Genomic DNA, 61316 nt, shown 5'->3' on the forward strand with positions numbered 1-61316 from the left:
GAAAAATTAAGAAGGAAATAAAAATTCCCTAAAATCCCATTGCCCCACCTGCCACTGAGCTCTTCTTCCTTCCGGTTCCTGTTTTCCTCATAATCTGTTCCACTAATTTGGCACCAAAGGCTACAGGCATGGAGATAGAGGTTGATATGAAAAGGAATCAGGTGGGTACCTTGGGGACAGAGGGGGACATCCATGTGGAATTTTCCAGCAGGAAATGCAGTCGTAAACCAGGAGAGATTTCCAGTCCCCATGTGAGGAGGGAGAGGGATCCCACTGGTGTCAGGTGAAATCTCGGGAAGGGAAGGAGCCTAGCCAGAGAAGAGAAGCAGACCAAGAAGAAAGGAAGAATCTCTTACAATATAGTTAGTTTATACTTGCTTCAGAAAGTATATGGAATAAAGCATTAGAAAGAACTTATTTTCTCTTGAATTCTTATCCATAAAGGTTTTCCCAGGCTCTTCAGGAGTGAGATGCTTTCTGTATTTTCCACACCTGTGGACTGTGGCCAGCATTCCTTTCACAAAAGAACAAGTTGACATGTGAAGGACACAGAATTAACCAGACAATTACTTCCTGAATGCCATCTTTTCCTTCCTCTGAATATTGATTTCACCTACTCTTTAAAAACACGAATTTGTTTGGAATGGCTTTTCAGAACTGTCTATTTTCACACCCACATTAAGAACAATGAATCTGCTTAAATCTATGTTCTCTGAGAGAAGGCAAGTTTGCAAGTTGTTAAAATGTCTTGCTGAGTTTTATCAGTTGCATGTATTTATCATCTTCCAGCCATCTTCTTAATAGGCTGCATTCCTACTGCTTCAAGGTCTGCTCACAAAGGACAGCTCTCCTGAGTTTTTGTCACTTGCCAAAAATTTCCCATTGGAAGATTTGACTTGTCTGCCCGGACAGAGACAGAAGTCCAGCCATAGCTGTACGAATGGTTGCTACATGTCCCCTAGCAGACAGAGGAGATGCCATCTTCCGAACAGAAAAATGGGAGAAAATACCACCAAGGCACCCACGATCTAGCTGATAACACATGTTCCCCCAAATAACTTGTTTAAAAGACTTCCCGAACAAAAGCAACATAAACACGAACAACCCTATCCAAAAAGAACCTTCTAAATCTAAATTGTCTACCTCAAACACAAGAATCATAGAAGCCAAATTTTCCCCCTTATGCGTTCAAATCTCAGTAGGATGGTACACAGAAAATGTTCTCCTTCAGGCCCTCAATCCAACAGTCATTCTAGGGCCCAACCTCCACAATGCGTTGGATCCCAAAACAACATGCTTTTTTTTTTTTTAAGATTTTATTTATTTACTTGACACACACAGAAAGAGAGACAGGGAGGGCATAAGCATGGGGAGCTGCAGAGGGAGAGGGAGAAGCAGGCTCATGACACGAAGGCAGACACTCTTCACTTATTTGCCCCAGGGGCCCCTCGAACTCCACAGGCCACAGAAGCAAATCATCTGGCTCTGGGCATGTTAGTTAATGGAATTGGGCCTCGCTTCCTCAGCTATAAAACAGGGCATTACTGATAGCCACCTCATACAGAAGTCTGTTACAGAGATGAAATGAAATAACACAGAATTGTATATTGCGTAGATCTAGCACATGGTAAAGAATCTACAAGTGTTTACCATTATTCTACCTTCACTCAAACCCATTCCTTCCTCCCCATATAGTCCCCAAATTGACTCACAAATCCACCACCCTCTCATCAAACCAGAACCTTGAGCATTCTCCTTGAAACCTCCCCGTTCCTTAAATTCTGTCCCAGCTGGTTCATTCCACTTCTTAAAGATCTAACCTTGTCTTTCCCTCTCTATTGCCTTAAGTCCTCTGCATCCCCTGGGACTTAGAGCCATTTTTTCCCTGACCTCACTCCTGCTGCTGTACACCTTTGTTCTAAAGAGCACATTGCGTGACACCACTCTCCTCTTAAAATCTTTCAATGTCTCCCCACTGCCCCGGGGCCAAAATCCAAACTCCTTGGAAGGGCACAGAGGCTCTGCAGGACCTGGTCTCAGTCACTCCCTCTCAGTCCACCCCACCCCTAAGCTCCAGCTGGTCCTCCTTAGGGGAAGGTGATACCGAAGTACTCATCGGCCTCAGTCCACAACTTCTCCAACTGCTGCTGCTTCTTCCAGATGTAGTTTGGGAGCCACTTCCTCTGACGAGCCTTCCTGGACTTCTAGTCAGATGAGTATCTTTCTTCTTTGTTCCCCCTGGGTCTCTGCCCTAACATTTATCACGCTTTAGTTCTTATCTGCTCACTTGTCTGTCCTCCCCAACTAAACGGAGTTGTCTGCCGCAGAAAGATCGCCTTTTATTTCCATATCCCCAGAACCTAGCACAGTGGCTAGCAGATAGTTGGTACTCAAGGTACGTGAACCAGGGCAAAGTGTTTCCACCAAAAAGGAAAGGTTTGGGGGAATCTGTATCAAGGGTTAGCGAATCCCGCCGCGCAGGGCTTCACAGGGGTTCTTTCGGGCCTGCGTGGGTAGCCACTGCCTGCACGTCCTTCTCAGTGCTCCACTCTCGCACAGTTAGAGCAGACACAGGGCGGCACAGGCGGAGTCTGCACCGGCGCCTGCAAGTGCACGCTCAGCGGGCTGAGGTTAAATCTTGCGCCCTTTGTTCCAGGCAGCGGAGAGCGAGTGGGTCCGTGCCCGCCCAATCGCCCCGGCCGGGTGCTGGGCCTGCTTGGGCAGAATGGCACGAAAACGCACGGGGGAACGCCGCGTCGGGCAGGGGCGCGCGTGTGCGCGGGCCCTCTCCGTGCCAGCCTCCCGACTTCGGGGTGCCGCGCTCTCCCGCGTCGTCGCCGGGGCCCAGCCTCAGTGCCAAGCAATCTCCCGGGCCCGCCGCCACCGCCGGCGGGAAAGCGCCCGGCGTCCCAGCGTCACGCGCCAGCAACCGGGCGCGCGGCGCGCGGGACGGGGGCGGGGCGGGGGCGGGGCCAGCGCGCCCGAGGCGGGGCGGGGCGGGGCGGGAGCCGGGCACAGGAAGCGCTGGGAGGCCCGAGCCGTCCCAGGGTGCCCCGCGCGGCGTGGACTCGGGCCGCTGCCGCCATCCCGCTGGCGAGAGGGAGAGAGAGGCCCGCCCGCTCGCCGGTCGGGCCAGTGTGGGCCAGTGCGTGAGGGCGCGGGGGGCCGTGTCAGCGAGACGCAGAGCGCAGCCGCCACCAGCAAACGGACATGTTGGAGCCCATCGCCGCCGCCGCCTCCTTTTCCTCATCCTCCGAACGGGACTGAGAGGGGGCCCGCCACCCTCCGCCTCTGCCGCCCGCCCCGCCGCCTCGGCCTCAGCCTCTTCCTGCCCGGCCTCTGGCTCCGCCGCTCGTCGCTTCCCCCCCGCCCCTCAGGCCCGGCCGGTTCCCCGGCCCCGCTCCGCCGCGGCGCGAGGTCTATGTGACCGGCGGGCCCGGAGCAGCCGCCGCCGCAGCGTGAACATGGACGCCGTCAACGCCTTCAACCAGGAGGTGAGGAGTGTTCGGGGCTAGGGGGTGCCGGGCCTGCCGCGGGAGCCAGGGCTCCGTTTCTCCCGCCGCCGGAGGTTTAAAGCTTTGGTCGGGGTGGGGACGCTTCCTGCCCGGGTTTCGGGGCGGCGGGGCCTGCGCAGAGCGGCCTGTGGTCTGGGAGAGGTCGCGGCGGCCACGGGAACCGACCCCACACCCCTCCCCCATCGCCCACCCCCGGGCGGCGACCTCGGGCTGCCCCCCTCGCCCCCTTCCGGCCTCCCCCAGCCCGCGTCTGCGCCGGTGCCTCTAACTTCGCCCTCTTTCAGGTCCGGGCGCTTTCGCTCTCTGCTCCCAGCCCCGTTACTGGCTTCGCAGTGCCGGGAGCCCGCAAGGGGCTAAGAAAGAAGCGCGGGCGGGCGTGTGGGGTTGGGGGCGGGGGAGCGGGAGCATCTGCCGGTCGCTGGGCTGGCGGAGCGGCGGCCTCGGCTCTCCTGTTGCTCAGGCCGCGGCGCGGCGGCTGCTGGACTCTGATCCCGGGTCGGGGAGGAGTTGGAGAGGGTGTTCATCCCCTTCTCCCGGGATTCACATACTTGGGAAATGGGGTTCCCAAATGAAAAGGGGTGGCTCCTTATCATTTCCAGTCATGAACACAATGCTCTTAATGGTCTCGGTGGCCCCAACGTGACACCTAAAAAGTTGAATGGGAGAGGAGTACTTGCTCCGCCTCGGTCCGGTAGAAAGCCGGCTTTGGCCTCCAGTCCCCCACCCTCGCACTCCTCCCGCGGTAGTTAATCCGCGGCTCCCTTCTAGGGGAACATTTACATGTGAAAACCTCCCAAAACCGGGAACAAAGCTGCCTGCCGCCTTAAAGCTCTATAGTTTTATCTCAAGTCTGATTCCAGGTGCTGTTTTGGGAGTGTAGAGTCCACACATCCTCTTCATCAGAGTCGATTTGGGGAGAGGGGACTTGACCATTGGTGATTTAAAAATACAGTTACAGAATGGAAACTGTTGTCATGTGCTGAGTTGGATTATTTTCCTTTTCCAAACACTAAAGATAAACCCAACATTGAAAAAGTGAGATGTAGTGCTGTAGCTCTAGATGTCTTGATACGGCGTTAAAAACTTGCATCTCACAATAAGGTTTTGTAATTTCACTTGGAACAGAATTAACGTGCGATAACTTTCCTTTAGATTTGCAGTCCGGTAATATGGGATCCTCCAGTAACACTGCAGTTAGGATCTTTTATTGCCTTACAGATTATCCTAGAAATGATTTGTCTTCAACCGATGGGTGCATAAAATGTCTTAACTGGAGTAGCAACTGGTGTTGGCCAGTGTGATGATTTTCAAAATAACGAAATAATATTTCCTAATATTTGATGGCTAGAGAATTTGTCATAATGCTCCAAAGATTTCAGGTCTGGAAATTGACTTGGTTTCTTGAAGGCAAAGTTTACTGGAATGTTGGCTCCATGAGGGTAGGGAGTTTCTGTTCTTTCCTCCTCCCCGCACCATAGGAGGCCAATACTTGTTGAATGCATGAGAATTTTACAAATGGTACAAGAGTTTTTAAAAATTATAAGTACATTTCTTTCCCAAGATAAAACCTTATTGACTCTTTTTAATGTTAACTTTTAATGAAGAAGGGGATTTTTAGAGTATTGTTAAGATCAGAAGTGTTTAATTCTGAGTTAAGCAGTGTGGAAGTTGACAGTAAGCACATTAAGCAAAATATCTTATGTTCTGGAAAAGTGTGATCAGGAGTTTATACTTTGAAAAACAAAAATAAGGTAGGATACTGACTTCTCAAAAAAGGGAAATGGTATTTTAACCTTTTTAAAATGTGCAAAATGAGAGTTTTCCTATCATTATTCACCTTTCTGCTCAAATTTTTATTTCCATTCCTACTCTTTATGAGCTGCAGATTACATTATGTTAGGTGTGTGTTGCCAGTTCTGACTTGGGAAGAAACTTTCTTCTGGAGAAATTAGTCTGACTTTAAAATTCATCTTCCTGTGTTGTTTGATTTGTAGTGCTTCTCAGTTATTACTCCCCATTCATGAAATGTTATTGGTTAGTTTGTAACCTCAAATCTCCCAAGTCTTACTTTAATTTTATAAACTTTTAAATGCGGGCTCAGCTACAAAGCTGTGTCCTGAGTACTGTGGTACTACCAAGGATCTCTGTCCCCTAGGAGCCTGATCTAATAGAGGACACAAGACTAAGGCAAATAACTTTAACATGTGATAGAACAACTTCCTCTGGGGCTCTTAAAAAATACCCTGGGATGGCTATGAGGGATCAGTGAAGACTTGGGAAGAGAAGGTGGAGTCAGTTTTAGGATTTCAGAAGGTGTAGAAAAGTAGTGATTGAAGGGCAACAGTGCTGAGGAGTGAACAGTGGTTTGATTCCAAAGGCTACTGGAAAGTAAAGATGGTTAAGTAATTTGGGGCCTGACAAGTTTCATGTCTGTCTAATATGTTTAAATTCCAGTTTTAGGCTCTGGATAAACTGAAGGTTTTAAGTAGTGGAGTGATATGATCAAGAAAACTGCTTGATTTGTATATATTGTAGAAGGCAGAGATTTGAGGAAGATTGGCATTTTGAGGACTGAGGTAGAATTGAGTAAAATCTGAACTTGGCATGTCTATAGTGGCAGGGAGAGGAGGGATCCGTGGACCTGCCATCTGAAAGGCTAATAAGCCCCTTTTGCCCCCACATTCTAGGTGCTGGGAAAGTGGTGATGCTACTAGCACAAGTCAAGCAGTCATCATAAGCATATTTAGTGGAAGAGGAAATGTTTGGTTTTTTAACAGGTTGAGATTGAGTGGAAAAGTCATGTGGAAATTTTTGGCAAGCAGTTGGGCATGTAGGACTCAAACTTGGAAGCAACCAAGAAATAGAGGAAGGCATATGGGAGTCATTCTCAGATGTGCCCTGGAGAAAATTGAGAGGGGGTGAGAAAAGGAATTAATATTTAATAAGCATCTATGGCGTATCAGGCATTTTATAAATACATGTCGGATATTCCCACAACCTTGCACAGACATCCATTTATAGATGAGGAAACTGATTTTCAAAGAAGTTAAATAATAACTGGCCCAGGGGCATACTGTTAGCTAATGGTAGAGCTGGGATTTGAATGCACATCTCTCCATCTTAATTGCTGCCTAAAGATAATATTTTGTATAATACCCAGGGAGCAGTTAACAGGTTAAGACTTAAGAAAAAAGCTACTAAAATTTGAGAGTAATGGGATCTGAAGTTTAAGGTTGAATGGTGATGAAGGAGATAAGGAAATAAAGGTCACAAATGTAGTCTTTTTTAGAAGTTTGGTTCTGAGGGATTTAAGGACAAAGTTGCCTCAAGAATGAAGGGAAAGAAGAGCATTTAACAGGGTAGTAGGCACTAGTGGTAGGCCATTTGTGTGTTTGTATAGCATATATGTGATCTTAGCCTTAATAAGTGATGTTGAAGCCTTGGTCTCAGGAGTGGAAGTTTGAGCGTGTTGGGGGAGGGGCAGTGTAGAGAAGCACAGTTTAAAAATAAAAGGGCTTGCTTAGAACACAATTGTGGCTAAAAGGAAGGGTACAGATCACAGGTAAAAGAGGTCAGTATCTCTGATAAGGGAAGGAAGATAAAAAGAATGAAGTTATTAAAGATACCCTTTAAACAGGAGTTTTATGGTGAGACGCTTTGTTAAGTGTTGTAAAAAGTTGAGTGAAAAAAATGAGTGACTAATTATAGCCAATACTTAATTGTTTTCTGCTATGTTTATATATTCCTTAATGTGAAGAGTTTGGTATTTTGTAAGTTTGTTGAATGAATGAAAGTTACAGATTGGTTAATCCATTGATTTCATTTTTAGCCTTTAACCAGTCTTTTCTAATCCCAACAGATTGTATCTTCCCACACTTTTGGGAGGGAGCAGCATTTATGATTTTAAGACTTTTAATTAGGGGCAGCTGGGTGGCTCAGTCCGTTAAGCATCAGACACGATTTTGGCTCACAGTCCTGAGATCAAGCAGGTTGGGCTCAGAGCTCAGCATGGAGTGTGCTTGAAATTCTCCCTTTCCCTCTGCCCCTCCCCCCATGAGCACAGGACACCTGTACTTACTTGCTCTCTCTAAAATAAAATCTTTTTTTAAAAAAAGACTTAAAAGTATAAAAAAGTGCAGAGAAGATATAACAAGAATGGACAGTTGTTACTAATATAAGTGTTTTTAACTTAAGCTTAAAATATTACAAGTTAAAGTCCTTTCCTCCCACAGAGGCAATCAAAATGCATTTAGTATCAATTTCTGTGGTACATAAGCAGTATTTAATCTGTATTTTGATATGCATAAGTGGTATATTGTATATACTCGTGGGCTTTTTTTTTTCTCAAACGTTGTTAACATTAAGATTTCATTCTAATGCTGGATATGCCATCATTTGAATAAACCATATTTTATTTGGTTCCCCAGTTGATGAACATTTAAGTTGCTTCTCAATTATTGCTGACAAACACTGAATGAACTTTCTCAAACATATCTATCTCCATTGTATAAGAGTTTCTCTGGGACAGCTGTTCTCAAACTTTGGATTTTGACTCCTTTAACTCTTAAAGGTTAAGGACTACAGAGAGCTTTTGTATCTGTGGATGATATCATACACATAGATATATATCATATGTCTTTGGGATATTTATCATCTTAGAAATTTAATCTGAGAAATGCATTTATTGAAAATAACAAATCCATTATATTTTAACATAAATAACATTTTAAGTGAAAAATAATGTTTCCCCCCCAAAAGTGAGAAGAGTGACATTGTTTTACATTTTTGCAAATCTCATTTCAACTTTGGTTTGTAAACCTGTATTCTCATATCTACTTCTTTATTCAGTCTCTTGTAATTAGACACATCAGGTAGCCTCTGGAAAACTTTGCTGTACACTTGTGAGAAAATGAATGAAGGGGGCAAGAAATGTTTTAGTATTAAAATGAAAACAGTTTTCACCTCACAGACCACTGAAAGGAACTCAGACTCCCAGGGATCCTCAGATTTTTAGAGAACTACAGCGCTGAGATACTGAGGTGATGTACATACAATGTTATGCTGAAGTGCAGGAAGAAAATACAAGAACTTTAACATTCATTTTTATCTTTAAACTCAGATTAAGCTTTATGAATATTTTATGTATGAATTTATGTTGGTACCCTTATCCCCTGGGCTGTCAGTCTTGAACCACCACATTATCCTGAAGGAAGAGTTGTGTTACACATCTCAGCGGGGAGCTTGCCACCCCTTTCTTTTCCCACTGGAAATTTTTGTGTATGGACTATTGTATGTTTTACCTCTTGATTACCAGGTATGGAGAATTTAAATCAGATGATGATACTTTGTTAAGTATTTTTTTTCTTAATCTGTTCATGTTTATCTTTAGTTCTTGATCATTTCCTTCCAAGTCTATCTAAAGCAGTGGAAAAGAGTTGACACAAGATTGTTACTGTGTGAAAGAGATGTAAAGGACCAGGCCACAGTTGAAGTAAAATTGGAGGTCTTTTTCTTGCCTCATTTGACCATGTTATGCTGTTACCACAGGAGTTTTAGATACTAAAAGTTATCGTGGTATTCTGCTCTTTCTTGACTCTCAGAATTGCTTATCTCCAACAACAGTAGACGTCTGGCCTTATGGTGAATTTTAATAATGCTGGCTCTTCAGAGCTTTCTGTTGCAGCATTTATCACTGATGTTCTTGTTGAAAATATCCCCTACCCTAGAAGTCTGGCATTTCATTTAGTATTTTGTTTCAGAAAAAATTACATGGACATGTGATAAGGAACTAATTCAGAGAAAAATTGGAATAATGGAAAAGTTGGCTTATAAATCTTGTGAAACAGGGTTCAGGACGTAAAACTACCTGGCAGAAAGTTGACAAATGGTAGTTGGTATTGGGGCAGGGTGTTTTTTGCCAGATACAAATTGTAGGTTCTCTGCCATGGAACCCAAGTGAATATAATTACTTCAGCATTCCGGGTAACTTGTGTAGATATCTGCACACATTGAAGTCTTGTTTTAAATATATTTTGGTAACATGGTAGGAAAAAAGTTCTTATATAAATGATGGACCCTTAGTATTGTTCATAACATTTGTTGAGATAATATGCCAGATCTTTTTTTTTTAAGCATACTTCAGAGCAACGGCATACATCTTTAACGATGAGCTTAAAACAAGCTACACGACGTCATCAGCTATATAGAATAAGCAATTTGCCCATTATTCAAATTTTTAGTACCATTAGTTGATTAATATTCTGTTCCTATGGAACAGGGAAAAGTAGAGTTTGGTAGTAGTTCAGCTTGCCTTAAAAAGATCCGTTGAAAGCTTAGACTTGAAGAGACGTGTCTACATTTCCGTGTAAATATTATGTGTGATTAGCAGTGTACTATCATGATTTTTTGTTTCTTGGGTTTTTTTTTTTTGAGAACTATTAAGATTTCACAAACAGTATTATAATTCATTATACCCTGGTCACCTTCGTCCTATTAAGTATTTGCATGGTTTATTGATTACATTTCATTGCTTTATAGCTAGAGTCCTTGTGAAGGCATAAATATAGAAACTTTGATATTCCAGTGAAGCACATTGTACTGATTAGTAGTGAATTCTGCAAGAAATCCAATGTGACTCTGGAGTGAAGTTAAGAATTAGAAGCTAAGGTTTTGATGGAGTCACGGGGTGGGTAGTGGGGGAGACGGCAGGGCTCAGTGAAAAGTAGAGGGCCATCCAAGTTCTTCTGAAAGTTATAATTTGTGTTTGGATAATTGGTGATTTTGGTATAAACCTATGTGGGTCAGTAATCCTAGTTGGAAGAGACTGTAGAGCAGTGGCACGCCTTGCATATTTGACATCCAGAGCACAGTTTTTCTCTTTAATACATCCCTTTTTAATACAACAAAATTAATTCCAGAATAATCATGAGAATGGCCAAGAAAGAAACGTGAACTTTATGCCGGTTGCAAATATATATATACTACAGTGGAAAAAAGTTAGTATTTTTAAATTGCATTGATACTTTTTTTGGGAAAAAAACAGAAAAGCTTACCTACATACTGGCCTGTCATACTGACTTACTATGATATTCCAGTTTCTTTTCAGGCCTTACCTTCTGCATATTTGTCAGTGACTATCAAGATGATCTTCACATATTTGTGTTCCGTAGACAGTATTAGCCCGCTTGATCAATCTTCACCCATAATTGATTAAAGAACACGTTTTATTAGTTTTAATTATGAAAAGCTGTATATAAAGCAACAGACATACACTAGTTAGGGAGTCTTAAATATAAGTTACCTTTGGTTAGAAATTTAGGAAAAAACCACTTCACAATAAATCTAGAAATCTAGAATGTCTTTCCACATTGATTGTAGTGACTTTCAAATGTCTCCTCACTAAAAAAAAAAAAAAAAAACTCACTGAAATGTTTCCACCGAAAAATTCAGTATAGATTGCTATTAGTTAAACATTCTTTAAATTATGTGTAAATGTCTACTTCCTTACATTTTGTAAAGTAGTAATGGCATTCTCCATGATTTTTATTCGTGGATCTTCAAGCTCTGTGTTCCACTATACCGTTGTTTTAGGCTGATTCTGGCTGTTTGTAAATATTTATACCAGAAAAATAGATTTCAGAAAGAATTGCACTCAGCTATCATATTTTGAATGTACTCTTTAAACACACACACATATATAGGAACCACAGGATTGGAGAAACTAACTGAGCCTGAGTGCAGGCTATCCTAAATCTCTTTGTACTGACGCTCCAGATGAACAGGTATGGCGAATCTGCATATTTTGGGCACTGACCACATAACTAGAGGATTTCCTAATGAATTTCCACTTAGAATAGATGGCTTATTAGAGGATATGTAGTAAAAGCGTATAGATTTGATGCTTATATATTGTTAAAACTTAAAGTCACCACAGCAACAGATTAAAACTTAAGCATCTCAGTCAACAACATATTTTAGAGGAAGGACTATTTTATACCTGATATTATTTAGAATTGCCAGTGCTTAGTGATGATAAAATGATTTCAGTTTTATTAATTGTATTTAGAGTCTTTAGAGACAATTTACCCACTGATTGCCTGACCTGTATTTGCTTCTCCCATTGTCCCACTGTTACCTTAGAGAGTAGTAGTTGACCAACTCTGTAGTCTGTAAATCTCCCTCTGCAATATTTTTAATATATCTTTATGCATTTTATCATGATTATTCTGCTTTTTTCCCCCTTTTGACTTTGTCGGAGCTGAGTTTTAGCTGAAGCAGAATTACACCCTGCTGAAAAGAAGCCTATAATATGGAAATTTACAGTAATATGCCTTTTAAGCCTTTAGGAAACATAAAATATTCTTTAGACTTTAATGGCTATATATCACCTCATTCACCTTAATTAAGAGATGCTGAATAATAAATCACTTTGGAAAGGACAGCCAAGTTTGGGGTTTATTGGAGATATGTTCAAATCTTTATAAAGGCTTTAATTATTGTTTAATGTCAAAAATAGGCAAATCCATAGAGACAGTAGATTATTGGTTGGTGGCAGGGAGGAATGGGTATGGAATTTTTTGGAGGGGATTAAAGTATTCTAAAACAAAATAATGCTGATGGCTGCCCAACTCTGAATATAGTAAAAAAACAAAACAAAACAAAAAACCCACTGAATTGTATACTTTAAAGGGGTGAGCTTTATGGTATATGAATTATATCTGAAACCTGTTTAAAAAATAGGAAAACGTTAGTTTTTAGCACATCATTTCCATTGTTTTGTTGCTTAATCTGATTTTCTTTCCATTGAAAACAGTATCTAGTAGGTACCGAGAGGCTCTGTAAATTATTTTGTTGATCCTGAATCGTAAGTTTGTTTTATAGGGTATCTTTAGTTTTTACATGCTATTTTAAGAAGTAATCCACTGGGGACAGTTCAGGGGAAGGACAGGAAAGGAATCCTGCATTTGCTCCTTAACCCACCAGCCAGATGCAGCTAATGGGCTGAGAGTTTTATATAGGTGTGTCTTTCCATTCTTTTCATTTTAAAGGTAAGGAAACCGAAGAGGTGGTGTGAATTGACCAAGGTCACACCGTGTAGAAGTGGCAGTTGGGAGATTTGACTGAGTACTCTAAGTACCCATCTGAGCCCAGTCCATAACCCCACATGGTTGTGCTGAAGGTTTTTGGGCAGTGGATCTTTGTCTGCTGGAGTGTTGATGAGAGGAGAGGGCTCACTAACAACTTTTGTACGTCTGAAGCATGGTAACACGTGCACCAAAATGTATACTTTTGGAAGGATTTGTAGAAGTTTAAGAATAATGAAGTTGGGTAAGTTTTTAAGTCATGCACAGATAATCCATATTTAAAACTTAAATGCACTTTTAGGCCTTTATATTTCTTTCACTAATTTATATTCACAATTAAAATTTTAAATTGATTGAGGATTTAATAAATGCTAACATTTTCAATTTTAGTCCCATACTTGCACATAAATCCATTTGTGACAACTTTGTGGAAATAACTGGTTATAAATGAGATACATTAAGTATGGGATAATTTTTCTTTTTTCTTTAGGATTTTATTTATTTATTTGACAGAGAGAGACATAGTGAGAGAGGGAACACAAGCAGGGGGAGTGGGAGAGGGAGAAGCAGGCTTCCCGCTGAGCAGGGAGCCTGATGCGGGGCTCGATCCCAGGATCCTGGGATCATGACCTGAGCCGAAGGCAGACACTTAACAACTGAGCCACCCAGGCACCTCTAATTTTTATTTCTTATATTGAAGTCTAGGAGGAAATATTTAATTCACAAAATTTTTTTTTTAAGATTTTATGTATTAGCACAGGCAGGGGCAGAGGGAGAAGGAGAAGCAGGCTCCCTACTGAGCAAGGAGCCCAGTGCGGGGCTCCATCCTAGGACCCCGGGATCATGACCCCCAAGCTGAAGGCAGATGCCCTTCACAAAAATGTTCTGTAGCCAGTTTTGGGGGACATAAAGTTCACTAGTGAGGCACAGTAAAAGTAATTTTGCAATCTGGAGTCTGCTGGTAGAGGAATGGCACAGATAAAATATTTGCCATTTCTTAAAATCACCTTTTGCCTATTTCTTGATCAAGTAAAAAGAAAGAAGTGGAGGATTGATTGCAGTTCAGTGAACCAAAATGTAGCTAAGGAATAGAAAAATTGTTGTCCTAAGCTGGAACTGAATGGGTTAAAAGCCCTGCTGAAGAGAGGAAGCCTTGGTTCTAAAGTGAAAAGTTTTGAATGAGGGGTGCCTGGTTGGCTGGGTGAGTAGAGCATGGGACTCTGGGTCCTGGGGTTGTGAGTTTGAGCCCCAGCTTGGGTATAGAGATTATTTTAAAAAAATTTTTTGGGTTAAGGGTAGGTTCTTGGAAATGATAGAAGAGTTAGTTTTAAGTGAAGAATAAATTAAGGACATAGTTTACAGAGTAAGTTGTGAGAAATTAACTGCTTAGAAAATTAGTTCTGCCAGCAGCAAATGGTGACAAATAGGGCTTGATGATATAATTAAAAAGTGGGGAATAATGCAGATGATGTTTAAACTGTTGTTTGCCATATTCTGTTTTCTTTCTTTCCTTTTTTTTTTTTTAAGGTTTATTTATTTTAGAGAACTCCAGAGCGCTGGCGGGAGGGGCAGAGGGAGAGGGAGACAGTTCCAGGTGGACTCCCCGCTGAGTGCAGAGCAGACTCAAGACCCTGAGATCACGCCCCGAGCCAAAACCAAGAGTTGGGCGCTCAACCAACTGTACCACCCAGACGCCCCTGCCATATTCTATTTTCTTAATGCACATAGAAATATAAGTAGTTAACTCAAAAGTAGTTTCGTATTTAATATTAATGTTTTTTATTTGCACTTACAGATGTGTATTTTGTAAAGCATTACTCCAAATTCTGGAACTAGGAGAAAAGTTGGAGAGTTTGTAGGAGGATGTAGTAAGGTAAAGCAATGTAGGAAAAGTACGAAATTTTTTTTTGAACTTGAGAATACTCTCTGCAGCTGTGTTGCTTGTAAAAATATCTGGTTAGGGATCTTTAGAAATCTGAAAAGTGAATTTTGTGGAGAAATAAATGGAACTATTTTCTAGTGTTTAAGTCAAATGAAAGACTGCTCAGTAGGAGCAGGGAGACAATGGTTTCTTTTTCCTGACTCTTTGTTTTAAAAGGCCTTGTACATTTGCTCCGTCTTAGGAATATTTCATATTAATGCCAGACTGTCTTGTCTCTTTATACCTTCGTCTAAGCAAGTTTTGAAAATTGGTTAAAACATTTGGGTTTCAAAGGACTTTTGACTATGGAAGTCAGTAGAATTTGCTTGGCAATAAAGTATGTCAGTAATTAAAGGGATTCTTTAATGTGCAGAGATCAACAAAATACAAAGAGAGTGATTTCTCAAATTTGGGTTTTATATCCACAAGGGCATCAGCTATTATAAGGATTTAAAGGGGCAAAATTTTAAGTTTATTTTAAAAAACATGTTTTAATAATTTTGAAAAATTGTGATAACTGTTAACTTCAAAGACAAGGTTTAATCCATGAATAAGATATATCTGATAATGATGGTTCTGTGTATTATATTTATTTTATTTATAATCAAAAGTTGAGAAATGCATTTTTGTCTCAGACACAAAGTTTTTGATTTTTAAAATCAGTGGATTTTAATTTTTTTCCTTTTAAAATTAGTGCAAGTTGTGTAAACTTAAATTAGGAAATAAAAGAAAATACCATCCCACTGAATAGCATTAACATTTTACAGTGTTTTAGTCTTTTTACCCCTCCACTTGTGTTTGGAAATTTTTATATGGGTACCAGATCTTTTTAATAACAAGAAATTATTTTCTAATTTTAAAATAGTCATGGAAGATTTGAGCACATACGATTATTGTTTTAGATAAACTTCTAGAAGTGGAATTGTTGGCTTAAAAGATAAGTTGTTTTTGTTTTGTTTTGTTTGTTTTTACTTCTTGATATATAGCTTTAAATTTCCTTCTGAAATTAAAACTCCCCAGTTAGCTGTCATCAGTAGAGGGCTCTCTCTGCTTGATGCTAATCTACATTCATGCAGGTTAGACAATTGAAGAATTGTATCTCGTTTTAGTTTGTACTTTGATTATTGGTAAGGATGAACTTTTTTTTCTGTTAATTGGCTTTTGGTGTTTCCTTTGTTAATTGAGTTACTTTTCTCTACATATTTTTCAATTTTACTGTCTCTTACTGTTTGTACATGTTCTACTTTCAGGTAAAATGGCATAGTTGGTAGAATGGCATTGTTCATGTGATTGGTTTGCAACTCTGTACCTCCCAACCCATCCCCCATCATGTCAAATTGCCCAGTATTAAGAAAGTATTAGTTTGAACAAACTTTTGGTAAAGTGTATTTAAGGCATAAAGTGAAATGCCATGTGAAAGGAGCTGTTAACTATCCCTTTCCTAATTGTCCTAGCAATATCTTATAGAGTTGTCTTCAGGCTGTAATTAGATGGACAAAAGCATCTTTGCAGAAAAAATGATGTTAATTTTTTTCTATTTGTTTCCTTTTGTTAAGAAATGCAATGTGTACTTTTATAAAGTGTTTATATGTTAATAACCATTAAAGTTATGTTGAGTTTAACTCCTTGATTTGGTTGAAACCCATGTGTCTGATATATTGAGTCAAATGAATGAAACAGGAAGAAAGACTAGAATTAATTGCTATCTGCATTTATCAGTAGGGAGATTTGAGTACCACCCTGTCATTGTAAATGTACATACTTCCTTTTGGAAGCATTCATATTTTTCCTTTAAAGTTTGTAAATAAGTATTAATAACACCAGCTTAAGGCAGAATTTATCATCTTGGAGGTGATAATAGCAAGGAAGGAATACTGCATATATAATCAGTATAATTCGTTATAAAATAAATTTCAGGAAAGCAAATTTTTTAAAGTTTAGGGGGGAAAAAGGTAGCGATAAGTATTCCACTGGAAGATTCCTAAAGGAAACATTGAGGGATTAGGGATTAGAAGAATTATTTTTTTTTTAAAGATTTTATTTATTTATTCGAGAGAGAGAATGAGAGCACGAGAGGGAAGAGGGTCAGAGGGAGAAGCAGACTCCCTGCTGAGCGGGGAGCCTGATGCGGGACTCGATCCCGGGACTCCAGGATCATGACCTGAGCTGAAGGCTGTCGCTTAACCAACTGAGCCACCCAGGCGCCCTAGAAGAATTATTTAGACTAATATGGTCTTCTAATTCTTTTCATTGCTTTTCCTATTTCAAAGAATAGGAAATGGCACATTCCAGAAATCGAAGACTCAATGCCAATAACTTTTATCTTTCCTGGTTCTGTTTGTTTGTTTTATGAACTTCTAGAAATTTCTAATCTAGGAGCCAGAACAGATTCATTAACAATTCGTAGCAGACCAAATTAAACTTTTTTCTTTTGTGAAGTGTTTTATCTAGTGAGGACTATAAGCCAAATATTTCAGAAAGATATTTGTCATTATTTCATCATGAATAAGTTAGAAAAATACAGGCAGGATGAGAGTATTAAGTGAATTTGAGCTGACAGGCAGTGTCCAAGGAATATCCGGGTCATCCCACAAGTAGGTCCTGTTTTTACTAATTTTTAAAAAACCATTGAGTTGGAAGAAGGCATATAAAGCACATTCATGAAAGTTCATGAAATTTATAAGCTCATCAGAGTAGCTGCTACATCAAGTAGCAGAAAATTATTTCCAGATGACCTAAGTAGATTGAAAGGACTGTCAGAAAACAACATAAAGTCAACATGAAGATCTAGTTTTGATAGAGATTCCATTGAAAACAGTTTGAGGGTTTTGGTTCATTATAGGTGTGAGTAAATGAATTAAGCACTGTTTTTTGTTTTTGTTTTTTTTTTTAAATGTTCCAGGGACCCTGGGTGGCGCAGTTGGTTAAGCGCCCAACCCTTGGTTTCGGCTCAGGTCATGATCTCAGGGTTGTGAGATGGAGCCCTGTGTTTGGGCTCCGAGCTCAGCGAAGTCTACTAAAGTTTCTCTCGCCCTCTTCCTCTGCCCCTTCCTGCCCACACGTGCACTTTCTCTCTCAAATAAAGAGATCTTTTAGAGAAGGAAAGAAGAAGTTCCTCCCCTATCCACTTCAGACTCCTAGAACTTATTATATATTGCCTTACTTTGCGGATCTGATTGGGTTAAAGATCTTGGAATGGGTTAATTATCCTGAATTATCTAGATGAGCACAATGTAATCCCAAGGGTCCTTATACAAGAGATGGAGGAGAGTCAGTGATGTGACAGCAAAAGCACAAAGGTAAGGGAGGAGAAGATGCTACCCTGTTGGCTTTGAAGATGGAGGAAGAGACAGACCAAGAACCAAGAAGCTGGAAAAGCCAAGGAATGTATTCTGCCCTAGCGCCTCCAGAAGGAATATAATAGCCCTGTGAACACCTTGAATTCAGACTAGCGAGATTCTGACCTCCAAAACTGTAAGATAAGTTTGTGTTGTTTTTAAGCTAAGTTTGTGGTAATGTGTTATTGCAGAAATAGGAAACTTAAAAAAAAAAAAAAAGCAATTCACTAGATCCCATTAACACAGTAATACATCTGGACGATGTCCATTTGGTGATATCATACTTAAAAGGAATAGCCAGGGTAGATCTAGAAATACCATTTCACTAATAGTTGAAGAAGATAGTTGAGTGGGAAACATGTTTAGTTATCTTTAAATATTTTATCATGTAGGAGAGATCACTATTCAGAATTGGAACAGGAGAGAAGGTATCAGAAGGGAGATTGGGAGTTAGTACACAGGAGGCCTCTATGACCATTGGAGCTGATTAGTTATGAGTTATTAAGCCTTATGTCATTTGGCGGAAGCTGTAGATATATTATAAAAGTAGTTCTAAATTTGGTTTAAGTACCACATTAGGTACTAAGGTGCTATACGGCTTTAAGGGTCTTTGATACTATGGTATTGTCACTGTAGAGAAGATTTCTCTAAATGCAGTGTTTGAATAGTAGATGTAATACGAGAAAGATTATTATGGTAAGCCATAACAAAAAATTAAGCTCAATGTGTGTGTAAAGATTCTCAGGGCGTTGTATAGCTTTATTTAGTGAGTCACTTAGATGTCAGGTACTAGGCTGAGATTTATGTGTATTACCTCATTTAATCCTAATAGCCTTATGAAATGTATACTGTTAATCCCCCTTTTCATATTTAAAAGATCCTTGAAATTTAGAGAGGTTAACTAAACTTCTCAAAGTTTATACTGTTAGTAAATAGCAGATTATCGTGTTACTTTGACTACTTCAAGCTATGAATTCAACAGGTGTCACAGGCCAAATATTCTCATTCTTTACATTCTCTTGAAACTATTCCTTATTGATATAAGGGATCGTGATGAATGATCCCTTTGTGTCAGCCTTCTCTATATGTCATATAGCAAGACTGTATTCACATATATACTTTCTGTAGTCATTCAGCTAGTGACAGAGCAAAAAGCCAAACACATCTGTGTTTTTTCTGCTAATGCCTTCCAAGCGGGTCTTGTACCTTTTTCAGCCTACTGCTGGTTCTGCTATTTTGTATGAGAATTGCATGGGTTTCTCTGGCTGCTTTGACATACTTGCTTTCATTGACAAATTACACTAATTGTGAATAGAGGCTGTAATAATAGGGAGAGTGCTGCTCCTAGTGATATTTATTGAGCACTTACAGGTGATACACTAGTCATTCCATCTGCAAAAACTAACTCAGTTCTCATTGAAACCTCTGAAAAGTAGATAACTACCATGTCTTTTTTACATTTGAGGACACTGCATCCTACAGTGTTAATGTGATTTGTCCAGAATTGTGTACATGGCTGGACTCAGAATCAAAACCAGGTCTTTCTGACTCTTTCCGGAATACCCAAATATCTGGGTTTTTTTTTTCACTAGTAGAGTTTGTTGGAATTATATTAAATTTTATGGTTCTCACACTTTTATATAAAGCCAGTAGGTTTTTTCCCTTGAGGTTTGTTGGCTGAGATTGGATGTTGGTCAGAAATAACTAGAGCCCAAATTATCTTTACCCCTCTTTCGTCTCTATATGTACTGTGTATTCTAAACTTGATTGAAAAATATGAAATTTTTTTCTGACTCAATGGTGCTGCTTTTTTCCCCACAGTTTATTCATAAGAAATATGTTAATGGCTTAAGGAATCTACTCATTGAAAGTTGACAGCAGTTAGTTTGGGCTTTATTTCCCTCATTTCTAAAACAGAATTTTTCTCTGAGTCAGCGCCTTTGACTGTCACCCCTACAGTAAGATTTATAATTTTACATAGGTGTTTTTGCATACATACCCCCACACAAAACAGAGAAACTTCACCAAACAGTACTTACCCTTGCTGTGTACAATGCTGTTTATTTTATTTTTTTACTCTATTCCACTAAAAAAGTTCTGTCACACCCGTTAAGCTCATTTTTATATTCTAATGTATCTCAGCCCACAGTTTGAAAAACACATCTGGATTATTTCCAGAATTCTTTCTCCTTTCAACGAAATTATGTGTGGTGGTAATAATAGGTAATGTCTATTGTGTACTTACTCTGTGCTAGGTGTTGCATTAAGTGCTTTTTATATGTGTTTGTTTTAAACTTCCCTTAATATAAGTAGGGGCTATTATTTTCATTTTACAGATGAAGAAACAACTTCTCATAGCTAGCAGGTGGGGGAGTCAGGATTTCCCAGACAGTTGATTATTGATCTTGTGTTCTTATCATTACTTTAACAGAAATTTATTGTTTTTAAAAGTTCAGGAACTATAATCTGAGTCTTAGAGCACCACAAGGTTGTATACTTCTGAGAGATTCCTCAGCCAACATGTCAATTAACTCTTATCTAAGCTTATTAAATTTCAGCTTTGCTCTAGATCTGGTTAGGACTTAGTACATTACCTCTAACTTACTGCTTGGCTGGACATAGCACTTTACCTCTATGTCACTTATTTTTTGTTATTAAAAGATCTTTGGGTTCAAGCCTTCCATAACAGTTGCATATTGGTATACTTTCTTATTTGGGTCTATATGCATACATATATGTGTATATATAAAACTTTTTTTATAGTCTATTGTCTTTAATGTCTGTGTGCTATTCATTCCTCCAGGATAATGTATTATAGTATTAATGAAATAATTTCTTTATTGTTAGGTAGTTATTGGAAAGAACTTGAGCTTTGGGTGGTGGTGGACCACAGATTAAATTTACCACCTAATCAGCTTTATGATTTTGAGCAGATTCTTAAACTTTTATGCCTCAGTGTTTTCATCTGTAAAATGGAATTATATCTAACTATCACAAAGGTATTAGTGTTTCTATTTAAACAGGTAGTGTCAGTGCACATAATTACAGTAAGGTATATCAATTTCAACATAATGGGTCTCTGTATCCAATGAAGGTATTGATCTGGGTATCTGGGAGAACCTTTTTGCCTTGCAAAAGGTAGAGACTGATGAATTTGTATTTTGAAGAAGTCAATAAAATATCAGTAACATTCATTGAGCTTTTAAAAGGTAATTTTTTAAACCTCCAGATTTGAAACTTCTCTATCTGCCTATAGTGTTTTTCTTTATAAATTATATCAAATACAGATTTTCACCTTTAAGATTTGAGAAAGGCATTTGTAAAGGAAAGCAAAGAACATCTAAAAAGAAACAAATGTGATAGAAACATCGCAGTGCTTGCAAGTTAGAGGTGTTTTAAGGGTGGTCATGTCTAAAGCACTGAAACACGGCTCTGCCTCCTCTATGTACCAGTCACTGAGCTTAACACTTCCTAAGCGCTCAGAAATTTGTTAAATGAATGAAAAATGATCCAAAACTGCATTTCTACCTCCTCACTTGCCACTTCTTTACCAGTTGGTCTTTGAAATCACTTTAAAAAACTGGTATCTGTTCAGCCACCTAGTAGTCAAACCAAACAAGGTTTGGTTTGCGCCTCTTACCACATTTGACCATGCCAAATGCCTTTAATTTCTGGTATTTGTCCTGGTATTATTCATTTGTGCAACCCCTTTCTCTGTACCCCAGTGGCATTTTTTATATACCCTAGGTTATATGTTCTTGGCTTTCTTCTTACTACAAATTTCTTCTCACACATACTCATGGCTTTGACTCTTTTTTCTAGCCTGGACCTTTTCTGTGTTCAAGATCCATATTCTCTTGTCTGCCTGAATTTCAGTAGGCATCCCAAATTAAATTCAGTATGTTTAGTCATTATCCCTGAGTCAATACTCTCTCTATATATGTATGTGTATATACATATATGTGGCAGAGATGCCTGCTTGGTATTTTGTCTGTATTCCCCATCATAGTTAATGGTTCTCATATGTATTTAATCCATAAGCAGCATTGCATTAAGGATATGAATGTCCTATTAGGAATTGTGAGCTATAGGAGCGCCTGGGTGGCTCAGTTGGTTAAGCGACTGCCTCAGGTCCCAGGGTCCTGGAATCGAGCCCCATGTCAGGCTCCCTCATCCACAGGGAGCCTGCTTCTCCCTCTCCCTCTGCCTGCCAGTGCCCCTGCTTGTGCTCACTCTGTCAAATAAATAAATAAAATCTTTAAAAAAAAGAATTGTGAGCTATAAAATCTTCAAATTATAATTTCGAACCCATTCCCTGGGCATCATCCAAAACAGATGTAAGTAACCCTTTTGAGTATCATCTCAAACAGGTGGAAGAGAATCTGTTAGTTGTTAGTATGACTTTTTTTTCTCCCATGTTTTTTTTTAAATTCTAGTTAACACATACGGTAAAATGGGTTTGAGGTGTAGAATTTAGTAATTCCACACTTCATGTAACACCTAGTGCTCATCACAAAAAGTGCCCTCTTTAATACCCATCTCCCATTTAGCCCATCCCCCACCCACCTCCCTCCAGTTGTTAATATGATTAAATAAAATTATATACCACTAAATTTAATTCTTCCTTATACATCGTAGGCACTCAGATGTTGTTTCCCTCCTCTCTTCCCAAGTGATCCTTTCTTTATGAAATGTTTAATACCCTTTTTACTGTCTGTTAGATAATAGCACTTGAGGGTTCTCTTGCTGGTATTTTACATGAATGGTTATACTGCTGTATGATATAGGCTGTATTTTAATTTTTTTAACAAGTTGTGATTTCAGTATAGACTGTGGAGTATTTTATCCAATGATACATTGGTCTGTTTTGTGTGCTCAGTTGGCTGAGGTTTTTTAATATGGCAGGTTGCTTATTGCTGAAGTAATCAAGAAGTGCTGTTTGACACATTAAATGAATAGTTTTTGCTTAGGCTTCATGAAAATATGATTCTCTAAGCTTTTAATGACCAGGGATATAGTTTTCACTGTTGTTCATTCTTAAAGATCATGTATAAACTTTTTTGCATCCCCTTTCTCTACATTAAGGTACAGAGAAGGAAATAGAACAAGTAATAAACAGTTGTCTTAATAAATTTTATAACTTATAAATGGTAATATATCCTTTATAAATGCATGCTATATATTTCATGCAGTTTACATTTTTAGAATTTGTATTTAAGTTGTAATATTTTAAATTGGTTTTTCATTTCCCATCGGTTTATATAATCTCAGATTACTGTCTCCTTTCCAATTGTTTTCTGTTAATGAGCATTTATTCTTGATAATTTTTATTACATTGGTAAAAACATAATAATAATGATCCTCTTTAGAGAATCACATTTTTAAAAAACAAATTCCTTTGTTAATATCTGTGTTTCTCCCTTTTTTTTTTTAATCTTAATATTACCTATGGAAGAATTCTACCTTTCTCTGCTTAAACCAGAGTATCTGGTTCTTGTATTGATTATCTCTGGCATTCCATGCCTTTTCTAATATTAATGTTACTGTTATCTATAGTCCCATTGTGTCTGTAGTTGTGTGAAAAGCTGTGAAAATTCTCTGAATTTTTAGGATATGTTGCCAGATAGGGCAGTTTACCCTATGAAAAGAACTTTTGTACTTAGGTTAACTTCTTAGTGATCTAGTAAAGATCTGTGTCTTAGAGATTACATATTTGGAGTATCAACATTATTTGGAAAGAAATGGAAATATTGATATAAAGCCCCGAAACTTTAATTATTTCACAATATCTTTTTAGGGGTGCGGGTGGCACAGTTGGTTAAGCATCCAACTCGTGATCTCAGCTAGGTCTGGATCTCAGGGTGGTGAGTTCAAGCCACATTGCATTGGGCTCCACGTTGGGGGTAGAGCCTACTTAAAAAAAAAAAAACGCACAAATTATCTTTTTAGAAGTCCTAGGGTGAGTATGTGCCCATGATTAAACAAAATGCAAACGGGCACCTGGGGGCTCAGTTGGTTGAGTTTCTGACTCTTGGTTTAGGCCCAGGTCATGATCTCAGGGTCCTGGGACGGAGCCCCCACATGGGCTTCCCGCTCAGCCAGGAGTCTGCTGGTCTCCCTCGGCACCCCCCCAACCCTGTGAGCACACGAGTGCTTTCTCTCAGATAAATCTTATTTTTTTTAACCAAAACAAAAAAAAAAAAAGAATTTAAGAAGCTAGATAGAAGTTTCTTAATGTCAGGATTTTATCTTTGTAACTCTTACGGGCTTTCATTACGTTTTGGTTGGATTTAAACTTTGGAAGAAGTATGCATGTGTGGTTAAATCTCATGGGCAGCACCTGATTGTTGGATTGACTGTCATGAGATTTGTTAAATATGGTGCCATTTTTATGCCTGACTAAATCAAGAAGTTGTGAATGCCAGCATTTTAAATTTCTTGCCTAATGTAATACATCTTTCTCCAAACGACCCTTAAATTATTTGAAGATCTCCAAAATCTCAGTGAGGTTTGCATTAAATATTGAGTCATACAATTGCTACTTTCAGTCCAGAAACCCCTGGTATGTTTGCATTCAAATTATTTTTGAGTTCTTCAGTAAAATTTTACATTTTTTTCAGTTACAGGTTTTGTAAATTTCTTAATATTTTTTGTTTTTTTTCTTTTTTGCTGTTTTTAATTTCTTTTCCTATTGTGTTTTCTTGGTAGTGATGCAGGTATATAGGAAAGTGCTTGGATTTTCTTTATTAGCTGAATTGTTCAACTTAGTTCCAAAAGTTTGTTATTCTTTTAGTTAATAAATTGTACTATCTTTGTAGAACTGGGGGGAATTGACCTCTAACTTTATTTTTTTTAATTATTTTTGTTTTTTAAGCTCTTTTCACTTATGGATATGAAACCTCCCATCTCTCGAGCCAAGATGATTCTTATCACTAAAGCTGCCATTAAAGCTATTAAGGTAAGAATAAAATGAATATATTTAATTCGAAAAATGTTTTTGAGATTTTGAAAATATTGTTAAACATGAGAATTCGTCCTATTAGTTTAGGCCTGATTCAAAGAGCACTAACTTTTGCTGAAGATACATGTTAATACAGTACAGTATATTTGAACTGTAACATATAATTTCAAAACCTGCTTTTTTCCTTTTTTGTTGTTGTTTAGTATCTCCACTTTATATTTTTTCCAGCTTTGTTGAGGTATAATTGACAAATAAAATTGAATGTATTTAAAAATATAATAGAACAAGATGGCTTGATAAACATACACATTATGAAATGATTAACACAGTCAAGCTAATTAATTAGCACACCTATTGCCTCACATAGTTGCCAATTTGTGTGTGTGTGTGTTGAATTAATAGAAGTAGAGAGTTGAATAAAAGGGGTTTTTGCTTTGTTGTAGTTTTTTTTTTTTTTTTTATTTGAGAGAGAGGGAGAGAGACCTAGAGAGCACGAGCAGGAGGAGGGGCAAAGGGAGAGGGAGAAGCAGACTCTGCTGAGTGGGGAGCCTGACGTGGGACTCGATCCCAGGACCCTGGGATCAGGACCCAAGCCAAAGGCAGACGCTTAACTGAGCCACTCAGGCACACTGTTTTAGTTAATTCTTTTCGTAAGTCATCTGAGTATTAGCTTCATACTTTTATTAAAAAGGGAAAAAAACGAACTCAGACTTCACGAAGTGAAATGTTTTCAAGATCACACCTAAATAGCTGACTCGCTTTAGAAACTGCATTATTTAGTTCCAGTTCCACTGTTCTTACCAGTCTCATAAAGTTGCCTGAATACACTACTTTATTAACGTTTATTGATTAAAAATCTAAGAAAAGGACCTTCTTTTGGGGGGATTTTTGTAGTTTCTGTTTTAGTTAATTCGCTTCTGATTTATGATTGTTCACTTGTTGACTAGGGATTATTTGTCATGGTTCATTCAGTATTATTTTGAGAATTCAGATTGTGCAATTTTAAGGCTTTAAGTATTTTCTAATTACATTACTGAATATGTAGAAATAAGTAAACTACATTAATTTTCTTTTAATTCTTTTCAGCTTTATAAGCATGTAGTTCAAATAGTAGAAAAGTTCATCAAAAAGGTAACTATCCATTTCATTATTATATCATTTTAGTTATGATTAGTACTTGTAATTTACTTTGTAAATTGTAAGTTGGATGCTTGCTTCTAAAGCTACTCTACAAAAAAAGTTGTCACTAGGTGTTCTTGTTTAATCTCTTGAGTTTGTTTTTTTTAACAAAACAAAAATCTATAGCAATAGCAATACTCTTGATTGAGTGCTTAGTATGAGGTAGGCACTCAAGTTTCTGGTGTACTCAACACGACTCTCGCCTGAGTTTGATGTCCCTCCTGTGCCATTTGCCCTGTCTACTTTGTTGACATTTAACTCATCTTGAAGTATTTCAAGTGAAATCACTTTGTAAAGTTATTCCGGATTTTCCCTGCTCCTATCATAATTAAATCATCTTTCAGTTTTACAGTTGTATCTGGTTTTATAACCATGTGATTAGCACACATCTGTCTCACCAGAGGACTGAGAACAGAGACTTAGACATCTCTATCTTCTCCCCCAACCTGGAGCTGTGCCTTGTAGTACATTGTACCAGTAAATGTGTGTGAATGTCTTTGATCCATGGCCTTTGAATACTAGATGAGAGATAGGAGTTAGAATCCCAACAGACCAAAAAAAGGTCAGTAGAAGTTTTTATAGTAGCAAATCAAAGTACAAATAAGTAAAATGGGAAAAAATTAAAATTACCTACATGCCATCACCCCAAATTACTATGATATTTATATTTGGATCTATTCATTTTTTATTATGTACATGTACATTCATAAAAGAGAAACTGGTGACTGATAACCTGCTTTTCCCACTGAATTTATCATAAAATGTCTGCAAAAAAGTATTCCATTGCTTGTTTCCACATTTACTCAGCTAGTTCCTTTTGGACATTTCACTCCAGTGGCTGGCCTTAAGGAAAAAATTAGATGAATCTTAATGGTTTTCCTTACGATAAATTTCTAGATGTATAATTGTTGGATCAAATAAGGCTTTGCTTTTATTGCTAAATCATCATCCACAAAGGTTGTACCACCAGAAATATATATAGGTGTCTGTTTCTCTTCTTGTTAATCTGATAGGCCAAAAATGTAATCTCTCCTTAGTTTTTCTTTTCTCTGATACTCTACTTTAGTAGAATTAAAATTGATGTTAAAATTATCTTTTTGATGACTTTAAAAGGTAGAAATTATTTTTTTAAGTAGGATGAATTGGAGTAGAGAGTATCATAAATAAGTGGATTAGTGTGGAAGTGGCTGGTAAAGTAATGTTGATTCTGGGAAATTGTGGGGAGGTAGAGGGATCAGAGGAAAGTAAAATATTGGGGGTCTGAAGTATCAAGAGAATTGGTAGTTCTGTACAGGCCTGTGGGAAATTTGACATGCTAGCCAATAAGAGAGCTAAACATTCAAGCGGTTTCCAAATAGAAACAATCACTGGATAATACAGTTTTATAAAAGGGAGATTAATGTCAAATTGTGATTTTGCTTTTCTTCTATTAACTTTGTATCTTTATCTTTGTAGTGTAAACCAGAGTACAAGGTTCCAGGATTATATGTAATCGACTCAATTGTGCGACAGTCTCGTCATCAGTTTGGAACCGATAAAGATGTTTTTGGGCCAAGATTCTCTAAAAACATAACTGCCACATTCCAATATTTATATCTTTGTCCATCTGAAGATAAGGTATAGTTAATAATTTTTAAATTAAAACTTGTATTCTTATTTCTATATTTAAATCTATTTAAATATATATTATATATTTGAAAGAATTATATGGGGATCTCTGTGAACTTGAAACAAAACCCAGTGTTTTCTCTTGTGGCCATCTCATGTTTATATATTTTCTTTTGAAATTTCTTCTGGAATGTTGTACTGTTGAAAAAGGAGTTAGAAAGATTTACTTGTAGTTGAGTGATAAATTCTGCCATAGAAAAAGGCAGTACTCATCTCATATTGTTGCTTATTCCAGAAAGAAGGGACCAATAATTGATGGCTTTCCCCAGATTTAAGAGGCTGCAGCATAAATGGTAGTCATTAGCAATCAGACTACAGTATTTAATTCCTTATACTTACAGCTGATTTTACTATACTATAAAAAGGTAGAAGAACATTACAGACATAATAACTGGACTCCCAGCAGGTGGGAGAAATTTACTAAATCTCAGAAGAATGAAGAATGAAGATATTCTTGACAGTAAACAGTATATAAATTTGAGTGTTGTGGATTCTTTCTTTATATTCTTGGAGGAGTGTTCTTGTGGGAAAAATAAACGAGAAAAGATCATTTTTTGAGTAGGACATAAGAGTTATTTTTCTTATGAATAACACATCTCTGGATCTCCATCATATTTACTGGGCCATAAAACAACTTACCTATCAGTTACAGACCAGTTTCTTAAATATTTTAACTGTTAATATCATCCTGAAGAAATTCTTCACTTCATTTACTTTTCTAAGATGATTACTTTTTTTGTCAGTGATGGTATTTCTTTGTGATCATAAATAAATATAATGAAAAGGTGAAATACATTTTTTGTTATATTTGTTTTGATTATCTAGGTTATATTTCTTTTTTGTTTCTTCCCCCTTTCCTCCCCCATCTTTGTTTTTTATTCTAGTTTGTACTACTGAAGAAAGGCTGATTAGGGTAGTTTTAACCAGGTCATAATTCTAAAGATAAATTTTTTTTCTGTTTATAAAATGCTTAGAGATTTATTTCTTTATGCAAATATTTATTGTATATTCATGTTTTGTTACACATAACAGAGTAAAATAGTTCGTGTGCTGAACCTTTGGCAAAAAAATGGAGTATTCAAAATTGAAATTATTCAACCTCTTTTGGATATGGCTGCAGGAACCAGTAATGCCGCCCCGGTAGCAGAAAATGTTACTAATAATGAAGGTATGGCCAAGTATATCGGTGAACTTAGAAAATGGTATAACTTTTGTACATGAGAAGTTTGGAGTCTGTTTATATTAGTGGAACTTTTCCATAAGAAAGACATTTGAATTTACATCTTGGAAGGTATGGTTTTCTTTCCACAGCTCTTTCATGTATTTGCTATAGTACAGAGTCTAGTACCATGATCTTTATTTTAGTAAAAAAGCTTAATGGAGTTTAAAAAGGGAAACATGAAGATTAAAGTTTTCATAGGTCTTAATGACCTTTTCTTTTTTAGGTTCACCTCCACCTCCAGTTAAAGTTTCTTCTGAACCACCCCAAGCCACTACAAACTCTGTACCAACTGTACCACAGTTGCCTAGCTCTGATGCTTTTGCTGCTGTGGCCCAACTGTTTCAGACAACTCAAGGTCAACAGGTAAACTACCTATCTCAAGATTAAATTCCTTGCAGTTAGGTACTATTGTCAGTTTTTATTTTCCATTCCTAATGAATGAGCACATTGAAGGGAGGAAATATTTCTACTTTTCACCTAGAAAAGCCTTTACTGGACAGGTAATGGCATAGGGATCACAGGGGAAATGTGGGAAAGGTGAGAAATAAGGGAGCCATACACTGAGCAATAGCAATACCACTGTGACGAGGACTTCAGAACTGGTGACCGGTTGGTATTGTTGCTCATGATTCTAGCATTTCGGATTAACTTCAAAATTATTTGTATTGGAGATGATTTTTACATTTTTCTAGAAAACATTTCCTTACCTTGTTCACAGTTCAGTGTATTTTCTCTTAGTGTCATTTGCTGCCCGTTGGGGTATCAGCATACATGTTTAACCTTAAATGACACACATTGTATCCCTGGTATTTACAACAGACTTAACCTTTGCCAAAAGGTGTATTCTTTTTCCAGTTTACTTTGTGCCTGTGCTATTTTGAATCACCTTTAAGTTTTTTGTTTTTTCAGTAAATCAACCTTTGATACTATGATTATACTTTGTTATGTGGTTTATCAGTTTTCCCATTCTTTAAGCTTCAGCAGATCCTTCAGACTTTTCAACAGCCTCCAAAACCACAGTCTCCGGCCATTGACAATGCTGTGATGGCTCAGGTCCAGGCTATCACAGCTCAGTTAAAGACAGCTCCTGCACAGCCACCTGAACAAAAAGCTGCTTTCCCCCAGCCTGAGCAAAAAACTGCATTTGACAAGGTAGGCTAGCTTCTCTTATATAACCCACCTTAATTGTCTATACCACTCAATTTAGGATATGGAAGTTACTCCTTCTCTACTTATTCTCTGGATTGTTCATTTTGTTGTTTTTTGGTTTAAGGGATTTTCCCCATTGACAACAAAACACTGATTATTTTTCCTGGTTATAAGTGTGTAATATATACTCATTGCAAAAATTTTCAGTAAATAGGAAGTAGAAAAGTAAACAGGAGAACTTTTACCATTAACCCCCATACTAGGAGATAGCTACTGTAAATTTTTGCTGTATATCTCTTCTGAACTAATTTCCTATGGATATATTTTTTATTTGGTCATATGTATGTATATTGTAATATATAATATGCATTTTTTATGCATAATATATAAATATATATACACAGTTTTTAACTTGCTTATTTTGATCCTAATCCTCTTGTCTGTTGTCATTGTTAAGGTTAATAGATTTAGATTTTTTTTTTTTAAGATTTATTTATTTATTTATTTGACAGAGACACAGCAAGAGAGGGAACACAAGCAGGGGGAGTGGGAGAGGGAGAAGCAGGCCTCCTGCTGAGCAGGGAGCCCGATGTGGGGCTCGATCCCAGGACCCTGGGATCATGACCTGAGCCGAAGGCAGACGCTTAACAACTGAGCCACCCGGGCGCCCCTAGATCTACATTTTTACTGAGAGCTTATTATGAGGAGTATTCCATTATGTGTACACATCACAGTTTAACCGTTCCCCTCTTGACAGACATTTAAGTTACCTTTTGCTTTTTGCTCTTAGAACTTAGTTACCATATGTATAACTTGAGGGTTTTGTTGGTTCAGTATCTTCCAACTGCTCTGTTGTAGGCATGTTTAAGGAGCTGCAACTAAGGATATAGATGTGCTGGATTTGCAGAGCTCAGAGCTTCCTGTAGAAATGTTAACCCAGACGACTCTGTCTCAGCTGTTTTATATCTTGTCTGTTCATTGGGTTTATGACTATATAAAATTTCATTTTTTGTTTCACTGCCAAAAATACAAGTTTGAAAACCCTAGAACTAAGTGAAATCTTTTAGCTTAGTCATCTCTAAAATGTTTTATTCTTTCCAGATTTTAATTTTAAGATACAATTTTATTGCTGGTAGTCCACATTAAGAATCCATTTGGTAAATACTAGTTATCATTATATCTTAGTGATTTATGAACAACTACTGATTAAAAGAAATTTGGATAAAATTTCGAGTCAAAAAGGAGTATGTGCTTATAGGGGACAAAAACACAATACAGGAAGTTCTAAAGTAAAAAGGGAAGCAGTTATCTGCTTGGAACAGATTTGTGTATGTTCTTTCAGAGTTTAGGAAAACTCTCCCCACGTATGTATTTTTTTAATTTTATATTTTCTTTTGGTAGTTTTATTCTTTTGTTTATGTTTGTCTCTTCCATCTGGAGCCTGTTTTAGAATATGGTTCAAGAGAGTTGAATCTTGAACTTTTTGGAAATAGCCAATTCTCACTCACTGTTTTTGTCATACATTGAATTCTGAATTCTCATTTGTTTCTGTGTCTATTTGTGGACATTTGGACTCTTGTGCCCCACTAATATAATTATTTCTGCATCATGACAATTTAAATGCAGCTTATGTACTATATTCTGTATTTCATTTCCAAGTATTACACACACACACACACACACACACACACGCACAGAGGGAAACGGGAGAAGGAGAGATTGGTTGATTTTTAAGGAATTGTTTGACACAGTTGTGGAGGCTGGCAGATTTGAAATTTGTAGGGCAGAAGGCAGGCTGGAAATTTAGGTAAGAGTTAATGTTGCAGTTCTGAGTCTGAATTCTACAGGGTAAGGTTCCTATGTTGCTGTCTTGAGAATTCCTTCTACAGGAAACCTTAAGTTCTTACCCTTACGGCCTTGGCTAAGTGGTTGAGGCTCCACCCATATTATGGAGGATATTTCTTTATTCAAATTCTATTAATATAAATGTTAATCACATTTTTAAAAGACCTTCACAGGAACATGTAGATCAGTATTTGACCAAACAACTGGGCACTGTAACCTAGCCAAATTGATACAATTAAACATCACAGCATACTTTTCAAGATGAACTTTAACATAAATTTTATTTAAGAAGTACCAAGAGCTTTACACAGAATCTCTATTAAAATCCCTTTTTATACAAGTCTCATACATTTATTACATCATTTATTCCTAAGATATTTAGTCATTTTTCCTGTTTGCTTCTTTTATCTTTTAAATGATTATGATACCAAACAGTTCTTTCAGATTTCTGGATAGCTATTAAATTTGACTTTTCCTCTTCAATGTCTGCCTGTTTCTTTTTCTTACTGTATTGGTGGCTAGGACTTCAAGAAATGTTGAATAACAGTAATGCTAATGGAATCCTTTTTTGTTGTTAATTTGAATTGTAATTCCTCTAGTGTTTTACCTCAAGTGAGTTGGTTGGTCATGTCAGTTACATGAAGTTTAGAAAAAAAAATTCTGTGCTTTTCCTTTGACTAAAAGTCTGTTTTAAGCTAGTAGAACAGCTTGACTGGGAACAGTTCATTCAAGCTGCTTCATAGATCTTCAGTTTCCTAAAAAGCAACAAAAATGTCTTTTTGGATCTCAGTTTAATTTTTTAATTTCCTCAAATCATTTTCCAAAGCAATAGGTATAAATCTTAAAACTTTAAAGAACATACCTACATGTGAAAAACAGCAAAGACAGAAGTTTTGTTTTTTGTAGACAATTTAGACCTGAGTTTTAATTTTGACTCCCATCACTGACTCTGTCTTGATGCTGAGTCGCTTAAATACTCAGTGTGCAGCACTGTAAAATAGTGATGGCAGTGCCTAGACTTTACTGTTGCTGTGAGGGTTGGATACACTAACGTGTGTTAAGGCAACAGGGTGTCTGGGTCATAATTAGATCACTCAGTTACTATAAGAACTTTTAATGACATGGCCTAGGATTACAAAGAAACTGTGTTGTCCAAGAAGGGGACTTCCCTTCTTAATTTAGAGATCTCTTGTCCAGTAAAGTAGAACCATAATTTCTAGGCAGAATTACCACAGAACAACACAAGTTTAGGAATTTGAAGTTGAAAATCCATGACCAGAATGGGCACAGGTTGAGGGAAAAGACTGCTTGTTGAATGTCAGAGACTGAGAGATTTGAAGTCGAAAAGAACAGTGTCCACATCCCATTTCTACCATTTGTTGGCTGTGCAGTCTTAGTAATGTTTCTTAATCACCTGGGCCGCCAATATTTAAACACAGTAGATAGTAATAGAAGTAGTAGGTGTTGTTTACCTTCCTTCCTTCCTTTCTTTTTTTTTTTTTTTTTAAGATTTTATTTATTTGACAGAGAGAGACAGCCAGAGAGGGAACACAAGCAGGGGGCGGTGGGAGAGGGAGAAGCAGGTCCCCCGCGGAGCAGGGAGCCCAATACGGAGCTCAGTCCCAGGACCCTGGGATCATGACCTGAGCTGAAGGCAGACGCTTAACGACTGAGCCACCCAGGCGCCCCAAAAATTCTTTTTCAGATGGCATTTGTGTGGCAGTGGTTTGTCTGTGAACCAGGGTCCTAAGGGGCAGGTGGGAACGTGAGACAGTAGGTACGTGACGACGGCACTGGCATCGTAGATGATATGAAACCTCTGTTGTTTTTACCAAGTCTTTTGTGTAGTGTATCCCAATCCCAGTTTTAAAATGGAATATTGATGTGCCTATTCCAGAAGCTCCTTGATAGATTTGATTATGATGATGAGCCAGAAGCTGTGGAAGAAGCAAAGAAGGAAGACGCCGCTGCTGCTGCCGCTGCCGCCGCCGCCACCACCACCACCACCCCTGCTGTGGCTGTTGCGCCTCCAGCGCCCGCCTCCGCCACCGCGCCCGCCACTGCACCCACCGCTTCCCCTCCACAGGCACCCTTGTAAGTTTCTTTACCGCACTCAGTGGGTATAGAGTTGGGCATCATTATAAGGCATGAGACAAGTACATTTGATCCTTGGCATAGCGTGATGATTAGGTAGGGGTGTCCACCTGCCCAGAGCCCAAAATCTGCGTTATAATTTGCCTCCCCCAAAACTTTTATATAGCCTACTGTTCACCAGAAGCCAAACCTGTACACATGGTTTGTATGTCATATGTATTACATGCTATGTTCTTCGGATGAAATAAGCTAGAGAAAAAACAATGCTAAGAAAATCATAAGGAAGAGAAAATATGTTTATAGTACTATACCGTAGCCAAAAAACTGTGTAAGTGGACTCACACAGTTGTTGAAACCCATGTTGTTCGAGGGTCAACTATAACTTTAGTAACAAAATCATTTTTCATGTAGTCATTGTTTTTTAAAATCAGGATGTTTTGGGTTTTCTTTTGAATGGGGAGGGGATCCTATCAGATTTATAGTTAAAAATGGCTTTTATGTTGGGAATAATGCTGAGTGTATAAATTAATATAGGCAAGTACATGATTCAGTAAGATATTAATTATTAATGACTCCTGAACAACATTCTTAATGTTTCTATAGTATAAATGTGGCTTAGAATCGTGTGTGTTTTTGAATGGATAAAATGAAGATTGTTCATCTTTTTTTAGTGGGTTCCCTGGAGATGGCATGCAGCAGCCAGCATATACGCAACATCAAAATATGGATCAGTTTCAACCTCGAATGATGACAATACAGCAGGATCCAGTGCACCATCAGGTATATACATTTTTCTTGCTGCTGAGTTTTAGCATGTGAAGATCTATTCATTAGAGCATATGGATTGCACTTCACAGACCACTGTTATTTAACTGTGTGTCTGAGTAGTACTGCAGCTGCAATCAAAGCTGTTGAGCATATAATTGACTTGAGTTTTTTTAAAAAGCTTTAATTAAAACAAGCATACTAAATAGTACATGCTTATAATTTAATAATAGGTATTTTTGTTAAAATCGTTTAGAGAGAGATTATAGCTCTGTTTCAGGGACCTGGCCTGCTTAGTGGTTCAGCTCTTTCCCTTGTGAGAAGCTTTTTTGGGGGTAAATGTTGTTTGGGATGCTTTAGAGGGTTTTTAGTCTCAGCATTCAGGAGTATAGTTTGAAATCTTCAGTGAAACGAACATAGCAGTCTGGAAAATTGCAAGAAGTTAGTAGGGATTTGTTTATTGGGTTTATTTTTGCAAATCCTTTATTCAGAGTTTCCTAAACTTGATTGCACAGCTAAATTACAGAGGTAGGGATCTAATGCTAAAGTCAGATCTAAAGACTGTATATTTTTTTTTTTTAAAAAGTGTATAGATTCTGTTTCATAAACAGCCTCGGGAAATACTACTACTTGGTTTAAAAAGGTTTCTAAGAAATCTCTTTAGAGTGTGTTCATTTTCTTATGTGTATCTGTAACTTGCTAATATGAAATTGATACTGTGATTTTAATGACTTACTGATAAGCTTGTTTAAAATATGAAGAAAACCTGTGGACTTATTTCCAAATGTTTAACAGTTACTGAAAGTTTACAAATAAATTAGAAGGAGGGCGCCTGGGTGGCTCAGTTGGTTAAACGACTGCCTTCGGCTCAGGTCATGATCCTGGAGTCCCAGGATCGAGTCCCGCGTCGGGCTCCCTGCTCAGCGGGGAGTCTGCTTCTCCCTCTGACCCTCTTCCCTCTCGTGCTCTCTATCTCTCATTCTCTCTCTCTCAAATAAATAAAAAAAATCTTAAAAAAAAATAAATTAGAAGGAGTACTTCTTTGTGATGTTATAATTACACTTTTTTTTTTTTTTTAAGATTTTATTTATTTGAGAGCACACAAATGGAGGAGAAGGAGAAGCAGGCTCCCCGCTGAGCAGGAAGCCTGATCCACGTGGGTGGGGCTTGTTCTGAGCCACAGGCAGATATTTAACCAACTGAGCCACCCAGGCTCTAATACTTTAATATTGTTGGTATTGGAATGGCACATACAGAAATATGTTACATTGTGGTTTACTCTCATTATTATTATGGTATTTTAAACCCTAAAAGTAAGGATGTCAGTTGAAATTCCCCTTGCAGTAAATTTTTAAAAAATGAACCTGTACGTCAATGCTATAATTGCCTTTGAAGTTGAAGGGAGACAGTTTGCAGTACAGTAGTACCTCTCTGACTTCTAAGTTTATTCTGTCACATTGTTCCTCATATAAATGAAATTAAATATATTAAGCCTGTGCATTCATAATTTTAAAAATGAGTTCTAGAATTTTTAACCTATATACTTGGATATGTAAAATTCTTCAGATAAAATACCTATGGAAATTGTTAATCATTGTTAATTTCTTGAAGATATTTTAGTTTTATATCAGGTAACTAAGGGCTTTCTGAATTATTTTTGGTAGTTGTTACTTAAAAGTTACTTAAAATCTACTCACATGCTTTCTTTAAAAACAAAAGGTTCCACTTCCTCCGAATGGACAGATGCCAGGATTTGGCCTTCTTCCTACACCTCCATTTCCTCCCATGGCTCAGTCTGTGATTCCTCCAACTCCACCCGTGCAGCAGCCTTTCCAAGCTTCTTTTCAGGCACAAAATGAACCACTTACACAGAAGGCACATCAGGTAAAACTTTATTCTCAGATTGGTTATCTTTTTGGTTGCTTTGACTTATGTGCAGTTTCCTGCCTGTTTGCTTGTTATCTTCATTTTTGAATGTGAAGATAGACTGTTCATTGGGCACATATTCACCATTTCTGTGCCTAAAGCGTTTCATCTGGAAAGTGGACATAGTAATAACACCAATTTCCGTAGGATTCTGTGAGGATTAAGATAGAGTACAGAATGCTTAACCAATGCCTAGTTTACCACTGTAATCAATGGTTTAGTAAAATTGTATGTAACTTATATGAAGTTCCAGAACTAGAGAAGTGTTTCTTCTAATCTTGTAAACCATATAAAAAAATTTTTTTCTCACCGATGGACAGTCATTATTAAACTAGTAACTTGGTGTCAAGTAACCAGAGTAAAACTGCCAAGGTAAGAGATTTGTAATTTAGCATTTTTTTAGTTTTTGTCATCTTGCCTCTATAATTTCCAGTTCTCTCATTTAATGATGGGTGGTTATTTTTTGTTGTTGTTTTTTATTGATTTTAAAGGAAATGGAAGTAGAACAACCTTGTATTCAAGAGGTTAAACGGCACATGTCTGATAACAGAAAGTCAAGATCTAGGTCAGCATCCAGGTAATTGACAGAAAATGTTTTTCCAATCCTGTATGTCTTAGGAGACAGATTAAAATCAAACTGGACTATTTTTAGATATGCAGTGTTAATAAAATAACATTTGGTGTGTTTGTATGTCTGTATGTGTAGAGTGGGAACGGAAGTAGTAATTTAAAAAACTGAGGTCAGTCATCTTACCCATGCTTTTCTCCTTAGTTGTTCCAATGCCTGCAGGCATATGTGCATAGAATGAGAGCAATTATGTATTCACAGTTCTTTTACAAGTTTATCAGGAAACAAAAGTGGAAAGGTAATAAACAATACTATAATCAGATAACATTTTTAATTGCTGCAGAAAAGAAGTTAACTGGTAGATACCAGTAGTGGCCAGTCTATCTCAATGACGACAGCTTCTTATACTAAGTACATGATTTATAATACCGAGTTATCAAAGATGAGAGACATTTTTATAAGCTAGCAACCTTACTTATCTCATTTAAAATATGTGCATGCTTTTTAACTTGCAACATATTAAAATTTTTAAAAATGAATTCCCTGCTCTTCAGTTATTATTATGTATTCAAACATTAAACTACCTAGTTCTATTTTTTCTTTTTCAGATTAATACCTGCCTACATTTTCAGTTTTTTCTCTATGTTCTATCCATTCTCCCCCTCATGAAAATGTTAGGTCACCAAAAAGAAGGCGATCTCGATCTGGCTCTAGATCTCGAAGGTCCCGTCATCGACGTTCTCGATCACGGTCCAGAGATAGACGCCGACATTCTCCTAGATCTCGGTCCCAAGAAAGGCGAGATCGAGAAAAAGAAAGAGAACGCCGACAAAAAGGCCTTCCTCAAATCAAACCAGAAACTGCGAGTGGTAAATTAACCTTTACATTCAAACTTCTTGCATTATTTTTTTCGTATCCTGAGTATAACAAAATGTTTTATAACTGTTAGCAAAATACTGCTTTATTTTCTCTTGTTTGTGCTTTGGCGTATACCCTTGAGTTTGCTTTGATACGTTCAACTAGCTGTAAAACAGCAATAAGGACTGAACCCAACTAATAGTGATGAGGAATAAAGTGATAGCATGTCTTGAATTTAATGTATGAAATGGAAAGCAATCAACTAGCTCTCCTGTATATGGAAAGGTTTTTTCCGCACCACATTAACTCTTTTTTAAGTATTTACAGTTTACAGAATATATTAGCTTACATTGTCTCCTGAATCTCATCATGCATTCAGAATATGTTTAATAAGGTATGCTAGACACATTCATGCTATAAGTTTGTAGTTACTGTTGACATTTTAATTTATAATACAAGTAGGGCATATGTAGAGCTTCTGCTTCTGGGAGGCTTATTACGTAGGATACAACATAAGAGAAAACCATCCGTGTCCACTCACAGTCAGAAAGGGACAGCTGTACTAGTGGACAAAAACGCTGGGCTGGTTGCTTATCAAGAGAGTTGGGATCGGGTCTTTTGCTCACTTGCCAAGGGTGGCCCTGGACAGGTTATTGCTTCTCTGGCCCAGTTTAGATCTGTCCACAAAAGGACCAGATTTTTTGAAGTCTTGTGTTGTTCACTATCCCATTCCATTTCTGGAAGTCCTACCAGCATTCTCTAGAATGTTTTTAGATGTATATGGGATTTACTGCTTAATCTTATTGTATTGTGTGACTTGTGCTTTCTTCCTATAATGATTTTTTTGTTGTAGAAAAGTACAGTGCTGCTCATTATCAAAATGTGTATATTTTTATGATTATAATTTTATTTTAAGTTTGTAGTACTACCCTCTGGGTGGGACAGCTGGACAAAAGGACTACTCAACAGGATGTGGCCAGTCTATTAGAAGAGTTTGGTCCAATTGAGTCAATTAATGTGAGTTTTTATTAAATTATGTAATTATAGTGGACACTGATTAATGTCACTTTATGAAATTATGGACTTGAGACCCAAGTTAAAATTTGCCCAGCTTTGTAGAGGATATGGCTAGTGTAGGTGTGGAGTCCGTGTTTAGCACTCTCTGCATTTAACCACATTTCTTAGATAACCAAGTTTAATTTGAAACCCTTTTCTGGAAAAGTCTATATTAACAAAGCTTGGAGAACTGTAAGTTTATTAAAAACTGGTAGTTGAGACCAAATTTGAATTGCCAGTTTATGATACCTTAATCTCAGATTATAGACCCTGGCTTGGTGGGATGGGTAGGGGGCAGGGGAGTTGGGGTTGTTGGAATTGGTTATTTAGTATTTATTTTATTTTATTGCTCTGATTTTATTATATTTTATTAAAATGTTTTGGAGCAGATGATTCCTCCCAGAGGTTGTGCCTATATTGTTATGGTTCATAGGCAAGATGCTTATCGTGCCTTGCAGAAACTGAGCCGAGGAAACTATAAAGTGAACCAGAAATCCATAAAGGTACAGTTTTATACCTTGTAATTCATTTTTTAAAAATTTAACACATAATACTGCTTGGCTTTTTAAAAACTAATTTTGGACACTGAGGCATTTCATGTATGTCTTCTTCAAGAGGTTATCTCCTAAATGTTAACATAAAATTTTAAATGTTGAATTCATGTAGAATTTTATTTTTTAACAAAAAATGTAGATAGGTTTATCAAGGTATTTTTAATTGGTTCTTTAAATATAATGTTTAGTAAAAGATTTTGTCATTCAAGATTTTTTGGATTTTATACATTAAAAAAAATTTTTTTAAGTTCTATTTATTTTGGGTGCCTGTGTGGCTCAGTTGGTTAAGCGTCTGCCTTTGGCTCAGGTCCTGGAATCGAGTCCTGAATTGGGCCCCTTGCTCAGCGGGGAACCTGCTTCTCCCTCTGCCTGCCGTTCCCCCTGCTTGTGCTCTCTCTCGCTCTCTCCATCTGACAAATAAATAAAATCTTAAAAAAAAAAAAAAGTTTTATTTATTTAAGTAATCTCTACACCCAACATGGGGCTTGAACTCATGACCCTGAGATCAAGAGTCTTTCCAAATGAGCCAGCCAGGTGCCCTTGGATTTTACACAGTTTTAAAGTTCGCCATCTCATTCTTAGAATAAACTATTAAAAATACTCAACAGAGGTAGAGAAAAGGATGTAGTAGGTACATGGGTATTCTTCCCATAAGGGGCCAGAGTCAGCATTTCCTCAATGTCATATAACACTCTAGTCTACCCTTAGATTGCATTGCAAAAGGATTTTGTCTAATGTTGAATAATTCCAAGGTACTCAAGACTTTGGAAAGTGGTCCCCAGTATGTTGGACTGTACAGGGAACTTCATTCAGCCTTTCCCTGATAAACATTATTTTCCTTTTCTCTAAGTTTTATGTTGGCTAAATTGAGAAGTGAGTGATTGGAAGAGTGAATAAGGAGGTAATGCCAGTTAAATTTGTACAAAGTGGGAGAAAAGGTTAACCAATTTCCTGGCATCAAAGTGAAATCCGGGGAAAGCAAGCCCAGATTGTTCCCCTCTTGCCTCCGAGTCTGGGTGATTAGAAATTCAAAAAACAGTTAACTCTCAAAACTGATATTCTTCTCCCTTCCTTTCTTTTTATATTTTGACTAATGGTGATACAGATTGCCTGGGCTTTAAACAAAGGAATAAAGGCAGATTATAAACAGTATTGGGATGTAGAACTGGGTGTTACTTATATTCCATGGGACAAAGTCAAGCCTGAAGAACTGGAGAGTTTTTGTGAAGGAGGAATGTTGGACGGTGATACACTTAATCCAGGTAAAGCAGTATTTAATTTCTTTTAAAATTCATCTATTTTCTTGATTGTACATAGGAAAAATGTTTCTTCATAGTAGGAAGTGGATTTTGAAATTTTTCAAGTACCCACCATGTGCCAATCTCTCTCCATTATAAACTGAGGAAAAATGGTAGATAAGACAGATGTGGTCTTTGCCCTTGAGGCAACTTCTGTTTAGTGGGACAGATTCAGACATAAATGAAATACTGCTAATTGTGGGGTTAATCATTAATTACAGTAGAATTTTTCACTGTGAAAACCTAATAGATCAAATGAATCTTAAACTGAACATTACTAGGTATTGTGTTTTAATCCAGTGCTTCATAATGTCTTTGAAAGCATTTACTAGTCCAGAGAAGCAGTCAGAAGTAAACATGTAGACGAGGTGCGTTACCTGTGCCATGAATATTAAAAAGGCCAGATTGACAGTAGGGTTACAGTGGGGAAAATAGCAGGTGTGGGCATGATCTGGAGATTGATAGATAGCTGGATAAGGAGGAGTGCAGGCTAGTATGGCAAAATAGTAAGTGATTAAAGGAGTTTCAAGCAAGCAGAGTTGGTTTGAGAGCCAAAAAGGTGAAACAATGCTGGGCCATTCCCATACCTTGACCTCTTTACCCTCGGTGCGTGATGGCTTCACCTAGGTGTCTGTGCAGGCACATAGGTATCAGGGCTCAACTGTGTGCCAGGCATTCTGTCAGAGTAAAAAGAATCTTGCTCTTCCCTCCTGGGATCTTTATTCCAGACAGTACACTGTTGTGGTTAAGAACATAGACCCTAGAGCCAGATGTGTGTTGAATCCTGCCTCTGCCACTTATTGGTGTGTGTGACCTTGTTTTCCTTAATTTCCAAATTGTTTTCCTCATTTATAAAATGGGAATAATAATGGGACCTACTTACAGATGGTTATGAGAATTCACTGAATTAATACATAGAACTGTAGGCATTCTTTTGCATGTTTGTTACTATGGTCCATTCACTTAATATTTATAAGATTAGCATAGGCATTTCTTTAATAATCATACTGCTGAGTTTTTTATATAATCAGCATTTCAAAAATAATTTCTAGATTTAAAGTTATAAACTGAAAATGTTAAACTTGTATTGTTAAATTTCTTTAACTCTCGTAGATTGGAAAGGAATCCCCAAGAAGCATGAAAATGAAGTTGCTCAAAATGGAGGGGCGGAAACCTCACACACAGAACCAGTGTCACCCCTACCTAAGCCTTTGCCAGTGCCTGTCCCTCCTGTGCCCGTCCCTGCACCCATAACAGTGCCACCTCCACAGGTAAGAACATTTGGGGCACTATTTAAACTTGTGTCTGAAAGATAAGCCTTTCTAAATCTTATTTATTTAGATGTATGTCTAGATTAATGTTCAAAGACACGAATACATAAATGCGCATATTGTTCATATTTTGGTATGTTGGACCTACTTTTTATAAACCCTTAACACATTTTTCATAAACATTGACAAAACCAAAATAAACTCACATATCTGTCTAGATTATTCAGTGTCTTTATAATGTTTCAGACTTGAGATGCAAACCTAATAGCATTTTATATTTGGCTTCCTCTTGTTTTCTTTTATTGGATCTTTATTCTTTGGGGACTTTATGTTCTGAGGGGACTTGAAGTATATATTCCAACAAGCAGCTGATTTGAGGGAAAGAGAGTTTCTTAATTCTCAATTTGTGTGGTGCTATCCTGAATTTTTTTAATGGATGAGCTATTTAATAAATTGAGTGCCACTTAACATGAGGGTGTATTCTTAAAAACGTCTGCTGTCTGGTCAGTCAGTGCATTCCTTCAGAGGAGAGAATCCGGAATTCTAACAGAACATAGTTTGAATCCCAGCTCCATTGTTTATTCTCCACAATGTGACTTTGGGCAAGTCGGAATTCTCTTTCTTGGCTTTGGCTCTGGTGTTCTTCCTAGGTCAGAGTTGTTTTGAGGATTAAATGACATAATATATGTTAAATACTCAGCATGTTTCCTGTACCTTTTTCAATTTCTCACATTAAATCTGAATCAGATAAATCTGAACTATCACAAAAAGTGAGTTACCTAGCCTTTTGATTTTCCCTCCAAGGAGAAAATTACATGCTTTGATACATACTTAGCTGTGATTATTTTATAAATGGATTTCCTAAATTGGCAAACTCTTTTGCAAATCTTTTGGACATGCCCATTCAGCACAGGTTCTAAACAGGATTCAGTGTATATCCCCACTCATTTAAAGAAACCTGACTAATCCATTCAAATTGATCATACTTTTTTTTTTTTTTTAAATAGTAGCTGACATTTGTTTGGTGTTTATTACAGGCACTAGCACTTAACATGTATTACCTCTTTAATCCCCATAACTATGTGAGGTTGGCACTTTTCCATCTTACAGATGAGTAAACTGAGGTCTAGAGATTGTAAACACCTTACTCAGGGTCACAAAGCTAGTTAAAAGGGGAGAGGGGATAGGCAGTTTGACACCAGAACCTGGGATCTTAATCACTGTAAATTGCCAGGTGGCTTTTCTTAGAGTTGTATTTCTCATGCTTACCTGTCCATACTCATGAGATAAAATGTGAATTTGCTATCATAGAGAAGCGAACAAAAATTTGAATTCTGTCATTTATAGTAGGTACTAATTACTATCTGTTAATAGATAAATTGATTCATACAGTAAGTACAAGTTTAGAAATAGCTTTTTCAACAAGATCTTTTCGTCTCTACTTACCATATGGATGGGAAGATGGCTAGATATGTGGCTTCATTATTCTTTGTTTTTAGGTCCCACCACATCAGCCTGGTCCTCCTGTAGTTGGTGCTCTCCAGCCACCCACGTTCACACCTCCCTTGGGCATTCCCCCTCCGGGTTTTGGTCCTGGTGTTCCTCCTCCGCCTCCTCCTCCACCATTTTTGCGCCCAGGATTTAATCCGATGCATTTACCACCAGGTACACTAAGTTGTTAAAGAAGACATTCTTTTTAGAGACCAAAATAAGGTGACAGAACATAAGTTGACATTATTTCTCTTATTCTAGGTTTTCTTCCTCCTGGACCCCCACCTCCTATAACTCCACCAGTATCCATTCCTCCTCCTCACACTCCACCAATAAGCATCCCAAACTGTAAGCATGTTTTTCCTTTGTGTTCACTCGTCCTCTTGGAGTTGGGAGTAGGAGGGAGAATGGACCAGTAATAGGGTCTATAGTATGGCAAAAAAATGTTGACTGGGGAGATAATTATTCAGCTTCACATGTTGATGTAATTATATTCCTTAGCTACTATCGCTGGTATAAATGAAGACACTACAAAAGACTTATCTATTGGAAATCCCATTCCAACAGTGGTGTCTGGGGCTAGAGGAAACGCCGAGTCTGGTGACAGTGTGAAAATGTATGGCTCTGCCGTGCCACCTGCTGCACCCACGAATCTGCCCACCCCTCCTGTAACCCAGCCTGTTTCACTTCTTGGTAAGTTAATTTTTTTATCATTAGTTTTCCCCCCCCCCCCCCCATCCAAGTTAGGTGTTTTGTTTTGTTTTTAAACAATGCTAATTTTGGTAAAATGTTCTCTGAGACTGATATTTTTCTTTGAGGAAGATCTTTCTCTTAAATATGTGCACTTGGTCTTTACCAAGGAGTAGTCCAAGAGACAACCTCAAAGATGAAATCATGTTTGTTGTCCTGAATAAAAGTGTGGATTTGTACATCTTAATTTGGTATAGGTGAGGGGGAATTGGTACAAAGTCCATGATTGATACAACCCCAGACATCCAGCTTTATAAGAGATAGCTTTTCTTTGACAGCCTAGAATTTTTTCCTGTCTGGACCAATTTCTATAAAACCCTGGGCTGTGATAACCTTCTCTGTTGGCTAGCAAAGAAATTACCTTTGATACATTGTAATAAAATGGCTTTATTGTCTGAGTGACAGTTGCACAGCCTGGGGCAATTCTTTCTCACCCCTCAGTTTTCTCCTGCTAGTTTATCTATTGTACTCTTAACCCACAATTTTACTACTGCGATCAAGGGAAGTAAGATTTAGATTGTTTACATCTTTAAGAGGCTTACTTGAATTATAAATGATTATTTCATATACTTGTTATGGTGACCATCTTTTAAATTAATAAATTGTATCTTGAAGTGGTTTTGCCAAGTATAATTAACACTTGATTCTCCTAATGGGTAGTTAATTCACCCTTAGTATTATAACATTGTAGTCCTGGAAGCCAATTGTATTCTTCAGAGGTACATGTATGTGCACATATGTGCTTTCATAATCTTAGATTTTTTTTTTAAGGAGAGAGCACATTAGTTGCCTCTGAAATGTAGGACTGTGGAACATTAGTTTGTGATACAGGACTTTTACTTTTCACCTACACCTTTCAGTGCTGTTGGAAATTTTTACTTTGTGCATATACTACATTTATAATAAAAATCAATTTGTTTTCAAATAGCATGCTGTCTTCTGCCCTCTCTAAGACTGAGCTTAGTCTGATAATAAACTTGATTTTTATTTCCTTTAGTACACAGACTGGGTAATGGTAAAAGAGCATTTGGGATTAAAATTGTCACCAGTAATGTAGCAGTAGTCCTCATAACGGTGGGAAGTAGCTTGTTTAATGAGGAAGTTGCTTAAGACGTCTACATCATAATGAAAATCATGTAGTAGAAGGAACATTGTTCTAGGAGCCAGGAAACTTTAAAATCTTTGGATCTCAGTTTTGTTATGCATTTTGTTTTTCATATTTGTAGTAAGATCGTTGCATTAGAATCACAGAATCTGAGTTGGATAGTATTTTCTGATCCACCCCTTTCTTCCGCCTCACACTGACACCCCTGATTATGAATTCTCTTTGTAATGAAATTTCCTAGTCTACTAGCAATCCATGGATAGATATTAGGCTGCGTGAGACCTATTTATAAAGTGGCATGCATTTGTGCTTTTTTTTTTGGTGTTAGTAAATCCACTGAATGAAAGCTTTCTTCATCCCCAAGAGTTTAATAACCACTACTTTCAAACAGCCTTGAAGACTAAGTAGCCTGCCACTGATTTAACATTTAGGTCCTGAAGACTCCACCCTTTATTTCTTATCACTACAGAGGTGCATAATTTAAACTCTGCATCCGACATGTGAAACAAAGCACAGATCAAAAGTTGGTGAGCTTAAAAAAAAAACAAACTTAGTAAGTTAAGCACTGCTAGAAAAATAATTACATTTCTTAGCATTTATCATTGCCTGACATGCCTCTTTGTATGTCTTCCCCTCCTTCTCCCTCCCAAATACATACTAGAATAGAAATTCCATGAGAGGGACATTTGTTACTTGAGGATGTGGATAGATGGATGGTTTTCAATGCAGGGCTCTTTATACTTTATCTCTGATGATGATCTTTGTAACTTGCAAAACAAAATTTAGAAATTGAAGGCTGTTCCAAATGTGGAAAGATCAAAATGTGACATAACGTAAAAATGAAAACTGTCTTGTCAAAATAAGTACTTTTAACTAAAATGCAGTAGTTTAGTTCCAGTCACAAGAAAGAAAGCCTTTCATATTCCTTCAATTAGAAATCTTGAAAAGAATATCCCATAAATTTTGACCTTTAGAAAAAGACTTTTTAATGTGATGAAAATAAAGGAGAATTTACCCAAAAGAGGAATCACAGTTCCATCATTCTGATAAAGAAATGCAATAATCACATGTAATACTGCAGCACTGAAGGATTGCTAATTAGGTTGGGATATTGTTGATGTTGACCAAGTAATAGAGTATTAGAACTAAGATGCTTTCAACTTTCTTCTTGGTGCTCTAATGTTTCTCTTATAATAAAAAGAAATTCTATGCTGTACCAGGAAACTTAAAGCCTAGAAGGTGATATGAAACTCCAGTTTCTTCATCTGTTTAAAAAAAAAAAGAATAAAAATGACACACCAGGTGTTGTGGTGATTCAATGGGCTAATGTATATAAAATGACTGACATGTGGGGCCTGCCACAGGGTAGGCCATCTGTGAATGGTGGGTGCTTATTACAGGTAAGGAGTGCCCTGGGAGATTTAGAATACCTAGACAAGATCTATACTTTGTAATTCTAAAATTATATTACTTTAGCTGTGATTTGTAAACTGTTCTATTTGTTGGCAAAGGAAGCAAGCTTTTTAGGGAAAAAAATGTATCTTGACATAGTTGCCTCAGATATTTTCATGGTGGATTAGACCAGGTCATAAGTTCACACATTTTCAAGTTCCATCACTTGGCCTACTGAGGAAATAAGTTAGTTCATAGTGGTATTTCATTGAAACAGCATAATATGATATTTGTATTCTTCTCATTAATGATACTCAGGTAGTTTTCTTACAAGGGAAGGTGAACCTATTCTTGGGACCTTAACTCAGTTCTTGGATCTTACTTTCTGAAACATGGCAATAACAATTTAAAGTGGCAGGGGCCAAACAACTGTTCATCACATCTCCCAGAATTCAGTAGTTAAGACCTGATTATTATGGAGAGGAGGCAATGCAGTGCTGCAAGGATTGGCTTAAAGAATTTTCTGAATGATCAGATGTAAGTGTGGGCATTAGTTTGGAAGTGTTAACTACTTATTTCTGGAGTTGGGCTGAGGTAGCCCACATTACCAAATTTGTAGAGAACTAAACCTCCATCTCGTAGAAATTCTGATTATTTTAGTAACTGGTAAGCTGAAAATATGAAGCTGTATGATGCACAGTAATAATTCATTATCACTTGATTTTGAAGAAGTCCATTCTTCGTACCTCACATTCCAAAATAGCTAGTTAGGGCAGTGGTGGTTTCATAAAAGCTATTGGTAACAGTTGTTGATCATTTAGGAGAGAAGGAATATTAATGATAATAGCAATTCAGTTTATTCTCTTTACTGTATTAAGTGTATGTGTTTAATTTTCAAAAACTTGTATAACATGTATCTCTAATATGTATAGCATATTTTTATTAAAAAGTTCATTGTAAATGTGAAATTTGGGTTACTTTGGTGTTGCAGACAATAAAAAAAATACACAAAAAAAATGTTTGTTTGTGTTACATATCTCTACTGTGTTACCAGTATATCCAAAATATCTTTTCAAGGAAAAATTATGCTAACTTGGACTCTTTCCTTTTGTGGAAAATGAAAGCCTTTTCTCTTGTCAGATACATTGATTCATTAATTGTTAATATGCAAATTCTCCCTAGTTTTGTCACACAGCTATAGATGATGGTGAAATTTATAAATAGGAATTGGGTATTTCTAAGATTGCTTCCTATTTACTGATGATTTTGGTTACCAAAGATCTAAAGCAGAAGTCACAAATTGGTGGCCTTCTAGGCTGAATTGCTAGACAGTGGTGTGATGGCCTTCAGACTTGGTTTCTACACATCCCTGCGTGAACTCAATAAGCATTTGAGTTGATGTTCCCAAATTTGGACACTTCAAGAAATTATGTGTACAGAATTGGTTTGTGAATTATTACATAAATGGGTGTGTTTGCTTTTATGCAATAGTTATCCTTAGAACTGCCTAGAAGAATAGTTTTATGATCACATTCAGTAATTTAAAATTGATATTTGATTTGTGGTGATTTCACTTAGCTTGGATTTCTCTGCCCAGAATTTTAATTTTTTTTATAGTTAGTAATTTTTAACATTTAAATTAGAACATTAGAGCACCAATCTAGTGTGAATAACATTCAAAGAAAATCTGAAGAAAATTCTAGAAAGTAGTTTCTTTAATGGTAATATTTAATTTTTAATATAACTTTTATGTTTTAATTTTTTTTCTTACTGTGAACTTCACTATAATATTTGGTTATTTTAAATTATAAGCTAGAGGGATCTATGAGGTATTTGATTTGGTACCCCAGAAAGCCTGTTGACTCTGTCCTATAAAATGTTCCCTTTGAAAGCTTTAAAATACCTGAATTGGAACTCTAAATATTACATTGGTAATTATTTCACTAGTGTTACATAGTAGAAGTGGTTCCCACATACTCATCGCAATACCTTCAATTTAGTATATAACATTGTTCAGTGGATACAGTAGAGAATTAACAGCTATTAATCCACGACAAATACTTGCCTTGGATATGAGTTGATGCATGAATACACTATATTTTCTCAGAGGGTGAAGTATTTCAAATGAAAAACACAGGGAAGGTCTTGTACAAAAACTGGAAAGCTGCTTATCACATTGTCCCCATGTCCCTCTGTGCTTCCTAGGCTATAGAACTCCAGCCTAAAGACTCTTTCTTAAATTTAAATCTTTCTGACATATATCACTTTGGGCTTGAGGAAGGTGGGAGGGGCAGACACTCTGGGCTCTAGATTGATTTTGGTAGACAATGATGTTGCTGTGAAGAATTTCAGGTAAGATTTTTTTTTCCCCCCAGCTAATGTTGAAAGTAAAATTCCCTAGGGAAATCTCGTTCAGTGATAGGTTATTTATTCCACACTTCTTGACTCTAATAGTGTAACTCAACTCTAAGTCAGACCTGTAATACTTTGCCAGTTATAGTAAAATAGCAATTTGTGTGCAAATTGTAAAAAGCTACTATAAATAAACTATAGGAAATTGACCAGAGCCTATTGCACATTATTTTGCAAAAAGCCAAGGAGTCATTTTAAAATAATCTGTGTCTGATTTCTCTTCATTTGAAAATCTGGTTTTCATGTATTGGATTTTATCAAAACATAATGTACCCCTGTGCTAAAAATAGATCCGCCTCTCAGGATACCTGCTTATGTATTACTGAAAACTCACATTTCTCTTAAAGATCTCTGATTAACATTCTAGGCACGATTTGTTTTTGGTATAATCTTAATGTGTAATAATATCTAAATGTGCTTTCTCATTCTTTGAAAACTAGCTCCTTATTTTGTTCTCCCCAGCTCCCAACATAATAACTGCTATAAGAATTGCCTGGGAGTCTTTACAAAATAGTTATGCTCTAAATGTTACTAAATGGTAAATCTAAGCAAAGGAAAGACATGTATGAGTTGTATTAGTATTTTCATTTTCTGAAGGTCTGGAATGAAAAAAAGACATTTAGTGATTTTTAAAAATTACATATATATATTATATATATGTGCACATGCCTAGGGCTTTCAGGGTATTGGTGGGAGAGAGAAGAATGGTTGATAAATTTTTTTCCTTGTGGGAAAATTTCATTCTAGGTTCATGCAAATGCCACGGTAACATTCATTTTATTGGGATCAGATCAAAAAAGGTGGAACTGCAACTAGGAACAGAAAAGGAGGTTGTGTGCAGCTTTTCTCAAAATAAATTTCAGATCTTTGTAGGTTAACAGCGGAAAGACACTCCGCGCCTGGGGGAGAAACCTGGACTTAAAGCCTCTGCTCTTGCACCCTGAGAGAGATTTTCTCCTTGATAATTTTGGTTATCACCTCTGCCACCACCATTCATTCGTACATTCAACATGTGTTTATTCAGTACCTACTGTGTGCCAGGCACCCTTCTGGGTACTAGAGATACCTGAATGAAAAAGACAAAAGCCTGTGTTTATAGAGCTTATATTCTAGTAGGGACTTCACATGGAGATAATCCTACAAAGAGTGAAGCAGAGAACACAGGGATTTGAGGAGTGTCGCGTGGGATGTGCTGTTTTAAAGAGGATGGCTCAGGAGGGCATCTAAGGAGGTAATATGGAGAGAAATGATGGGGAAGAACCATAGAAATAGAGAAAAAACATTTAAAGTAGAAGAACAAAAGGAGGCCAGGATTGAGAATGAATTCGGCTTATTTGAGAAGGACCACAGTGAGCTAGTGTGGCTGGAGCAGGGTGAACAAAGAAAAGAGTGGCAATCCGTTCAGAGAAGGTTGTCAAGGGCCTGGTTATGAGTGCAATGGGGAATGTTGTGGTTCTAATCCAATGTATATTTTATAAAGGATGACGGCTATTACATAGAAAACAGACCATAGGAGTTGGTAAGAGTGGAAAGAAGACACTAGTTTACATGCTGTTGCAGTCGATGAGATGCAGGCTAACCACTTGCATCGGGGGTGGTACAGTGGAGAAAATGAGTTGGTTGGACACTGAATTTATCTTGAAGATAGGGCCTCCCTATTGCCTTATTAAATATGGGATATGAGAGAAGGGAGTCAAGAATGAGTATTTGACCTGAGCAATCAGTAGGGTGTAATTTCCATTCCTGAGATGGGCAAATGGTCAAGGAGGAGTGGATTTGCAGAGAGGATATCAAGTTAAAATGTTGGGTATTTTAACTTTGAAATTTAGGTGCAGATGGTAAGTAAACAATTTGGTGAATAAAGTCTAGAGATATAATTTTGGATGTCATCCACAAACACATCAGCAAACCCACAGGAAGCAGTGAGAGTACCTACGGAGGGAATGTAGACACATAAAGGGATGAGCCCAGGAATACTTCAACACTTGAGGATACAATACTGAGAACTAAGGTGGGCATAGTTCCATATGCCAGGAACTCTTCTGAAGAGTGTGTATGTATCAGTCATTTGAGCCTTACAGTCCTAAGAGGTAGGTACAGTTAACCCTATTTTATAGAGAAGGAGGCTGAAGCGTAAAAGAGAGGAGGTAGCCTGGCCAAGTCAGCAGCTACAAGTGGTGGGTCCAGAATTGAAGCTAGCATTGCTCCAATACCTGTGGTTTTAACTGCTATTCTGTACTATTCTATTCAGCAGAGGATACTGGAAGGTGCAGCCAGTGGGCTAGGAGGCAAAGTAGAGGGGGTATTCTGGAAGCCAAGTAGAGTTCCTAGGAAGACGGGAGGGATCGACTGTCAGTTGTATTGATGGGTCAAGGAAGGACACTAAAGCTTGCTGCCTGGATTTAGCAAAATAAAGGCTCCTGGATAACCTTAGAAATGTGGTCTCCCCAGAATGAAGGATCCAAAAGCCCAATTATGTAGGATCAGTGGAGAATGAGAGCTGAAGAAATGGGTACAGTGATTTTGGACATCTTTGAGGCTATTTGTTGTATAGAGGAACAGTGAAATGGGGTGATAGTTGATAGGAGATGCAAGGTAAGGGAGGGTTTTTGTTTTTTTAATTTCTAAAAGACGGATGAAACTAAAGCATCTTTATTGGATTCACCAGAGGGGAAGTTTTTGGTGCAAGAAGAGGCGTTTGCTGAGGGCATGCATGGATTCAGGGTTTGAATAAAGGGCTTAGCCCTTGGAGCATAATGTTCTTGGAGTAATAGGGGTACAGGTAACTTGGTAGATGTGGTAGGTAGGTGAGTGAACTTCCAACGACCTTTATTTTCATGATAAAGCCCTATATATATATATGGTTTCCATTTCAAACAATATAATGGAATAGTACTTGGTAATTAAAAAAACAAAAAAAACCTTAAACGTGCTACAAGGTGGGTGAACCTTGAAAAGATAAGACTAAGTGAAAAGCCAGTCACAGAAGATCACATATTGTATGATTCCATTTAAATAAAATGTTCAGAATAGGCAGATCTATAGAGACAGAAACCAGAGTATGTGGTTGCCTTGGGGTTGGGGGGGCGGCAATTGCCCGGAAATGGGGGTGATAGAGTTTGGGTTTTTTGAGGTGACGAAAATATCCTAAAGTTGATTGTGATGGTTTCCCAGCTCTGAATGTACTAAAAACCACTGAATTACACACTTTTATGTGGATGAATTGTACACTATATGAATTTATCTCACTGAATTTGGTATAAAACAAACCCCCTAAGAGTAGACAGGATTAAGGAGAAACGGGAGCAGGTGAATTAGATATCTAGGGAAATGAAAATGCCAACAGACTAGGAGAGTTAGGATCACTAACCCGAATTAAGGAAGCACTTGTGGTTGCAGTTGTAAACTTAAAATGAGACCAGTCGGCATGTTGGGGGTGGGGTGACCCCCCGGCCCTGTCTGTGTAGAGATTAGGTAGAAGAGTTGCCTTCAGAACCATCGAGGTTTTTCCAGGCAATTGTGAGGGGGAACCATGGACTCCGAGGCAGGTAAGGAGGGGAAGGTAAAGAAATGAAGGGCATTGTGGGGCCCTGACCTTTGTGAGATAAAAAATTATTCTGAGAAGGGGGTCAGAGAGTGGGATGCTTGCAGATGAGAAATTGGAAGTAATACAGGTATTTGTAACAAAAGGTCCAGGACTTGAAAGAAGCAGTGGTTTTGGTAGGATGGAGGACAAGATCCTTGGTGAAGAGGTAGAACTGCCTTGCTTTTTAGATGTTTCCTTCTCATATTTTTCCTTCCTCCCCTTTTCACCTAGCAAGTCCTTGCTTTCCTTAAAAGATCCCCCTTAAATTTACATCCTCTTTAAAGGCATCCAGCTAACTGATGCATTTGGGTCACTCCTGTAGTGACCTTTAGTAACTTTTTATGTGTCTCCCTGTCCCCCCCCCCCGTCCCCAGTCCTTAGCAGAAAGTTACCTGTTGGGCAGAAGGACTGTGTCCCTTATTTATGCTCTGAGATTTCAAGGTCCACATTGGACTCCAAATGTGTACCAATTTCCCCTTCCTCTCTGCCCCTTTAGCCTTTACCTGTTCTTTATGTCACATAATTCTGGACAGCTTTGCGCTATATAGCAATGGCACCTCCCCTTTAAACTTGACATTTTTTAATTGTGAAGTGTCTTGTTTTTTACTCATAGGAATATTCACAGTTAAGTCTTGGTTATTTTAAGTTAAACTCCAACGTATTTCTTATACTTCTCAAATTTGAATACAGACGTTTGGGGCTATCCGTTTCCTGCATTAAAATCTGCTGTATTAAAATTTCGGAGACTTTAAGGTAGTGTTTCCTCAGGTCTGAACTCTGCTTTTCTCACCTGAACTGTGGGTAACACTGGGACTTCTCTTGCGAACTCTAGATACACATACCAGTTTCTTCTGCACATTTCTACCAGATCTAACTCAGTCTCCTCTAGCTCTCGCTAGAAATTTGTCCTCTGTCTTCCCAAAAATAGCTTTTCTTCCTAAATTCCTGCACTGTGTTGATGCTTCCATCTACTCATTCAGAGCAGAAAGCTGTGTTTCTCATCTCTGTCCCCTCTGTTGCGGTTCAGTCTCTCATTTCTGTCCGCTGGATTGTGGGGGTAATAGTCCCCCAGCTCTCCACTGTCTTTCCCTTCCTGGCTCTCCTGTACACTGCTGGCTAGGAAGCTCTTTCAAAAATGAACACGGGATCATCCCTGCAAGTAGTGCCTTGGTCCTCGCCCCATCACTTTGAGTCAGAGTCCAGCTTTCCTCTTGCAGCGGCATAACATACCTCTGAATTGCCCTAGCCCGTCTGCTCAGCCTCATGAACCTCTTTCAGTTTAGCTGATAGTAAGTTTGTATTCGCACAAATTCTCGCTTGCTGCTTCAGTAATAAACCTCATCTTGCGTATTTGTTTTCTCTCTCTTGTCAGAAGATATTCTGTTGCAGTTCTCTTGTGATGTCCTTCCTTCCTTTCTTTTGAGACCCCATTCAGACACCCTAAGCCTCACACTCAGATTCATGCACACCAGCTTCGTCAGCTCCACCTTTGCCACCATACTAGCTTGTGCCATCTCTTCCAGCAGCTGGCATGTTTCTTTCTACTTAGGCTATATCCTGTTCGAAGTAAAGGACTATGTCTTATTTATCTTTGTATCTCTAGCACATGAAATGAGTTAATGTAAAAGTTCAGGCGTTCAGTATGTGTGAGTTAATCTTTTCTTAATTTGTAACTCTAGAAGACTTGTCCGTGGCATTGCATGTTATACTTCCAGATCGAATGAATAATTGCTTTGAATGCCCTTTAGACCAGAGTAACTCATGATATAGTCCATTGATGTATGTATATTGTGAACTTGCCTAATTAAAAATGAAGTTCAGCTAGCATGCCTATCGAGGGCTTATGCCACCTGGTGTATTTTTAGTTAAATATAGCTTTCATTATAAAAACAACACACGTTGACTGCCAACAAACAAATAATCACAATTTTATCACTTCTGTGGCCTGAAGGTCAACATTTAGGACTATGGGAATAGTCTGTCAGGGGAATCTAAATGTTGGTCCGTGAAGGATTAAATGGAAATCTGCTTATTTGCAAATGAGAGAAGGGATTTGAGCATGTAGTATTTTAGGCAAATACAAATGTCCACACATATAGAATCAATGAATTAGGCAATATTTTTGCTTTATAAAAATATTATGCTTTGTAGGTAGTTTAAATACATGATTACTATAAATGTTAACCCTATTAAAGCAATCTCTGTGTACTCTCATATGCATGTTATAAAGGACTTAAGAGATGTGTTCCTAGAGACAGGTTTGTATTTTAAAGAGTATCACTGCCAATTTATCTGTTGTGTGCAAGGGTGGTGGCCTTGCATCCTTTGGCCACTGTCAGATTGGTAGTTGAGGAAGCCAGTGTTGGGTAAATCAGGAAATGGGACCTTTCCATTATCCTGCCAGAGTCACTGTTTCCTTTTAAAGATTCATCTGAACCTAATTCTTTTGTTACTATAAGATGCTTTGAACCTCTTTCCCATGTTTCTATCGTTGTTTAAAAATTTGGCATTGGCCTCTTGAGCCTATGAAGTACTCGAATGTGCCACACAGTTTGAACTCTAGAACAGAGTAAACAGTGGTCATTTTAAAGGCTGGTGGGAAAGTAAAGCTCAGTTTGTTTGAGTGTATCTGTGTGTGGTATCTCCATTAAAAGGGCAGTAACTTCGGGACATACATTTTATGTTGTTTGAGTTACAGTCCACAGATGGGACTAATTTCTTTTAAAAGTGAGAGAAAGGAGGTATCTTAGGTGATTTTGTTGCCCCACTGTATGGTATACTCTCAGGGTTTACTAAGTGATAGGAACAGCGTTTGCCATTGTGAATTCATTTAGATCTGAAATGTGGGTAGGTTCTGTATATGTTCATTGGGATTTTCAAGGAGAGTCTGAAGAGTGTGTGAAGAGACAAGGTCTGTGCCTCATTTGTCCATTTCTAGCTTTTTACAGTGGTGTTTAGCATATTTTACTTTTAGACCTGACAGGTGGAAGCTCAGTGCATTCACATTTTTCCCAACTACCAAAGTGCTTGACTTTAAATTGTGATGGATATTGGGGGGCCACAAGAGGTTCATAAGATCCAAATGAGAAATGGAAAATGCATTCATTTTAGTGAAGTCAGATATTTAATGTTAGGATATTTATCACCTGTCACATAGATGTTATTTCAGCATTTAACTATAGACAAGGCTCTGAGCTCACTCTTAGTATTTTATCCCATTTAATCTCAACAAGAGGCAGGTATTATTCTCATTTCTGAGGCACATGTCCAAGGTCATTCCTAAGTGAGATTATATTTCACCATACTTCTTTTTAAGCATTTGAAGGAAGATGATGTGTGTAAGTAAATACCAAGGCTGTTGAGTCTTCATGTTAAAAGTTACAAACTGCTGTACATATATTTTCAGGTCCACTCTATTTAGTCCGTAAGTCAGACAGAACAGTATTGGACCACATGTTGTGAGGAGCAGAAACTGAAGTTAGACTTTTGTTTCGTATTTCTTATACGAAAAATTTAGGAGCGAGCAGGACTTGTTAAATGTTTGCTGAAGCACGTGGGAGGAAGTGGTTCAAGCTGATGTTAGGGTGGCAGGGGGCGGGTGGGAAGTACTTAGTATTAAAGTACTGGGTTTGCTCTTGGGTTGGTTTTTTATCAGCATCACCCAAGCATTTCTCTTACCATTTTTGGTCAAGAATCATAACCCATAACTTGCTCAGGGGCCTTTCTGCAGTACATGGGTAAATAGTACATATTCCAACATCTGGAATATTTTCCAATGTTACAGTAATGAGTTACTCCTGTTGGTCATTGTATTTGGCTTGTGATGCTCTTTGCAAAGAGAGAGATGATGCCTTTCTGTTACTGTGGTGAGCTGAAACAGAAATCCATACTGTTTGCTGTATCATTTTAAATGCTGGATTATTGAATTTGTATGACTTAAACCAAAATGTGAGCAAACTCTCATGTAAATGGGAAATAAAACCAGTACGTCCTTGTTGCTGTCAACAGCACCAACTTCATCTTGTCGCCTTAGGAAGAATGAATAGAAAATGAATGGCTGAACTTTGAGCATACTTCCGACATTGTGGCCTAGCAAGTTACACCTTATGCTGTGCTTTGAAAAAGAACCTGTAAAAATAAACTCCACTGGTGTATCAATCTTTATTTTATAAGCATTTACCATTCCAGTGATGCTTATTGCTGTATAGTACGGCATCTAAACGACATGGAATCGAAGAGACCTCCCTCTTCGGTGGATTTTCTGGGTCAGTGACCCCATTTGTTTCTAGTATTAAGACTTTAAAGTGTAAAATTTCCTAAGGGTACACCTGAGCTGGCTTTCAGTTGGCTCAGATAGTTCAGCCTTTTCTCATTAGGCCTAGTCTACTGTATCTCTCAAATGTTTTAAGTACTTTAAAAGTATTTTACCAAAGAGCTGCTAGTGAAGGCTACAGGAGACTTTCCAAAATTGGTATGTTGTCATTTCCTCTTCCAGCTTATTTTGACCTCCACCAATGTTAGATACCAATTATCCATACACTAACTCTATAGGCATATATCTTCATAGAATATAGATATAGGTATATATATATAAATAGATATATACTATATATATCTAAGACTGTGCCATGGTTGTTACTGGGCCATCACATCGAGTCTCTCACAGGTAGACTGGCAAACAACACAAAATTGGGAGATTCTGGATTGAACTTCATTTTGATTCAGGCTCCACAGCAAACAGGTGAAAACAGAATGCCATCTTCTCTGTTCCTTTACATACTTTTTTTTTTTACTTTCTCTTAGGTACTCAAGGAGTTGCACCTGGTCCCGTGATTGGGCTCCAGGCACCATCCACTGGTCTTCTTGGTGCCCGCCCTGGCCTGATCCCACTTCAGCGCCCTCCAGGAATGCCTCCACCTCACCTACAGCGGTTTCCTCTGATGCCACCTCGCCCCATGCCGCCACATATGATGCATAGAGGCCCCCCTCCAGGACCGGGGGGCTTTGGAATGCCTCCACCTCATGGAATGAAAGGTCCCTTTCCACCGCATGGCCCCTTTGTTAGGCCGGGCGGAATGCCAGGGCTTGGGGGCCCAGGGCCAGGCCCAGGGGGCCCCGAGGACAGAGACGGCAGGCAGCAACCCGCCCAGCCGCCGCCGCCACCCCAGCCACAGCCGCAGCAGCCGCCACCTGCCCAGCCACCGCCGTCCGCGCAGCCGCCGCCACAGCCGTTTAGAAATGATAACAGGCAGCAGTTCAATTCAGGTAGAGACCAAGAGAGGTTTGGAAGAAGATCTTTTGGAAATAGGGTGGAAAATGACCGGGAACGGTATGGGAACCGTAATGATGATAGAGAGAATAGTAATCGTGAAAGGAGAGAGTGGGGAAGAAGGAGCCCTGACCGGGACAGGCACAGAGACTTGGAAGAGAGGAATAGACGCTCTAGTGGGCATCGGGACAGAGAGAGAGATTCTAGAGATAGAGAGTCTCGTAGAGAGAAGGAAGAAAACCGAGGAAAGGAGAAGCCTGAGGTCACAGACAGGGCAGGTGGTAACAAAACCGTTGAACCTCCCATTAGCCAAGTGGGAAATGTAGACACTGTTTCAGAACTTGATAAGGGGGAGTCTGAGTCTGCAGTTGTAAAATCTTCTGAAGAGTTACCTGCTGAGGCTACCTCATCCGTTGAACCCGAAAAGGATTCTGGCTCAGCAGCAGAGGCTCCTCGTTAGAGACTGGAATTTGTCAAAATGTGACAGTGACACTTCGGGAGTGTAGAGCTTGAGGTGTACAGATGCTGTATTATATTTGCTCCTGCTATATCACAGCCCCGCAGTAGTTGGTGGGGAATTGTAAGCAATTTGATTGCTTCCCTTCTATTTAAAAATAGCCACAAAATAACAAAAAATACTGAAAATATGAATAAATATTACCCTTTTTGCTGTAACTTTTTAAAAGTTTTGACTTTAAAAAGTTTACAAATCGTAATTAGAAGTGCTCTCTATTTTTTTTTTTTAATTTAAGACAAGGTAACGGTGAAAGCTCCTCAAAACAATAGGGATGTTTTTAATAAACTCTATTTTCATAACAAACTTTAATGTGTGCTATTCTTCCTACACTGCATTAAGGTGGAAAAGGATTGTTCACCATCAAAGTTTGAGCTGTTAATACTGTATTGGAGTCTAAATTAGACTTGTTTATTTGATGGAAATAGACATCTTTATGTAGTTATTCTCAAACACTTTCATTTGTAATACTTTTGAATTTTAGCATTTCAATCATAAGGTGTAAAGGTTAGTTGTTTTAATGTTAATCGAAAAGCTTGTTAGTTTGCAGTTCAATCAAGGTTTTCTTTTTTGCCATTGGATTTGTGGTAAATGTTGCCCTAATTAATTTGTAAAGAGAAATTTTGCTGGGGGAAAAACTGGATCCCAAAGTACCCGACTGTACTATAGAATTATCTGAATGCCTGGGTATTACTTACTAGAAATAAGTTTGAGTGTTTTCTTAACATCCCATTAAATTTTTCAGAAGGGTGAAAGAAATCAAGGTTAACAACATTTGCAACCTAAAAGCTTTTTGTCTTATTTTATATGTTTAAGGACTTAAATGCAACCTATTGTTTCCTTATAAGCCTTGACTGTTGCCTTTCTTTACCATTTTTTAAACTCCCCTGCTGGGCAGAGGTAGACTGAACTTTTTGTCACATATAAGAACATACAAAGTATTTTCTTTGTTTAAATTGTCGGGTTAACTAGGAAAAATAGATGTAGGTTTTCCAAGAACTATTACTTGAAGACGTCCAAAGCCAAATCAAACCTGTATCTAAAATAGTCCATAAAACTGCTTTCCCCAGTGCCAAGGAAAAGACCTGTCATTACACAGTCCAAGTATTTATGGCCTTGTTGAAGCTTTTTCTTAAATTACCTTTTTAAACTGTCCTAGTTTTAGTGTGCTGAGCAGGTAACTTTTTCTTTGCCCTCATCCCCAGGTGAAGCTACTTTATTTGGTTTTTAAATAGTACTCTGCAGCAAGACCTTTGTTTTGATGGGGAGAATGTATCTAGGACAATGTTGTGTTCCTGACTTTAGAAAATGAGAGAAAATCCAAGTTAATATCTGCACTTCAATTATAAAACTTGTCCTTCGTTTGATGTTGGCTCACCTGTGAGGTTTAAAAGTCCTAACTGATACTGCTTCTGGAAAGAAATACACATCTGATTAGCGTTCAGATTTCAAGGACTGACAACCTGTATATCCAATTGTAAGGTATTGGAACCATCCTATTTGCACATGACAGCCCCCCCCAGTACTAAGTGGTAGTGATTACATTTGAGGCTCACAAGTGAGGCCCTGTATGTGAGTCTTATCCCACATAGGTACACCAGACTGTACTTTAGTGAAATCTGTTACTGTGTTTAAATTCTGACAGTGATTTTAACCAGTTCTTCTGAGCATGTGGTTCTTTTTTCACCAATTTTAAAACTTTGAGAACACTACAAATTGTCCTTTTCCACATTGGCTTTTCCTCTCCTAACCAATATCCCACATTTGATAAAAGTATGTATTTATGATCAATCAGAATTGTAGCTTATTTCTGATTTCTCAGAAATATTCTACAATTTTCAGTTAATAACTGTAATCCAGAGTCAAACCTGAATTAGGTTAACATTTCATTTGAAAAGTTTCTCATAGGTACATAATTATTTACAATAAGAGAACCAGACTTAAATTTACTAACTGGATGTGTAAATTCTTAAATAGACATAACCCACATTCAAACATTTCCTTGGTTCCATCTTAAAATGCTATGGTATCTTTCTTTAAATGGCTAATTTGGAAGCAGATTGTGCCAACCTCTACTTAAAACTAAATGTTCATAGGTGTATAAAACGTGGATAATGTGCCATTTTGGCAGGTAGGTAAATTTACTCTTAGCTGAGGCTATAACTTGCTGTTCACAATTTCACTAAAAGTTATCAAAGGGTTCTCTCAAACCGTAACATCTTTTTAAAATAAACAAGTACTTTTTGAATCAAAATGCTAAGTAGCTAATCAGGAAAACCACCTTAATTTCCCTGAAACTGACAAAGGATATCTATCTGTCCAAGATTCAAGTTGAGGTTATTAGGGTTAGCTAAAAAAAGACCAGCTGCTAAAAATTTAAACTCATTTAAAACACTCTGAAAAGCGACCTCTATGAAACAGGTAGTGTCTGTCAACGTATTACTAAATCTGTTCCATTCAAGCTCTATGTATGAGTATCAAGAGCTAATTCAGAGTTTCAATTTGGATACTTTAATAGGTTCAAAA

General features: G+C 37.9%; 1 protein-coding gene across 2 annotated transcripts; it reads left to right on the forward strand.

Annotated features, from left to right (window-relative positions):
• The first annotated feature begins 3046 nt into the window (after positions 1–3046).
• Positions 3047–59096, forward strand: SCAF4 (SR-related CTD associated factor 4). 2 transcript variants are annotated; one of them, XM_028113929.2, is made up of 20 exons: positions 3047–3494; positions 24732–24815; positions 25905–25949; positions 27453–27614; positions 28698–28833; positions 29111–29250; positions 29863–30039; positions 33779–33975; positions 34647–34755; positions 36460–36624; positions 37158–37243; positions 37913–38103; positions 39009–39109; positions 39538–39651; positions 40808–40964; positions 42114–42271; positions 43771–43936; positions 44024–44110; positions 44264–44455; positions 57811–59096. In XM_028113929.2, exons 1-20 carry the CDS (start codon positions 3465–3467, stop codon positions 58734–58736), a joined length of 3423 nt encoding a protein of 1140 aa, XP_027969730.1. In that variant the 5' UTR covers positions 3047–3464; the 3' UTR covers positions 58737–59096. The 2 variants fall into 2 exon arrangements, with proteins under 2 accessions (XP_027969730.1, XP_027969739.1); XM_028113938.2 differs by having other exon boundaries at positions 44330–44455.
• Positions 59097–61316: the final 2220 nt, after the last annotated feature.

Source organism: Eumetopias jubatus, unplaced genomic scaffold (genome assembly GCF_037043125.1).
Source record: "Eumetopias jubatus isolate StellerSeaLion01/CBP00866 unplaced genomic scaffold, mEumJub1_p1.0 scaffold_1, whole genome shotgun sequence".
Lineage (NCBI taxonomy): Eukaryota > Metazoa > Chordata > Mammalia > Carnivora > Otariidae > Eumetopias > Eumetopias jubatus.

Bases quoted from the DNA above. Each gene is read 5' to 3' on its own strand.
- SCAF4 (XM_028113929.2), top strand. From the start codon at position 3,465: ATGGACGCCGTCAACGCCTTCAACCAGGAG. The intron at 38,104-39,008 runs GTAAATTAACCT...TTTTATTTTAAG, and splicing joins CAAACCAGAAACTGCGAGTG to TTTGTAGTACTACCCTCTGG. The intron at 43,937-44,023 runs GTACACTAAGTT...CTCTTATTCTAG, and splicing joins TCCGATGCATTTACCACCAG to GTTTTCTTCCTCCTGGACCC.